The 70,557-nt window shown below is 35.1% G+C and overlaps 9 protein-coding genes across 17 annotated transcripts in view; 4 read left to right on the top strand and 5 right to left on the bottom strand.

The window, feature by feature from the left end:
* LOC108728533 (esterase FE4-like) overlaps nt 1-376 on the bottom strand; it is a 32,135-nt gene extending 31,759 nt beyond the window's left edge. Inside the window, exon 1 of one of the 2 annotated variants that reach the window (XM_018457116.1) lies at nt 242-376. The gene's annotated coding sequence lies outside the window, so the exon portion shown is untranslated. The remainder of the gene's footprint in view (nt 1-241) is intronic. The other variant, XM_018457117.1, reaches the window with a different exon arrangement.
* Nucleotides 1-17,315, top strand: part of Dh31-R (Diuretic hormone 31 Receptor) — a 107,507-nt gene extending 90,192 nt beyond the window's left edge. For 3 of the 4 annotated variants that reach the window (XM_018457126.1, XM_018457127.1, XM_018457128.1), the window contains 8 exons: nt 5,167-5,258; nt 6,635-6,761; nt 7,382-7,608; nt 12,685-12,855; nt 13,271-13,394; nt 15,374-15,415; nt 15,505-15,588; nt 16,704-17,315. In XM_018457126.1, the coding sequence (XP_018312628.1) occupies nt 5,167-5,258; nt 6,635-6,761; nt 7,382-7,608; nt 12,685-12,855; nt 13,271-13,394; nt 15,374-15,415; nt 15,505-15,588; nt 16,704-16,940 (1,104 nt within the window). In that variant the 3' untranslated portion in view covers nt 16,941-17,315. Of the gene's footprint in view, nt 1-5,166; nt 5,259-6,634; nt 6,762-7,381; nt 7,609-12,684; nt 12,856-13,270; nt 13,395-15,373; nt 15,416-15,504; nt 15,589-16,684 lie in introns of all 4 variants that reach the window. The other variant, XM_018457129.1, reaches the window with a different exon arrangement.
* Nucleotides 17,316-21,617: 4,302 nt separating this feature from the next.
* On the bottom strand, nt 21,618-33,308 carry LOC108728630 (zinc finger protein Xfin). 3 transcript variants are annotated; one of them, XM_018457313.1, is made up of 11 exons: nt 32,488-33,308; nt 29,532-29,663; nt 28,994-29,201; nt 28,491-28,905; nt 27,679-28,148; nt 27,237-27,565; nt 26,895-27,154; nt 26,504-26,774; nt 26,201-26,383; nt 22,868-26,117; nt 21,618-22,738 (listed from the first exon to the last, which is right to left on the bottom strand). In XM_018457313.1, exons 1-11 carry the CDS (start codon nt 32,695-32,697, stop codon nt 21,984-21,986), a joined length of 6,483 nt encoding a protein of 2,160 aa, XP_018312815.1. In that variant the 5' UTR covers nt 32,698-33,308; the 3' UTR covers nt 21,618-21,983. The 3 variants fall into 3 exon arrangements, with proteins under 3 accessions (XP_018312815.1, XP_018312813.1, XP_018312814.1); XM_018457311.1 differs by having other exon boundaries at nt 21,618-26,117; XM_018457312.1 differs by having other exon boundaries at nt 21,618-26,117; nt 29,006-29,201.
* A 2,007-nt stretch (nt 33,309-35,315) lies between these two features.
* ND-B16.6 (NADH dehydrogenase (ubiquinone) B16.6 subunit) lies at nt 35,316-36,708 on the bottom strand. Its single transcript, XM_018457068.1, has 3 exons — nt 36,401-36,708; nt 36,135-36,285; nt 35,316-35,679 (listed from the first exon to the last, which is right to left on the bottom strand). The coding sequence occupies exons 1-3, from the start codon at nt 36,501-36,503 to the stop codon at nt 35,472-35,474; spliced, it is 462 nt and encodes a 153-aa protein (XP_018312570.1). The 5' UTR covers nt 36,504-36,708; the 3' UTR covers nt 35,316-35,471.
* A 2,593-nt stretch (nt 36,709-39,301) lies between these two features.
* Nucleotides 39,302-44,695, top strand: Cp190 (centrosome-associated zinc finger protein CP190). 3 transcript variants are annotated; one of them, XM_018457385.1, is made up of 6 exons: nt 39,302-39,435; nt 39,652-39,727; nt 41,013-41,211; nt 41,320-41,459; nt 41,738-41,998; nt 42,075-44,695. In XM_018457385.1, the coding sequence occupies exons 3-6, from the start codon at nt 41,044-41,046 to the stop codon at nt 44,104-44,106; spliced, it is 2,601 nt and encodes an 866-aa protein (XP_018312887.1). In that variant the 5' UTR covers nt 39,302-39,435; nt 39,652-39,727; nt 41,013-41,043; the 3' UTR covers nt 44,107-44,695. The 3 variants fall into 3 exon arrangements, with proteins under 3 accessions (XP_018312887.1, XP_018312888.1, XP_018312886.1); XM_018457386.1 differs by lacking the exon at nt 39,652-39,727; XM_018457384.1 differs by having other exon boundaries at nt 39,302-39,727.
* Nucleotides 44,696-45,573: 878 nt separating this feature from the next.
* Nucleotides 45,574-47,191, top strand: LOC108728504 (zinc finger CCHC-type and RNA-binding motif-containing protein 1). Its single transcript, XM_018457071.1, has 4 exons — nt 45,574-45,896; nt 45,976-46,087; nt 46,503-46,847; nt 46,965-47,191. Exons 1-4 carry the CDS (start codon nt 45,784-45,786, stop codon nt 47,085-47,087), a joined length of 693 nt encoding a protein of 230 aa, XP_018312573.1. The 5' UTR covers nt 45,574-45,783; the 3' UTR covers nt 47,088-47,191.
* Nucleotides 47,192-47,963: 772 nt separating this feature from the next.
* Nucleotides 47,964-57,963, bottom strand: Sbf (SET domain binding factor). The gene is made up of 12 exons (XM_018457327.1): nt 57,393-57,963; nt 55,757-55,842; nt 55,403-55,690; nt 54,965-55,184; nt 54,628-54,869; nt 50,243-54,552; nt 50,019-50,166; nt 49,372-49,517; nt 49,072-49,298; nt 48,740-48,946; nt 48,559-48,641; nt 47,964-48,325 (listed from the first exon to the last, which is right to left on the bottom strand). Exons 1-12 carry the CDS (start codon nt 57,490-57,492, stop codon nt 48,233-48,235), a joined length of 6,150 nt encoding a protein of 2,049 aa, XP_018312829.1. The 5' UTR covers nt 57,493-57,963; the 3' UTR covers nt 47,964-48,232.
* A 670-nt stretch (nt 57,964-58,633) lies between these two features.
* Nucleotides 58,634-63,502, top strand: LOC108728485 (VWFA and cache domain-containing protein 1). The gene is made up of 9 exons (XM_018457048.1): nt 58,634-59,310; nt 59,387-59,752; nt 59,944-60,114; nt 60,187-60,659; nt 60,752-60,953; nt 61,044-61,290; nt 61,368-62,034; nt 62,113-62,482; nt 62,698-63,502. The coding sequence occupies exons 1-9, from the start codon at nt 58,818-58,820 to the stop codon at nt 63,234-63,236; spliced, it is 3,528 nt and encodes a 1,175-aa protein (XP_018312550.1). The 5' UTR covers nt 58,634-58,817; the 3' UTR covers nt 63,237-63,502.
* Nucleotides 63,503-65,123: 1,621 nt separating this feature from the next.
* Nucleotides 65,124-69,783, bottom strand: Rpn1 (regulatory particle non-ATPase 1). Its single transcript, XM_018457328.1, has 4 exons — nt 69,565-69,783; nt 68,430-69,160; nt 66,472-68,042; nt 65,124-66,198 (listed from the first exon to the last, which is right to left on the bottom strand). Exons 1-4 carry the CDS (start codon nt 69,640-69,642, stop codon nt 65,897-65,899), a joined length of 2,682 nt encoding a protein of 893 aa, XP_018312830.1. The 5' UTR covers nt 69,643-69,783; the 3' UTR covers nt 65,124-65,896.
* Nucleotides 69,784-70,557: the final 774 nt, after the last annotated feature.

Below are 70,557 nucleotides of genomic sequence, written 5' to 3'. Positions count from 1 at the left end.
TAAATACACTTAAAATGCATTGGACAGTAATTGTATACTCGTAGTCTCGTTCTTCGAAAGCATGTAAATTGATTGAAATTCTCATTGTCAGCATCAATCCGTTTGCTTTTGTTTGGTAATCATTTTAAAAGAAAATTATTTGCATCGCATTTATTATCTAAAAGCGTTGCTTATGAAATTGCATAAAATACGCTGTAATTGAAAATACAATGTAACAAAGAATGTGCATGAATTTACTTACGTACTTTAATACCGTTTAGCAATATGCGACTTTTATGTCCCAAAAGAAAAAATAAGTTCTGCAAAAAAATTCACACAAAGTTCCAGAATAATTTATGTGACAGACGTTTATTACACTTTTATCTAGTAGAAGAAACTGAATAGGAAACTGAAAACGAATAGCAGTTGCACAACTTAGTTATATACAGTTTGCTATGAATGTCACGTGATATTTGCATGACATTGATTATTTCTCGATGAGATTACATTTTTATTATAGTTTGCAATTTAAATAGCAGTTAATATTTATGTGATAGATGTTTGTCGTACTTTTAGTAAAGACAAGAAAGAACTGAAAACGAAAGAGATATACAATTTGATTACATAAAATTTGCAACGAACTGTTACGTATTGCATGACATTGTACTGTGTTGTACTGGAATCAGTTGCCTTGTTAAGTAAACGCCGTTTGCACTAACTTGTGTTTAAATGATAAACAAGATTTCGCTATCTATTCGTAGCTCTGAAATTTAATTCTTGAAAATTCTGAACTTCCTTTTATATTCTGCGCATGAAAAGCAAGTAGTCCGAAACTTTCTCTTAAACTTCCAGTTCTAAATTATTACAGAGATAATTACAAAGATTAACTAATGGCAGGCAAGCACAAGAGAAAATTAAAAGTATTTTCATTACATTTAGTTCAGAGAACTCCTTTGACTCTTCGTATAACACATTGTAGAACCATTATTTGTTTAGAGAGCTTGAAATAAATAAAAATTAAAGAGTCTCTCTATATTTTAGAAAATATCGATTTTTTTAAATATTTTTTTTATTTTCAGAAAGTATATTTGGAAAATATTTTAAATTTTATTGAAAAATTGCTAAAGTTTTAAGTTATTGAATAGTGACGTATGATCTTTAATGGTCTGTTTCTGATATAACATAATAGTCATAAAACAGAAATATAAATTTCTCTGAAAGGATCATTATTTATTATTCCTTAAAAAAATTCCTGAAAATCATCAATCTTTGAGGCTAAAGTACAGAATTTTTTTAATGGACGAACTATGATCGATGCATTATTATTCGTTTTGTATAGACATCATTCACGCAACTATAATGTATTTGCGTCCAGAAAAAATATATCACATATTCCATTTTGCATACATGAAATTGATAATATAATACCTATACATAATTTATAGTTTGTATATTCAGAATTTTTTCTGAAAGGCTTATTATTAGTTCTGTTATATAATATTATATAAATAGCAATTTTTCGTGTGAATAAATTGCTTTTTTGAATATTTCAGAGCTTGGAAAGTCTCCTTCTCGTTCTTGATTTTAAAAATAGGAAGAATATTAGGTTTTTTAAATCATAATTTTTTTACCTGAAGAAAGTATAGGCGAAATATGGAATTCTCTCATTAATATCTCAGCGCATATTCAGTTTTTAGCTCAAAAATCGTGAAAAAGTTTTCTTTATACACTTGTCAAAGCTCTAACTAGTCAAACTAACGGAAACTCCAGAAATTACTTACATAGTCGTAATGTGGAGAAAGAAATACTTTATGTGATAACAAAAAATTTACTCAAAGTCAGAAATAAAGTTGTGTTTTTTATAATTAAATATGAAAAATGAATAAAAAGAATTTCGGAGAGTTTTGTTTGGAACTTCCCCTTTATGCATACACCAATGATATAACTAATTTTATTGTTTTACTTTCTGAGAAATACAAATGTATCGTGCTCGCAATAAAATATAAACCTGCAATTTTGAAATCAAATAACAAGAAATACAAGACTCTCAGTTTTTTCAAAATACAATACAAAGATATGAAGGGCACCTAAGAGTGCGAACAATTATAAGCATGTAAAAAGATCAATTATATAATATATTCATTGTATAGATTAAACATTTCAGAACAATATGTATTACTTGCAATTTTGGTAGATTCCAATTATAGTTATGTATAAAATTTTGGTGTCATTTATACATGTACAAGAAATATATATACAATATCAGAAATATTTTATAATATCAAAACGCAGGGAAAAGACATCTGTAATTATAATACATTATGATAATTGACAATATGCAATATGAAATGTAAATATATTTATATCATTTCGATTTATTATTTTATAGATTTGCAGCTCTCGTTGTCGAATCGATGATATTATATGATATTGTTACATTTTGAGAGAATTTATTGCATTTGCATCGCGAACTTTGAACCAAATCCAATACGATTGGTAAACAGTGTTAGCTCCATTTCAATTCGACAATACGACACGTACGAAATTGAGGATTCATCTATCTCCTAATATTAACGGGATCGCGGATGCAAACGACAATAAGCTGCAATGTAGTACGGGAGATAGTGTAATCCCCGTTATCAATACATAATAAACCAAGCGAAGCGTTGGGATACAATTATCGTTTTGTTCGCGTTGATAAAATTTATCGTGTCCTCGCATGCAACAGTGGTATAATTTCCGGGACCCGTGTTAATCCGATTGGACCGGCCCGAAGAAGAGAGACCCAGGCTCATATCCACTTACTATTATCATATCAAGTGCCGTGTAATCTCAAGGTAGAGCCTAGAGTATTCAGACTGCATACTCTAACTTCATGAATTATTTAGCGGTGACTACTGTGGCATGGCGTGAAATCCGTTTAAAGGTTTGGACTAATTTTCATAATTATATTCATCTATTCGATTGAAGATATGAATTAATTAAAGATGCGAACTCGCTGTATTTTACTTTCAACTGCTTTGCAATCTTATTTGATATATTTAGCTCTCTTTGTGGATTACTTGACTTCTCAAATAAGAAATTTAAAATTAAAATGTTTTCATTTCAACTAAAATCAAAATATTCTCGCTGTTTTATATATAACCTTATTTTGATAATATATTGTAATAAACTGTACTTGCGAAAAATTAGATTACCTTCTCAAAAAGTTTTGCCGAAGCAAATTAATATTTCATAAAATTTGTATATTTAATTCGTTAAAATAAATTATTAAAATTTTATAAAGTATTTATTTGCTATATATATCTATAAGTAATTTTTATTATTTTGTTAATTTCTTCTTAATTGTTTTGAGAGCGTTCGCATAATCGCCGGTACTGCAAAGAGATTTATGCACTCAGAGTTAAATATTAATTTACATTTGCATGCAATTTAAGCTGCAGCACCTTATCCATGAGTAGCGCTAGGCTATGAAAGCGGAGACTTGTAGGCTTTCACCTACGTGCAACCGTAGCATTAATACGTAATGTGACGTTCGTACGGTGGCGGTTAAGAATAACGCTGCTCTTCCAAGCCTGTTGGGAACAACGGGTTAATGTCTTTCCTGACACACTCTCTCTCTCTCTCTCTCTCTCTCTCTCTCTATCATCATTCATTTCTAATAGATACAGGAATAGATCCTTTTGATCGCGAACCACCGAGGTTCTCTGGTTACTTTATATATTTAACAAGCGGGATTACACATTCAGGCGCTCGGTCAAAGTCTGAATTTTCCTTCCGTATAGTCGAGACAAGCTCGATTAATTTTCTAAGCCTTCGTCGTCCTTGATGCAGATCATGTGGCAGGTTTTTCGGACAGCGAGCTCATAAACACTTCGTGCTTGGCAGACATTTGTCATACATAGGACAACGTTACGAAGCCCTATTACTAGCGGACTTTGCTTTGCAGATGTGGCAAGATTTGCATGCGACGGCGTAAAGGAAGTATGTTGGTTGCGAGGGGGCTCGAGGGACACGGAGGATCTCGTAAGCGGATGAATTTTAAAACGACTACGCTGGGCGAGCTGCGCTGCTCGTCGCATATTTCGAACGAAAAAATGGGCAAACGGATTTGCCTGACAAACTTGTAATTTTTTTATGATTTTGGTCTAAGCTCCGAGGCTTCTCGACTTTCTAGCATCCACGAAATCCGTGGATTTCCGAAAGCTAGTTTCAAGTATGAATATTATTACGAGAATGCATTTACGACAGTGAAAACGTCGTTATGACAGGCTTGGATAATAAACGTAGATTTTTGAGCCCCCGTAAATTCCAAAAGTTTTCGCTCTGAAATAATGTTAAAAAGAAACAAAGAATACAAAGAATGAATCCATAACTTTTTTAATACTTGTCTCACGTTAAGTTTATGTAGTTGCACTATCTGTTCTGCAGTTTCTTTTTACTTTCAAAAAATTTATTTAATCTTCTTTCATTTGATACCCGCTGAAAAATAACTGAGTTTACATAGTACTTAGTAAAAAGCTTAGACACTGAAAAAATTTTATTAAATTTTAATGAATATTTGTTTAAATAGTACTAACTAAACGTTTACTTGTAATAAATATAAATACTTACTAAAAAAATGATATTTAAATAAAATTAATATTCTTGTACCAAATAAATATACGTTTACATTTGGTAAATATTTAAGTACTATTTAAGCAAGTATTTATTAAAATTTAGTAACTTTTTTCAGTGTACTTATCTAAAAATATACATTTTTACGGTTTTGATCAAATTTTCGTAAGAATTTTGTATTTACATGAATTTTAAAATATATTATCTATCAAACTTATAACATATTTTAGAAAGAATGCTTTCTAAAAAAGAATTAATGTACACAACATGAAATACAACAAATCTAGATGGTAGTTAGTCTCTTCTATGGTACACGAGCAACGGAGATTGCAACGACGACATGATAATTAATCAAAGAAACGATTGGGGTCAGATTCGCGTTACTCGCTCTCGACTACACCATAGTCGATTCTTAATTTAAATTTGCGAAATTTTCTACGATATAATAGAATCGTAACTTGTGTCATCCGCTAATACGAATTAATAAAAATTAAGGCACCACTCTAAAAATTATCAGAAACAGTTTAGAAATGCAAGACGAAGTTTAAATTTTTGATAATTTGATTACAGTGGCAGCAAAGTATAAATGGAATCTACGAGGTGGGATACGCGATATCCTTGGTAGCTCTCTTGCTTTCCTTAGGAATTCTCACGTACTTCCGGTAAGTATAAATTTATTGACGTTGTTATTATCTGTGCTATCTCAACAGGATATTAAAATTTGTATGCGTTCCAGAGTACGTTAATTCAAAAACTTTGAGAATTACTTTTGTAGGTATCTCGCGTTTGAAATACGTCTAAATTAGATCGCTTATGAGAAAAAGTATAACTTTTTAATTTAATGATAAAAGTCGCGGGTTTTTATTATAATAAAAGCCCCGGAAAAAGACTTTTTAAGAATCTCAAAAGATAAAAGGCAAAAAGAAATACATATTATTTGACAATATTAAAAGCACTTAATTTATATTTATTTATAGAGGTATTAAAATGTTATTTTGGGAAGGTCCCAGATGCGCACAAAAAATATCGGACACAGCAGATTGTTCCAATCGGACACAGATTGAAATGGACACATGATCCGAATCGGACACAAGTTAAAACGGATACACGATGATTCCATTCGGATACAAGTTAAACGGGTAAAAATTCTCACATCCCGAATTCCAAATGGGTTTTTAGTGTCTCTAAAAAGACTGTTCTCACACCCCCTGTCTTCATGAGTTAAAAATATTCTAAGCGGACACTGTCCCAGCTGTAACTTCCACGCGGTTAGGATACCCCAAGCGGGTAGGATAGGTTATTTTTTTTTTGTTCAGGGCGGCGTAGCCATCACGAACCTGAACGCTACTGTCCACACACCCCATTGTCTACATGGGTTACAATTTCGCAGTGTGGCAGATTTGCTAATCAATAGTCGTCAACTTTAACGCCTAATATCTCGGTTCGCAGAGCGACGGTTATTTCTGCCAGATTCTTTCGTTTCATGCAAAAACGCGTCGAATAAGTCTAATTTTATTGATTTTCGAGGTGACTGAGGTAGATTGCATCTTTACCCGTTTTAACTTGTGTCCGATTGGGATTGTATCCAATTGGATCCATCGTGTGTCCGTTTCAACCTGTGTCCGATTGGAACTGTATCCGATGGAAGTTGTCGTATGTTCCTTTCAATCTGTGTCCGATTGAGTTTCTGTCTGTGAACAACCTGTGTCCGATATTTTTTGTGCGCATCTGGGACCCTCCCGTTACTTTAGCCATTTATTATATATGTTACAGAATTATTGAAATTGAATGAACTTTAGACATTTCATATCTTATATGTAAATCTTATTATTGAAGGTATATATATACCGGCAGACTATTCACTCTATTCGAGAAACTAGTGCAGCTTAAATAGCGGTTCAATCTAGATGAATGTCATTCACGTACAATTGTTCGGTGAATTTCTAGATCTTTCTTTACTGTCCTTTAACATGAAATTAGAATTTATTGAGAGAAGATTTGAGAGAAGTGCAATTGAGAGAACTTTCTTTTCACACAGATCTCTCAGATGCGCACGGATTACACTGCACATGAATCTATTCACCTCGTTCGCATTCAACAATGCCTTGTGGCTGATTTGGTACAGGTTCATAGTAGCGAATACGGATCTACTACTTAATAATGGCGTATGTATTAAGAATATAAATATAGTAAAAGTCCATGAAAAAAAGATATATAAAGATATATGAAAATAAGGAGCTATGTTTTATTTGTAATTCACGATGCTTATTAAAACAACGGAAATGGTATTTGTGCCATCATTAAAACTTTAAAACTTAATAATATTTTTCTTTTTCAAGCAGTTTAGCTACTTATGAAAAAGAAAAAGAAATACGTTTATAATTTAAACAAATGAAACCATATAATTTATAAAAATTTTTTTAATTGTTTATGTTAGTGAAAAATGAATATGTTAAAAATGTTTATGACGTTAATTATGTATTATTTTACAATTAGTTGAACATACAGAGTAGAATTTATTAAGCTAATTGTGATACAAAGTTAAATGTGGAAAATATTTTTTTATGTAAATATTATATGTTGGTGTGATTAAAAATTGGTTAAAAATGATAACAATTTATTTGATTATATAGATTTATTAAAAAATGAGAATTATTAACATCATCAGAAAATATTGTCGGATTATATTTAAACTTTAAATGGTACAATTACTCTGACTGTTATCAAGCGAATACGACTTGACTAACTTTGAAGAGGTGTTCATGAACTATCATGTGCTTTACAGATACCTTGTCGCGTTCTGCACGTAGTCCTTCATTACTTTCTATTAACAAACTACGCTTGGATGCTCTGCGAAGGTTTCTACCTGCATACGTTGCTAGTGAGTGCATTCACTAGCGAGCATAAATTAGTGAATTGGCTGATGGGACTCGGATGGCCAGTGCCAGCTGTAATCGTCACTTTATATACAGTTTTACGTGCATCCAGCGACGATCCTGCAGACACTGAGCAGTAAGTAACAATTTGTCAATGATCAATTGCACTTGTAAAACAAATTACTTTGCTAGTAGCATTAAGAGAAGCTTTTGTTCACAAAATGGATAAAGAGAAATCAAAATCGGATAAAAGATTCAATCTCAAAGTAGATTAAAAAAGCTTTTATCGTATATAATAGCCAGAAAAAATAAAGTACTATCGCATTTACTTTTTTCTATTTTTCATGACATTAAAATGTGGAAATGGTTAATGCAATATCGTATTTATTAATTCATAAAATTGAAATTAAAAGCTTCATCATTTGTAGTGTATCTTTTGAGATTTAATCAAACATTGTGTATCAGGAAAGAAATGAATAACACATGTGATACGATAATTGATTAACGTATTTTCTCGGTTTTATTTGAGTTCCACGTTTTATGGATAGTAAATACTTCTCACTGTAAATATCCTGAGAAATGCTAAAACAAACATAAGCATTACATACTGATTCCAACAATCAAATCTTAACGTATTACAGTTCTTTTTTAAATTCCATATGTTAAACCCACTTTAGACGTTCTATAATTCGTGTCCCAATTCGGAATAGAATTCTATTTATAATTTTGCGTATCGTGTAACATAGAAAACATTTGAAGAAATAAAATACATACATATAGAAAAAAAAGTATATTACTTTTGATATATGTATTTGCTTTTTTGGTTTTGTTCCTATATTCAAAATATGAATATAGCTCTGCTTCTGAATTTTGCTTCCCTGAAGCAAAACTAATCTGTTTGTTTACATATTTAGGCTGCGAGTTTGGTTTTGGAGTGCCATCCCTACTCCGAACATTTTTTCAATTGATAAGCACGTAGCGCGTGTAAAAATACAATTATGAAAATTAGTATTTTCTCAATTTAGTACAATTTCGCTTTCTGCGTTTCCGATAAACTACGGGGAATGAATGTGTCTACTAATTGAAGTGTTTGGGATTCGTTGAAGGGGACTATTGACCTGTGGTACCTATCGACCACGGAAAGGGTACTAAGGTCTACACTAATTTCTCAGCAAGAACAGCATGCGGTCAGCTGCGTACGTGATGGGAAAATTAGGTATGTCCGCCACCATGAAGTGCGCGGTAGCTAAATGTGCCATGGTAGAAGATCGAAACCACGGTGCGACAATCACATTACCGTTCCATTATATACGACAGCTGAACGAAAACTGTCGACATGACTTGCTGAGAAATCAATGCGCTTATATAAACAAAGTAGTCATTTCCTCCTGCATCCGAAGCAATATCGGGTATAATTGGCAAAATGTTTTAATGATTTAACAAACAAATATGTTAGAATAATATGGTAATAAATTATAATATTTTATTTTTTATATTTTATTTTGACAAAAGTTTTTTATTAAACAAGAAAATTCTGAAAGGAAAATCCCCAAAAAATAATTTGTGTATTAATACAAGTGTATTAGGCAAATTCGTATTTTGTTAGACCGTAATTAAATCATTAAGAAAACAATACACCTAAAACACACCCCTTTTTCTCTCTAAAATCATCTTTCTAAATTTCATATTTAACCTTTTTATGCGAAACCATTTTATACCCGCGAGGAGAGAATCACCTTACACAACTTACTACAGAAACTTTTTTTCTCCGAAAAAAGAAGACTTTCATATAGTGATGCAACATCCCTTATGCATAAATACCATGATCTTCTAAAATATAAATTTTTATATGGAGATCACTATAAGGAAATATGATATGAAATGAGGCAAAAATATTTTCATATCCATCAGGATCATAATAATATATGACGGCTACTTTATATTCCTATTTCTTTCTATATTTTTCAGAAAATTTCAGATAGATAACTTTTATAAAACCTTATATAATGCCCGTATAAATGTTTATCATAGCATTGTTTTTTTGGCAACGCGATTTTTTTAATACGATTAAATAGGATTTTAATTAATTTAATATTACTTCCGTAACTTCTTGAGTTTTCAAAGTTACGATGCGATCAGAAATTGCAAGGCTAATAAAACATAGCTTTAAGTTTTTCTACACTATAGATATACCCGAGAAAATCCCTGAGAATGAATCAGCGCTTTTGAGTACCATTGTTACTTTACTAAAAGCGAGGTCTCGATCACAAAAAAACCATTGTTGGTTTACCCTTTTTGGAGAACAATTCATCGTGTTACATAGCACGCGTTTTACATCGATTTTTTTATTTAGTTCATAGCGCAACTTCCTAACGCACGTAGATATTTTCCTTTGCCGCGGGGTTTCGCAACACGAGTTTTACACGAAAATCTGAAATATAAAGGCTCGAAAATATTTTGAAATTAATAAAAAAATTAGTAAAATTTAATAAACATGCCATATTGCAATTTCGACCATCAAATACTATTTATTGTGCTATAGCTCAATATAAGGTATCTATTACATTATATATTACAATACATTATATATATATATGTTGCTCGACTTAGCTTCCACGAGTTCGAAGATTGAATACGACACGCTACGTTAAAATTTTAAGTACATAACTATGTTAGATAATTGACGCAACGTAGACATTATTTCTCAATCATGTTATTTACTAAAATTAATAGTTTTATGCATATAAATCTTAGATGTACATTTTCGATTTATATATAGAGGAGAAGGTGATATTGTGGCCTCCCTTAATATCTCTGTTATTATATAGCGAATCCTAATGATCACTTATGGAATTATTAATTCAGTAACTCGCCGTTACATCATAACGCTAATATTACCAATACTCAATAACCAGCACTTATTATAATAGCATTTTTACTTTCAAATATTTCGAAACGTTTCTGAGGTACACTTTAGCATTTAATTACACCTACTTCGTATTTTTGAGTGTGTTATTTGTTATTTAACATTTTATTTTACTGTATATGTATATTTTGAGTTATGCAAATTTAAACAATACCATGGCATCTTGCTAATGTGACCCTCTATGAATATTGATTACGCACGATCTCATTTTTGAGATTTTCACATCAAAATAGTTATTTAATAGTCGATTGTAGCTCTACTGTTGATGTACATATAGTTTATATTACGTGTACTATTTTTAGTACTGAGTAGCTTATATACAGAAGTTATGTGAATGTATATACATTCATTTGCATACATTTTAAAATGTTTTACTTTTTTGTTAATTTTGTAACCAAATACTGTTTTTTAAAAACAAAACTAATATTTTAAGGCTATTTTTATGGAAGGCCACATTACTACTCATTTTTTTCTTCGAGTCATTATGCAATGTCGTCACGTTTTTGTTAATAGTATCCTAAGTAATAAATATTTCGTAACTTTGAGCCCAGAATCGATTCAACAACATTTTAACGAATGTAATTGTCAAGTTTTAAACTTAAATATTGATTATTAACAAAGTTATTGTGTAAAATGTAACTGGGGTGCCATAACCTCTCCTCTACACTTTTTGTATTATAATTTTATTTTTTATTTAGAGCTCAGAAATTGAAGTATCTAATTAATTTCTACATTTGAATAATACTGTGTCAATTTCGATTTTATGTCACTTGATTCTACATTTCTGCATATTAAATGATTTTTCATGATGCTCATTGTCAATTATATGATAGCTGTTACCGGTTAATTAAAATTATTATGTAAATTATTACTGTAGAAATACTAAAACTACTTCATTCGAAGACTATTACATGCAGCATATGCTTTAATAACGAAATAACATGAGGATACTCAATCTTTACACCAGATGCCGGAAACATGCTCCGCGTATGTATGTGTACAAATAGCTTTACGAGCGACGCAGATTGAAACATATCGGAACATTGATGAAATAAACGGCTCGATAACGAGCCACATCCACGCCACGTTATAAAGTATCAAATTGATGAAAACAACTTTCATATTGAAAGTAAACGTTGTCGAATCGATCATTATTATGAAAATTTTATGAAACGTTCGCATGTCACGATAATCGTATTTTCTTTAAACCTATTGTGTTAAATAAGAAATAATTTGCATTATTGGTACTGATTAATAATTGACAATTGTTGAGATCGATTGAAATTAACTATTTAAGAAGTTCCTTATCGAGATAAATAATTCAAATTTTGATAAAAATAGAGCCATTTATTATTAGCTTCTTATATATTTGTCGTTCCATGTATATAAGTGACATATTGTTATCGCGAACGTAAGATTTTATTCTTAAATTTCAGTAATCTTAATCTTCTCGTGGTTGTTTTACACAAGATTCGCGTCAGCATCCGCTGCTCTTCGACTTATCCATCTATTTTCGTCGATATATTTCTGCAGTGTACTCTTCCTATTATGTAGGGTAAATATTTTATAACCGGCCGGCGCTAAGGCAATATCTAGCAGCCAGAGATCCTCCAATCTGTTATACGTATCTTCCTCTCAGCTTTCTGTATTTATTAGGAAACTCGTCACGAAGTTATCCCCTTGACACATTTTTCATCATCTTCCTCCCTCTATCAGGTTTGTTAGAATAAGGATTTATATTAAGCGTTTTCTACACACAAATGTGGATATACTTAGGTACACAAGAATTGAGGTACGATTGATCTTCGCACGAACACCATCTTTCTCACTTCCTATTTTCTTATTAATAAAAGTACCAAATATACGTTTATTTCTGACGAGTGACATGCATAATATTTCAACCTGTCGAAGGCAACTTTCAAAACACGACGTGACCACACAAAGCCTCAATGAAAGCAAAAATTATACATACGTTGAATGTATTGTGTAATAAGCTAATAAGCATTTTGTAATCCTCTTGATGGTAGAACGCGCGTCCGAATTTCAACGTTTTAGAAAGAATTGGATGTGTACACAATTTATTACAATATACTTCATTAGAATTCAAAGTATCATTTTCTCGTGTCTTTTTATGTACAACTTTGTAATTAAAAGAAGAGCAGGCAATCAGCGAACAAAAGCGCGCATCAGCTGGTAAATAAGTTAAAAGATTAATAATTAATTACATTAATTATATATGACAAATAAATAACAAATTGTAACGAATTAAATTATTGTTACGATTAGGTGCTGGATCAATGAGGGCAATTATATAAACGTGCTGGTTTATCCCGTATGCGTTTCCACTTTGTTGAATCTACTTTTCCTGTTTAATATCGTACGAGTTCTTCTCATGAAGTTACGTGCCGGTCCCGCCATTGGAACGCGCCCTTCACGATCTATGCTGCAAGCTTTCAGGTAGTTGAATTTTTCACTTTCTGTATGCTGCCTTTCATGTCAAATTGTACATTGACATGACGGCTCAAAAAAGAACGAAACAAAGAGCGTAACGAACGTATTCCTTTCTACAGAAATTTATGAGCATGTACAGTGCAATTTTTGAATCACGATAAATTATTTGCATTATTTTTTATAAACTTGTCAACTTTTACCTAACCATCCAATTAACAGTATTACAGGCTTTTTTCATTAACAAAATAATATAATTTAGTAATTTAAGTAAAATGTTAAGTAATAACTAACAATGAGATTAAGTGCTAATATTATAATTCGTCAAAAATTCGCAAAGAATCTTATAAATACAAACTAATGGCAATAATTATTCATAATACTCGTAATCCATGATCTAATCTATTTGATATCTTGTTGTCAGGGCCACGTTACTTCTAGTACCTCTCTTGGGCCTTCACTATTTAGTAATTCCATTTCGGCCGCCAAAAAATCATCCTTGGGAGAATTTTTACGAGGTCCTTTCAGCAATCACCGCTTCTTTCCAGGTTGGTGATTCTGTATTTTTGCGTATTGCTTTAACATTAAGAACGAAATGAACAAGTAAATTATATATACATGTATAATATAATGAATGCGTCTGGAAATCGTATTGCGCATTGTGACACATGTTTCGAACAGACATCGAATCAGATTGTAAAGCTTCGTGCATCGGAAAGCTTCATGCATTTAATATGCACTTTATCACAGCCTACTCTTTTATACGTTTCAACGCATTCGTCAATGTCAAATTAATTTTGATTATATTGTAGAAATTCTTCACATAACATATAAAATTCTATCTCGTATATAAATAAATTAACAAAGAATTTTGTTAATTTCTCTCGTTAATTTAGAATATTGAAATATGTATAGTATTACAAATATAATCAAATTTGATGAATACAGAATATTTTCAATGATAATTTTTTTAATCTTTCTTGAAAATAATCTTCAGTTTAATATCAAATAGCAAATTATAATTAAAGACAAATGTGTATACACATTTGTGAAATATGACGCAGTCAATCGTTTTTTTAACTATCAGGTTTCCGTTCAGTCAGAAATACGATTTTTGTACGATGGAAAAAATACAAGTATACGCTGATGTATACGAAATATTCAAATGTTGTCGCAATTTAAATTCACCAACTAAGTACTTTGATTTTTTAAATCAATATTTATACTTTTTTCCTCGATGCAAGAGACATAGAGAGACATCCTTCTAGATTCTCATTCGAAGTAGTATGGATATTGAGCAATCAAATTTTGTACGAAATTGCGCTTTCACGCACGATACTGTCAACATGACTACATTGTTATATAATCGCTTTATATCGTATAAAATCGATGGAATTGCTATTTAATTGAACGATTCTGTCGAGTGAATCAGTTATCTCGATATTTGAAAGCCTTCGGGTGTAATCATTTTATATCTGAAAAATACGATTGTTAGAACGCATATATGCGCATCTTAACAACGTCGCATGTAACGAGAAACATTGTAAAAAGTGGTTTATCGATTAACTTCACAATTCCTTTATTACATTTATTCATTTCCTATATGATGTAGGAACGATTTGAAAAACAAAATATAAAAAAATTTGAAAACGCAAATATAAGTTTTTGTAATATATAAATTTATACGTTTCACAAACATTTAGTTTAAATACAGCATCCCTAATTTAATTAATATTTATTTATTTATTTATTGAATTGTAAAAAGATTATCTCCTTGCCTTAAGAACAAAGTAAGGTGGAATTTACCTTATCTGTTGTATAGTAAAAAATATTTTATATATTTAAATTAAAACTGATGAATTTTTTGTGTTAAATTTTCTACACACTTGAGAATTAATTTAATATAATATAATTGTATTATATAGAAATATTTTGTATTAAATTCAACATTTTCTGAATATTCAACATTTCTTAGTATTGTTGTTAGTTTTAGTTTCTTGAGTAAGTAATAATGTCAAAATAATATAAAAATAATTTTAAAAACGTAAATTAATAAATAAATAAAATATACTTGTTAATTTAAAATTTATATATTATGAATATTAATTTTATTAAAGAAATGTGCCTCCACAATTTTTTCCAAATTGTGTCAAAATATTACATTTGCGTGTTAATTTTTTATATAATATTTGTGTTCATGTAACTTTCTGACATATTCATCTCGAGTTAAATTAATATAAAAATTGTGATGGACTTTTAAATAATACAAAAATTTTAGGACATATCAAATTTAACATAAATTTGCTAACTACGTAAATATTACAATCTTCCTTATAACAACAATAACGTAAAATATAATGAAGGAGGGAATTAAAATTTCATAGCTCATTGACGATACGATTTTTGTAAGTTAATCGGAAAACCTCGTATCTCATGCGAAAGAAATCGTAATAAAGTTAACAGGAATTTTCTTTGGAAACGTTTCGAGCTCGATATACCAAGGTAAAATGTAATTTCTCTCTTCCAGGGTCTCTGTGTGGCTGTGCTTTTTTGCTTTTGCAACGGCGAGGTAAGTTCCTATGACTATGGAAACGGTCGTTTTAACCTTCGGAGTAACTTTTGTGCTATGTAATGATATTTTCATTATGTGTGGTACAGGTAATAGCGCAATTCAAGAGAAAGTGGGATGGCAGCGCCTTTTTACGAAAACGAGCCAATTCCTGTACGGCCACAACAGTCTCGGTATGCAGTATTGACGAACAGAGAGTACGGGGTTCTTGCGATTGAATCGATTTAAATGACGCCTAGCTTCCCGCCTCCTTTGCCACGACACCCTTCGAGAAATAAGACTTGAGGAAAGAACCAGGTGGATTAAGAGAGAGAGTGACAGAAAATTCGTTTCGTGGAATTGAATCTCTTATCTACTAAATTGTGGATTAATTCAAGAGCCTGTGGAATCTTTTTATTCCTTCCTATTATTATTATCAGCATACTTTCTATTAGGTATTTTATATTACAAGTGATTATATTAATCTCTTCAATTCATTGTGATAAAATATAGCTACATCATAATTTCTCTTGATGTTTAAGAGGATTCTAAAGTGACAAAATTATCACATTACTCCAATATGGAATGGAAGAAAAAAAGTTCATTATTATATATTTTACGATTCTTATAAAAAATTTAAATAAATGAATTGAATTTTGAACAGAAAAAATTAAGTTGTTTCAAAATATTCGTGACGATTTGGAATTTATAAGAAAATTTATAAGAAGAACGAATTTCTATTAATTTCTGTCAATCCACCTATTCTTTAGTCGCGAGTAGACTTCGTAGACCATTTGGAGATGCCATGATAGTAGAAAATCCTAGAACGTAACTACAACGTAACGTTACCTAATATAAATGGGGGAGAGTAATGGAGAACGCTCTTGCAATTTTAATGCAATTTTAATGCAATTTTAATCTGCGCTTGACGCTCGAGAGAGAAATATTCCCCCGATTGGAAATTCCCGTATGCACGACTCGTCAATGGTGCGATGCGGACTAACACACATGATCGGTCCCTCTCCTGCGACTAATCCACCCGCGTACTAACCCACACGCATACTAACTCACGTGATGTGGAGTGCCGTTTTAATGAGGTGACGCCGCAACGGGCCACTAATCATATACCATCGACGAGAGGGGAAGAAAGAGAGAGAATGAAATGGGGAGGAGAAAAAAGGGAAAAAGAAACATATATAATATATATAATATATATATGATCCGTCCGTATCGTGCCAGTGACAGCAGCGTGCCCGAGTTGAGTCCATTATGGAACGTTGACTGTTTCAGTTTATCCGCTCGACCGCAGGTCCGATGGCGGGAGAGGAGAAGGTGTGACTATCAACCGGCAGCAGCGGTGCCGAGGGACGACGACTGCAATAAGCGATTGGCGAGCGAAGACCAGCAACTGCAGCAGACCGTGCAGGTGATCACCGCGGGCCGGCCGGGCAATCACGGCAACAACAACCATACACGGGTGCTTATCAAACGCGGTGGCGACGGCGACGATTTCTCTCACGACGAGTGCGATCAGACGCAGTGTTGATGATCGGATCGACAACCGGAATGATTAACACCGGGAATGATCGTACTATGGCCACTATGGGACCACGTAGAAAATCACTTTCTCCCTCTCCCTCTCTCTCTCATCCTGGCCTCTTCGCGAGATAGTCGACAAATCGGAGTCGGCGAAATTTATCGATTCGTGATTCACAAATATGTCATTAGTTGAAAATGATAAATCATACAGAGAGATAATGATAATAATAAACAGTATAAAGAAATCAGAAAATTTATATAAGGTAAATGTGTACCACTTAGTGGACATAATCTAATTATTAAACGAAATAACAATAATTTTAAATATTACTCTTTTGATAATATGTACGACACTAAATAAATTCATCCTATTAAAATTTTTATAAACGAATTTATTTAGAATCGTACATATTATTAAATATAATATAATATATTATATTTATGTTATATTAATATTATATTTTTAATATTTAAAATTTGTCATTTTGTCCAATAATTTGGTCATGTCTACTAACTATTCACGAACTAGTATATTTACCTTATAAGCGTAAAGATTTTATTTTCTACGTGTAATATAACTTTTATTATAATATTAGGAAAAATTTCTCTGTCATTATACGTACGATTCTATTTAACATTACAGAAAAAAAAGTAATGTAACAGAGTAATTTAAATTTGCATAGAATATCCGCATGAATCTTTTTATTTTTTTAAACGAAAAAGACACGACCGTATCGCTGCTCCGCTCCACTGCTCAATATTAAACGGAGCTTGGAAAAGATCAAAGATATTTTATAATACTCCTGGAATATAGAGGTCTAAGTCCCAAGAAATTTGCTAGAGATCGAAAAGCTTTAAAAGCTTGATGATGTATTTTCTTAAAAGGAAAAATTTACGATATACTTATCGCAAAGATAAGTACGAATGGAGCGATTTTAACAGCTGTAGTTTTTATTATACGTAACGAGAATCTCGTCTCTCGAAAATAGATAGAAATGTCTATGTTTACAATTTATTCATTTGATGAGGAGGAAACATCATATCAATGATCACACGATTGTCGTTTTTATACTAGCGAGAAATTTGCTATTTGTCCGTGCGTTGTTTAAAGGTAATTTATTAGCGTTAGTGTTTCTTGCCAATCGTTAAATATTAAATGTGAGTAACGCAATCTGTTTGTACATATTTTAATATCTACGTGACGTTATGTAAAGATATCGAGCTACTATATGTTGATATTCATTGTTCGCGAAGCAACCAGAAATAAAAACAAGAAATTCTGTAATTAGAATAAACTGTCAATATGGTATTATACAGACTAGTCTTAATTGTATTATATAGAATAGACCGCATAACTGTAAAAATCACAAGTAAAGCGAATTAAATTTTTGAGAATGAGTTTATAATTTTAAGAAGTGTTTCATAAAGTTTAAAAGAGAATCTCATCAAAGCAATTGCGAAAGAATTTCAAGAATTTCAATTATTTTCAAGAATCAGCGAATCCTGAAAATATATATCTCTAAATTTAAATAATATATTAAACAAAACTCAGGAGTACGTTTAACGTTTCAGACATTTTGGAAATTTTAAACTTTTTTTTTAATAGAAGTGACAATGGCCAAAGTATGTATTTATCTTTTTCATATATGAAATATGATCATGATATCATACAATCGTTTTGTTACGTGTGTATTGTGTATATACTATATGTATATATACTATATGTATATACATAAAATTCTATGTAATGTGTCGATCGTAAGCAATCCCATAAAAAGTAAAATGTGAATATTATATATACAGCCTATATATCTTAATGCTTGCAAGAAATTCACATTTTCACAAATGGTATAAATCTCAAGAAAAATATTTAAAAAATTTAATATATTTTACTTGGAAGGATATAAATAAATAAACTAATCAGCCTAATGTGTGATTATTTTCTCGAACATCACCATTCTTCACGAAGATTAAAATATAATAGTAAAGATAAGATTAGAATACCAAATAATGAATATAATTGAGTGCTTTATAGATAGAAAACTATAATTTTATTGAATATTTAATATGGCACACGAATGAGAAAATCAATATCCTTCATAGACTTGCTTTGTCAAATTAGAGTAGTTTTATTGACGAAAAATAGACATAAGCTCTAAAATTTAACGTGTATATTTCCTCGAAATTTCTTCGCTTTTGATATCGCATTTAAGATGACCGAGTTAGGCACACGTTTCCGGCCTTAAGGCTCTGGACTAGTTTGCTGCAGCTCTATTGAATTATAACATCAGAGGCAAGAAATCAGATGTAATTTCTTCTTACAGCGTACGTCAAAATAAATGAAATATTTTTCCGGGAGAAAATGGGCAATCTTAACTTATTTATTGTTAACTGATACAACGACATTTCATTGTTCGTTTATATTTTAGAAACTTAACTTGCTTTAATAATTTTTAAGTTTATATGTTACATATATTTACGTAATTTGTATCCACCGTTAAACTTTCGCTTTAAAAAAATCGATTCTAAATTCTATTATTCGTAGGAAAAATAGCATTAGAAATTATATGCGATGTATATATGTAATTTTTTATGTACATACATAGTCATCAATTGCGTATGCTTTTACGGGAAAGGAAATATGTTTAGAAAGGATAAAATAAGAAATCCATTTTGCAAAAACACATGGAGAATAATTATTGTAATCTGTGAATTGTGAACAAATATAGAGAATGATAATTTGTGATAAATTATACATGTAATATTCCCTTCGCATGTCTGTATTACACAATATATATGATTCACGCTCCATTCGTGCAGAGCAAAGAAAAGCTTCGGACACGATATTCACATTGATTCCATTTCTGTCTCGTTAATTTTTTTCGTCGCGATTAGAAGTTCTTCCAGACAAAATAATTTTCATGCACGCTTGTGTAAGGCAAATTCATATACAGTCGGGTTGAATATGTAAACAATACATATTCGCACATAAATTATGAGTGTACTTTATTCTTATAATCATTCTATAAACTTAAAATGCAGCAATAGTCGCATTTAGTGGCACTAACTCGTGAACATTAGCAATTGTTATATAAAAAAAGGGATTTTAAACGATATGGAAATACTGGAACGATATACGTATACCTATAAATATTATGGATTTTAAATGAACATACATGTATGTGCGTATGTACTTATACAAACATACATGTATGTACATAGGTATGTACATATATATGTATGTATAATATATACACACTTCTTTAAAATCATAATATTTAAGGATAGTATAAATTTTCATATTTATGATATTTAAATATTTTTCTAAATGACCAACACTCCAATTTTTACCTCTTCTTCCCCCCTCTGCAATATCAAGTAGATCGTTCACATACAATCGTATAATACGGATGGCAAATCAATGGTTTTCCTTCGTAAAGAGTCTAATGTATCTTAGAAATTACTTTGGAATGAATATAATAAATAATAAGGAAAAACAGAGATCGCTGACATGTTAGAAACGCTATTTCTAAAAATTCAACTTTTTTTATCTAATTTTTTGTCAGTACGCGCCTATAAAAATTGCGAGATTAAAAAAATCTCAATCTAAATGATTCTCTCTTCCATTGATATTCAATTCTTAATCGAAAACATTCGACTGAATAATTGAGAAAATCTGCAAGACGGTTAAATTATAATATAATACAAAGCAATTATCATCGCATTAATCTCAACTAATTGTAAATATTTGTACGAGGTACGCTTCTTTTCTTTAATATATAAGTCTTCAGTCACATCTGTATCGTTTGACATACACTCATGCACTCGCTCATGTACAAACACGCTCGCATTACGTAACTGTACAGATTGATCATTTAAAGCTATTATTCACATTAATTCCTTTATTTCTTTCTTCACTTCCATAAAAAATATAGCGAGTGTGCATTATACTTCTTTTTTATTACACTAAGAAAAAGAATCCTGAAAGATGCTAAATCTTGAAGGATGCTAAATCTTGACATAAAATGTATATAGAATTTCTTTATTATAATATATCCGACTTTCTTTATGCATCTAATTCGATTTTAGTACAGTTCTATCATCATTTGCTAATAGAATCAATTTGCACAGCAAAACACAAGAAGTTGATTTGAAAAATTTTAATTGGAGAAATTAGGTATTTGCGTGATCGCGTACAAATGTTACTTTAGAAATAACACGTTTTATTCAACGTTTTTTAATGTTCATTTTAGGCATATTTTTTTTTTAATTAACAGTCTTACTTTCTGTATGCATCTTTTAAATGATTAAAATCGTCATTTTTAAAAAATATTGTACAATTTGAGAAAAAAAATGATTGTAACGTGGTTTGTGTAGATTTTGATCCTCCTAGCATCAATGACAGGACTAAAAATGATCATTAAGTTCATAAATTCGTGACCTATTGTCTAGTGGATGGCATTTCACGTGAATAGTCGGAGCATATTATTGTCAAAAAAGTGTTATACCGATATAAATAAACGATACTTCGTAACGAATCATTGATATCTATTAAATATTGGAAACTAAAAAAAGATACTGTAAATTATAGCTTTTACAATAATCTAAATAACGTCTTATATGTATGTATATATATATATACACACACACACACATATATATATATATATAGTACAATGCTTAATAATTCAAAATTGTATTATTCTTCGAAACGATTGATTAATCGGAAGCTTGCAACATCGCACAAGTTGTGAATGAATGCAAAGTCCCTGGCAGATCAATGAAAACAAAACGTTTTCCATTGGAAATTGTTGCAATTTACTCTTTCTCTTTCTCCCTCTCCTCCCTCTTTCTCACCCTTTTTTACGCAGTTTATTAAAAATCCTCCAAAGCTATAAGCTATAAGCTTATTCTACTATACAATATTCGTTTTTCAAGGTACATATGTATGTAATTTCTTTTTTTATAAGGATCTTAATTTCATATTAATTATCTTACACTTTATTACAGATTTATTATCCTAAATCTTCCTCCGTTTGGCACTCGTGTCCTACTGTTTTTGCACATCACTGTTGTTCTCCTCGATATCATCCTGCATACTATCTTCGTTTTCCGATGTATCCTGAACGTAGGACATACTACCTTGCATCTCATCCGTCTGCATGACGTCGGTTTCGTTTCGCGTTGCATAATCCTCTTCCTCGATCTCATAAGTGTTCTCTGGATAAATATACTGTGCCGCTTCGATATTAGAGTCCTCGTTATCGATATCTAACACGTTTTGTTCTATCAAAATTTGATTACCTTCCGCGTCATTAGTCACCATTAACACAGTTCCGTCCAGATTATGCACCTCATGCACTTGGTTATCTCCATCATCTTCTCTGTTGTCCACTACGTTCTCATCCACGGAATCTTCCTCGAAGTCACTTTCTATTTTTACTTCTATTTTTACGTACTCCTTATCAAGTTCCTTACTTTTCTCCATATCCCTGTTTCCAGCGTCGGAGTTGCAATCACCATTATCGATTACGTTATCATCCAAATTCTCGTCCCATGTTACGGGCAAATCATTGTTATTAGCCGCGAAGAAGTTGACTGCATTTGACACATTGTCCGTGTCATTTGGTATTTCGCACTCCTCTAGATCTTTAGCTATACTCAGCGAAACCATTGGACTAAGCTTGTGCCTCGTACGATCTGTCGTACCGCTGTGTTCCTCAGATTCGTTTTCTGGTAACAAAGGCATTATTGGACTTAACACAGGCGGTCCATCGTCGTCATCTTCATCCTCTTCTTCTTCCTCTTCCTCGGCTGCAGCTTCACCCTCATCCTCATCCTCATTCTCATTCTCACTTTCAGCTTCACTCTCAGCCTCATCTTCAGCCTCATCTTCAGCCTCATCTTCACCTTCATCCTGATCACCTTCTTCACCATCTTCTTCCTCTTCTTCATTTTCATTATTTTCCTCATCATCTTGCTCATCGTCATCGTCTTCGTTATCAGAGTCTACATCGCTCGTCTCAGCTTTAATTTGTTGCAGCTTTTCGACATGAAATGCCTCAAATTTATCGGTGCCCATGTTTCCAGGTGCATTAGAAATCAAAAAATCATTTAAATTACTTGATGTAGTCTGTTCTGCAACCGTTGCTATGGATGTAAGATCGGGTTTCTGATCCTCAATATTTATCTCCATTGGCATATTCTCTTGAATACCGTCACCACGTATCCTGAATCTATTAATATCGTTCAATTGTACAGTTTCCTTTTGCGTTGCGTCCACTTCCGTTTCATCCACATCTGATTCATCATCACTATCGGAATTACATGATACACTATCACCACTCGCTCTACTGGTAGTTCTCGTATCAGATTCATTTTCGTTTTCATTCTCTTCCTCCTCTTCCTCTCCTTCTTCGTTTTCGTTTTCGTCTTCACTCGAACTACTATTACTATCGCTGTCTGAATCATCACTATTTTCCGAATTGTCTTCTTCACTATTTTCCGAATTATCTTCATCGTGAATATCCCTACTTCCTTCACCTTCTGATTCGAAGTCTGCTTCCTCCGCTTCCTCTGCTTCCTCAATGACTGATGTCTCGTCAGCGATTAAACTGCCCTTCTCGTCGTTGTCATTCTTTGCATTATCTTCATCTGCCACTGTATTATCCTCAAACTCCGATTTGACATTGCAGCTCGTTGCATGCTCGGTGAGTTTCTCCTCGCTTGCAAAACCTTGTTGGCATTTTTGACATCGGAAGTTTCCAATATGGATACTCATGTGCAACAGCAATTTACTTCTCGCGTTATGATATCTACCGCATGTTTTACATGTGAAATTATTGCCCTCCGGCGACAAAACGGGGGCATGCTCAGCTTTCAGGTGGTCGGCCAAGTCTTGGTAAGATTTACACAGCTTCAAACATACGCCACACGTAACAGCAGCTTCAGCGCGATGGAAACGAATTAGATGTTGCCACAAATGCTTCTTGGCGGGCCATTGTTTACCACAAACTTCGCACGTACACTCGGTATTGGTCGATTCATCATACACCTTGCGTGAGTCTTTTCTTGAGCATTTGCCGTTACCCGTCGTCTTCATCTGCGACAATGGCATAAGATTCGGCACAGGTTTTTGGGCTGACAATTGCAAATTGATGTCTTCAAATAGATTGAAGTCGGGAATGTTCAAGTTGGATTCGTTCGTAAGCGATGCCGGTTCTTCTCGTTGAATCTGATTATTATTTTTCAGATGAGACTCCAGAATTGATGTCGGAACATTATTCGGCATGTCAAATCTACCTATCGAGTTTCGTCGTGTACATACATTGATGTGATTCCAGAACAGAGTCTTGGTAGAGAATTGCTTTTTGCAATTCTTGCATTCAAAGTTGTTTCTATTTCTCATCTTGCGCTTGCCATCGCTATTATCCTTTCTGAATTTCTTGAACATACGGACGGGGTCTGTATTATGGACGTTCTGATAATGCTTGGCGAGAGTGTCTGAATTGAGGAAGATCTCGGGACACATCTCGCAATCATACGTATCGTTTGGCGATCTTCTACGTTTGCGAGAGTCGTTCGAACTTTCGTCGCACATTTCTTCGTCAAACTCCAAATCATCCGGTTCCTCCTTCACAATGATATCAGGAGTCTCGTAACCCTCCCTCTTTGCACCAATATCCATTCTATATTCGAAAATAGCTAATTGGTCCTTTGGAACGTTATGCACATGTTCGTAGTGATTGCGTATATCATTCTCGTCCGTAAAAACGGCTAGACACTGTTTGCACGTCAGGAAAACTTTGCCATGACACTTCTTCGTGTGATCGAAAGCCTTCCATTTGGATGCATATTGTTTACCACATACCTGACACGTGTTTGGTTTGGAGAGAACGCTGCTATGCACCGCTTCAACGTGCTTCTTCAAATCTTTGGGATCCTTCATTGGAATGAGACAGACCCCACAGGATACGCCGATCTCGTTTCGATGCAACGATAATACATGCATCTTCAGTTTCAGTTTATTTTCCACGGTGTCACCGCAAAAATCACAAACGTCCAAGTTGCTATGATATTTGTGATCTTTTCGATGAGATTCCAAATCTTCTTTGGTGCGGAAAAGTTTCTTACAGCTCGGATGGTCGCACGTCAGATCCGGATGATCCATATGATTGATACGATTGTGTGTCATGATGCCCAACTTGGAAGTGATCGTCTCATTACATAAATGGCAAGTATATGTGGTATGATGATTCTCAATATGTTTCTGCAGACTCGCGCGATCTTTGAATATCCTCTCGCAGGCCCGGCAACGAGTCAACAATGCCCCAGGATCTTTACGATAGTTTTGACAACCTTTCATGTGACGTCGGAGCAAGTAGCGTTTATGGAATCCCTTATTACATTTTTCGCAATAATGCAAGACACCGTCGTCTGCACTCAAGGATTTGGAAGTGACGCAGTTTTGATTGTCCTTACCCACTGTGGGCATGAACCTATGAATCTTTGCAATATGTGCTGCCAGATGATCCCTTGACGCGCTTGTCTTTGCGCAGTAAGGACAGGTCACGTCTGTGTGTCCTTTGTGCACCCTATTTACATGTTTCCATAAGTGTGACGTTCTGCCATAACATTTGTTACACAAATCGCATGGGAAAAGGTTGTGCGTTATCCGTCGATGATTACACAAACTGTCTAACGTCGTGAAACTGAGTTCAGGGCACTGCTCGCAATTTAACTCTATTTCTGAAGCGCCATTACTGTGATCAGGTTTCACCGATTCATTGGTCGTTTCATTGAAACTGCTATTATCGCATGCAGCGTCCATAGCCGCCTCCAAGCCATGGATCTTTCTATGCCGAGACATTTTCGATTTATTGGAATATGGTCTACCGCAAATATCACAACAGAAATCACCACTGGTTAGTGGCCAATGTTTCGCTTTAACGTGTGCGCTCAATTGCATAACATCGGAGAATACTTTCAAACAAACGCCACATATTAGAGGCACTGTGTCCGCATGTACGCCCATCACGTGTTTCCAATAATCAACGCGAGTAGGCCACAATTTTCCACATATCTCGCAGGTGTTTGGCGAAGGTCCTTGTATCGCATGATGCTGAAGATGTTCATTACGTAACGATTTCGTCGCAAATATTTTTCCACAATTTTCCAATTCACACTAGAACAATGATACGGACGAAATTAGAATAATGTATAAAATAACGTGATAAGAATAAGTTTTCTTTCGTTTCTCAAACTTACTTTAATAGAAGATTCATTATTATGTGTGTTGTTGATATGCAACCAACGTTCCCATTTGCTCGAATGTGAACTACCACATACCTCGCAAACAAAAAACAAATGATACTGCGCTCTATTACCATTGCCATTGACACTTAAAGTATTTCCACTGCCTGCAGCATCTCCTAACGAAATCTGATCAGACTGTAACAAAAGAAAAGAAAATTTATACTATTTAAAAAATTTAAACTATTTATATTATTGTGTTTACTAAAAATAGTTGCAACTCTTATTAAAAAATTAACATGCGTTTCAAAATATTACCTTGTGAGCATTTCTCTGATGTCGTATAAGATGATCCTCAGTTGGAAAAGATTTGTAACAAATGTAACAATCAACCTTCTCGCCATCTTCTCCGTCAAAATCTAATACTTGTTCATTGCCTTCGTTACCATTCAAGTTTTCATTATAATAATTACTGTTCAATTGTACAAAACTTGCAGGATCATAGGCAGGATCGACATTATGTATCGAGACATGAGTGATTAGCTTTTTTCTCGAGTCATGCTGTCTACCGCATATCGTGCAACTATACCTGCATCCATAATCGCATATTTATAAGCACTGATTTATTACATTTTGTATAATGCATACTAGCGTACATTTCATCACATGAACTAATGTAAAAAGAAAATAGACGAGAATGTAATTATACCTTCTTTGTTCCGAGATTAAAAGCTTAGATCTTCCGTGATACATAAAGACATGATTTTGAAGTTGTGTATTATTAAAGCACATCTTTAAACACACTCCACAGGTAAATGCTGCATATTCCTTGTGCATTGCTCGTATATGCAGCCATAATGACGCTCGATCATTAAAATCTCGCTTACAAGTCTCACATACAAATACCGTTTCGATTTCTACATTCTCATGGTTGTTTTTATAATCCTTGTCATCATTCTCTAAATTTATCTATTTAACGTAATAACATAATAAATTGTAACAACGTCTTTATAACATAATAAAAAGTACAAAATAAAAAATTTATCTTTACCTCAGGTGACGACGAGATCTCTAGTGGATCTTTTATTTCACTTTGTTCATAAACGCTGACGTCCACTTGATCGTTCCAATTTTGAGACATTACTGTTGCCTTTAGACACTTATCACTGTCGATGATAGGAGTAGGATCAACACCATGTAACACTGTAATGTGTCTAATTAATGAAGATTTCAAAACAAAATCTTTGTTGCATAGTATGCAAATATATGGCTTTTCGGCATCGTGTCTAATCTCGTGTTCTTTTAAACTCTCCACTGATGTAAAACTTTGCGGGCAAGCTTCACAATACCATCTTTTCTGAGGATTTGCCTCGCCTTCTTCTAAATAACAACACATTCAAAATTAGACAGTTTTATTAATTCCATGTGACATTCTTTCAGTTTATTGTTGCTTTAATAATCATTAAATTAAATAATTAATAATTAAATTTTACCTGACTTAACTATTTTTTTCGGCTTGCCGCTAGACGTCGAACTATCATCATCGAAATTCCGTTTTAAATTGTCTCCTTTAGTCAGCGCTTGTTTCAATATGGTTAACTGTGGATTTTTCGCCAATTTAGCCTCAGCATTCTTGAAGTCTTTATTCTCATCTATATCCAAATCTATACTCGAGACGTCGGATGTATCGGCGAAAATTTTATTATTCTGTGCTTCGGTTTGCCCTGACAAATCTGTACGTTGTTCCTGGATGCATATCTGACGATGCGCATTGAAATCTGTTAGATCCGTAAACACCATCGGACATGTTTGGCACTGGTAACGTGTTTCCGTACGCGTAAGGGGAACCGATAATTCTGGGGGTGGTGGTAGCCCAGCATGTCGTGATTTTATATGTTCATCGAGATTATATCGCGTTGAGTATATACGAGAACAGTACGCACACGTTACTGCAGGATGTCCCCTGAGGTAAGAAGACAAATGTTTAATATTAATTAAAAATATCTTTAATGTCTCCTCAAATGTTGACAAAATGATGAGCTACAATAATTATGAAATCGAATTATTAGAACTACATAATTTTTAGGATTACTTGAGTCTCTCTCTTAGGGAAACGATTTTAATAAAATAATGTAATTAGATTTTTAAATTAATTCTGATGATATTATTTCAACTACTGTAGATAAATTTTTATTCAGGCTTGTCTTAATTGGAAGTTTTGACTAAAAAACTGTAACAATGACATCGTTATACATCGTAGACAATTTATATCGAAAATAGTAACATATTATTGAAGCTCACTTACCGATGCGTTGTAGAAACATGCCCCCAGCGATGCTTCGCAGTAGAATACGATTTATGACAAAGATCACATTGATACGGTCGTTGGTATGAAGTATGGTCGTCGGTAATTACTCTTTCGCCAATCACATCACCCTCACCCACGTGAATCCTCGCATGCAGAGACAAGTGACCCTTGGAACTGAACGCTTTGTTGCATAGAGAACAGACGTAGACCTCATGTTGTTGTGACGTATGTGGAAAGACCGTGGTATCTTGAGCAGTCGTGGTATTCGTGTTGTTTGTATTGCATTCCTCTTCATTTTCTTCGGTTACCATCGGGGTCATTTCCAAGAAATCGCTAGGATTCGTCTCCATGTCCATTTCGTATGCCATCTCATATTCCGATCGCCGATCTTCCGAATCGTCGATCACTGTGGCTTTATATTAAAATAACACATGTCAGCGATAAATTGTTTCTTTTTCGAGCAAAATAAGAAGAATCGAGTTCAAAATGTGCGAGCGTACCTTCATCCGTACCTTCACTTGTGTCAAGAATCTCTTCGATCTCGGGATCTGCTTCACCATCCGAATTTAATCTCGGTGGTGTACCCAATGCTGCATTGGGATTGACTACGGGTGCTTCCGGGATAAGTACTGGCATATTTTCTTTTTTAAGAAATACCGTGTGCATCTTGTAGGATTGCGCAGTGTCATTTGCACCGTCATCGTTCACCTATGATATAACATGCAGAAAATTTTTTTACAAATCTGCAAATTATAATATTCTATTTTTGTAATAATTAAGATTCTTTTCTGTTAAGACATACAAGAAATAACTATTGGATTATGCAATATACTGTGAAATATTTTTTTTTTTTTATAAAATGTCATATGTTTAATGTAATTTTCAAACTAGAGAAAATTGTAGAATACAAATCCAATTAATTTCAAGAATAATTAGTAATATACTGTTTAAATACGTTTTAATTTATTTATCTTATTTTCATAATAAAATTCAAATTTTCAAGGAGCAAATGTAACATTCGCAGATTCGCATACTTACACCTTCCTTCGGCCTATTTCTTTCCAACAAAACAGCTGCGTTAACACACGCAGTCCTAAAGTCATAGAAATTTTCCAAGTTGTACATACATCGATAACACAGGACTTTTGGCAAATAATCATCTTCCATTATCTGAAACAGCAATTTCGACATTTTCGTCAAGAGTGCGTTTAAGTTTTACATTAGTGTAGATGATCTAATATCTTGATATAAATCAAATTCTTAATTTGTCTTTTGTTAACAGATATCTGCAAATATTCCATTATAAATCAACGTTAAATTGGTAATAATATTAAAGAGACGATTAAATTAGTTATTGAACTAAGATTTTGGCAATGATCCATATTTATGTAAAATAATAATAAATACATAAATATAAACAATAAGATTAGAAATAAGATTATGTGAGTACATCACCTAAAAACGAAAAGCGCCACTTTCGGTCAAAGTTAGATGTTAACTAATATATGTATTTTTATAAAAATGAATTTATCTCAATTTATCAGAAATATGACTAATAGCAGGTAGAGAAATATGCGTCTATCGAAATATCTCTCTACAGCACATATTATGAAATTATTCGGTATGGATTCCGATCGAATTACTCAATTATTTCCTAGATTTCTGTTGTATTTTCTAGGAAAAACAATCAGAATTCAAACAGTTTCATAATATGATCCCAGGAATATTCCGTGGATAAATTTATTTTTAAAACATTAAAAAATTTTTTTCTTCAGACATTACATTGAAAACTGTAATAGAAGATAAATAATAATGCGGATGATAAAACAAGAAACGAATATGAAAGAAATTTCATTAACATTTTAAATCCGTTTTATTATTATTTATTATTCACACGTATTGCTAATTTTTACAATATCCTGATTGTCCATTACAGTAAACATCTATCTCAAAAATTGTTCAATTAAAAAACAGCGCGCTTTAATCTTCTAATTAGCTTCATGGATATAAATTTTCATTACACTTTGTACATCATTATCTTAATTACCATAAAACGCTTTTTTATTCTAAGTATGTTTAAGTTTCGCGAGACACATAAATTGATGCTTTTACGTCATATTTCTCTTTTTTTTTTTCACAAAGAATAGAGATGCAACTTAAAAAAGATCGCGTGTTTCGTACAGTATTTCTTCCATCTTTCGATTTAAATGCCACGTGCTCGTGTGTATAACCGAAATTCGTAACACGTGGATTTCGATTGTGTACACACGATTCGGTAAAAATTTCATCATGCACGAAATAACAACAAATAACGTCGATAAATCGATGCAAGTGATAGTCCAAATATAGGAGAAAATTCGCAAATCGGAACGCGATTACTTGTCGACGACGCAATTCTCAAGGTATGTTTTTTAATAGTAAACTCGATCGTTATACTGGATCAGTGCACATTAAAAACTGCTTTACATGAAGTATCTGAATACAATGGCACAATATAATCAACTTTGGACACACAGAACTAATACTCTATTAAATAATGTGACGATATCATTAGTGGGCATTTAATTGTTTAAAATATGCTTTTAATTCAAATCTGCTAATTTCGTGTATAGCAGCTTTTAACTCTCTATAGCTCGAATTTGTTCGTGGTTATAAAAAAAATATATAATGTAAAAATTTTTATTTTTAAAAATTAAGTAATCAACAAGATATCGATATATTAGTGTGTGACTTCAAAGTCACACCGGGTTATAAAGGATTAATATGCACTGATCTAGCGTAATGGAAATGACTGAATTCGCTAGAAGTTTCACAAAATCTAAGTTGATGCTTTTATATCATATTCTCTCTTTTTATCAAAGAATAACCGCGTTCAGCAGAAAGAGCAGCTTTGCAACTGTTGTAATATGTCTTTTGATACGATTGATCTTTCCCTTAAAATTCCTGGATCTAAATATTTTAAGTATATAAACCAATCAATTTTACAACAGTTGTAAAGTTGCTTTTTTGTTAAAGGTAATCTATAATAGAGATGCACCTTAGGAAAAAGATAACGCGTATCGTGCGATGCAATTTTTCCATCTTTCAGCTTAAACGTCGCGTGCTCGGGTAGACAATCGACGAAACTACAACGTGTGGGATCCGGTAAATCCCGTTGGTCACGAGGACGAGATTAACAACGAGCTGCAACGATAAACCGGTGCTGCGAGGGGATGATACACGTGACAATGGAATATTCAATTGTAGCAGGAAATTGAAAATAAACCGGAACGCGGTCCGCAGTTACGCTGACAATGAGTTACGCGTCGACGAGGCGACTCGACGACGACGATAACGCACGGCGACGGTTAGATCCCGTGGAGGAGCACGTAATACGTGCCGTAGCGGCAAACAAAATGTCGCCAGTGCGTCGCGCGACGAAGCGTGCCTCCTTGCGTCAGGCCGACCTCGCCGTCGCAACGTCCTCGATAAGCGATGGCCAACCGGGTGGAATTCGTCACCGAGAACGCTCTCGCTGAACAAGCGGATGAGCGAGCGAGATGGCCGACGGTGACGACGCGGCGGCGGGAAGAAAACCTTCACCCAGTAACGCCCCGTCGACACCGAACGAGTCGTCCGTGAATCTGCTCTTCTCTCTCTCTCTTTCTCTCGCTCTCCTCACTCTCTCTCTCTCTTTCTCTCTCTGTCGCTCTCGCACATCGTTTGCCTCTCCGTCTCTTATCGAGAGAATGAGATCGAGGACGAATCGTGCAGGGCCACGAAGTACCAAGGGAGGTCACTCAGAAAAGTAAACGAAATTGAGAAAGAGAAAGAGAAAGAAAGAGAGAGAAAGAGAGAGAGAGAGAGAGAGAAAATAAGGGACGCTAGGAAGACAAAATAAGACGGAGAAAAGAGAAACGGAGAGAGAAAAGGAAATTGATGATTGAAGCGAGTCCCACAAGGAACAGGATATCTTAGCATGTCGCAAAGAACGCGAACAAAGAGGAGGACTTACCTTGAACGGCAAGCACGTTTCAATCTTATCAACGAGCTGACGATTCTTGCCTTCCTGGCCAAATATGTGCATCCTAACAGCGTCGTAGGAAGCGCACAAGCGACACAGTTCGTTATAGTTCCTTCTCGGCTCCGACGCCATCGCTGTCTCGATCCTCGTCGTTGACGTCGACATCGACGTTGTCGTCGTGATCGTCGATATCGTCGCCATCGTTATGTCGCCAAGTCTCTCGAGAAAGCTCCGCGTCCCTCGCACGCCTCTTTCTCACTCTCGCAAGTCGCACTCTTTCTCTCTCCCTCTCTCGCTTGCTCCGTAGCAGCGTCGCCGTCGGCGTCAGGGAGCGACGCACGGACAACGTTGTCGCTTCGCTATCTCCCAGCCGGACGTAGAACGTACGGGAACGAAATGACGATAAACGACGTAGAGGACGTATCCCCGCACGGTTGTGACGCTGCCTGGGACGAAACTGACCGTTGCCGATTCCTCGCCGCGCTTCCTCTCCCACCGACGAGATCCCACGCCTCGTTCGTCTACCTGCCTGAGACGCGCCTACGTCCCAATCCGCTCGGCTACCTGCCTACCAACCACCGTTGGCCAAGGCTACGCGTCGAGTCCCTGCCGCTTCTTCCATTGCTCGGACCGCATCTTTCGAGACGCTTCCGTCACCGTAACCGTCGCCGCCGTCGCTATCGCTGTCGTTGTCGCTGCCGCCACCGTGATGCTCGGCTGCTCGGCTCGCTGCGATACCGCTCTACCCGGGATAGGCTAGGCAACACGCACTGCCCTGCACTGCACCGCTCCGCACCGCACCGTACCGTACTCCGCCGTGCCGCGCTACGCTACGCTGCGCTGCGCCGCACCGCACCGTACCGCACCGGTCGGTCGGTCGGTCGGTCGGTTAGTCGGGTCGAATCGGGTCGTCGTTGTCGTAGTTACCGCGCACCTAGCACCGGCCACCCGTTCACTTCACTCTCCTCGTCACTGCGGCATCATCGACACGCGCTGCTACTTCCTCGCGATCCTCGCGACTGTACGAACTCCGGGCGCGGCCATCTTGTATACAGACACTTGTTTCGCAGCCGCTAGCCGGTGACGTGACGGTAAGCGAACGCGGAGCTCCGACGACGGCGGCACGACGCCCGTGCAACGGAGCTCGCGAAGGCTCCTGTCTGCTCCTGTCCGGCCGAGCGTGTAAGATCGCGTGGCCGCATTTTTGGATATCGCGTTTTCCCACTCACGGAGAAAAGATCGTGAACGATGGTCGCGCGCACGTGGCATCACGCTTCTATACGCGGGCTACTATTCCACGTGGACGCCAAACTGCCGCCGATTGGCGATTGCCGTGAGCGCGAGCCGATCGCCGCTAACCTATTGGCCGGGACATTCGGTCGCGAGAGAGAGGAATTTGAATGCCCCTCGATCGATTTAGCATGAATTTGTGTATTTATTTTATCATCGCGCCTCGCCGCGCCGCGTCGTTTATTAGGTTGCGTTTCCATCGAGTCGTGAATTGGAGAAGACTAATTTATGTCTTTTAGATTTGTGTATTAAGTGTTTAATTAACGATAAAAGTTATGAAAATATAATCAGTTATTCAATATTAAATTAATATATTATAAATAAAGGAATAAAATTATAATAAATTTATATTAGAAATTATTTGAATAATAAAATTTTTTTCAATTGAAATTAATTATATATTATTTTACATATAGAAAAAAAGTTCAGTTATAAAATAAAGTAAAATAAGACAAATTATAAAATATAATAATTTAGTTAATTATTTATAAAATAACTTAATGTAACAAATAATTATATAAATTTACCTATATAATAAAATATATTTATTGATAGTAAAATAGTTTTGTCTATCTATAAAAAGATAAATTTTATTAAAGTCAATAAAGTCGTACATAAACTTCACATATAACAACAAATAACGATTTAATCAATTTGCAGAAAGCTCGACAGAAACTTAAATTTTAGACTTCTTTGATAAAGACATATTCTTACAAATAAATAAATAAAACTTGCACTTATACTGCCCATTTAAAAAAATTTTGAATATCTTCCTTTATATTCTTCTATCTATCAGGAAAGAAATCTCGTATATACTTTATGTAACCATTAAGGCCCAGTTCCACAACTCACGGTTAACTCTTAATCGAGGTTCAACTTATTCATTGTCTCTTTCCAATTCTAGAATTAGAAAGAGATGAGAAACAAGTTGAACCTCGATTAAGAGTTAACCGTGAGTTGTGGAACTGGGCCTAAGAGATAGATCTGACATGTCATTTATCTCTTTATAGTATATCTTGAATAGAAATATTGGATTTTTCCTTTTAGAACAAAATTTGATTTAGAGAACTTGACTGCAGGTGTGTTATACAGGTATTTGACTTGCAGGAAGAGATACTAACCGATAGTTTTCTCCTTCACAGATATGTCAATCTCAGACCTATTTCTATGTATCCATAATATGAACAAACAACTGAATCAGACGTAAGCATAGTACATTTAACATCATAAATGACTGAAAACACAAGGTGGTATCAATTGTAAGTATGGTATCAATACTCAAGCACATATCATGTTGATATATTCATCCGCTTGGCTTTTTTAAAAATAAAAATATGTGAAGCAGGCGTTTGTTATTTTATATAGTAAAATATATATTCTATTTGGCGTTTATTATGCATTTAAAAGAGATTTAAATACCAGATTACTGTCATTAAACATATTATTTTGTTCTTAATAAAGTGAAATCTTAATATAGTGAGTCGTAACCAAATGTAAAAAGGAAGGAAATGAAAGAATACTGGCAAACAGAAATATTGACTTTATTGTAATCTATAATTTCAAAATATTATTCATAATTATGACTCGCAATAATTATACTCGTTATTAACACACTACTTTCCGATTTTATCGCATTATCAGATCCACAGCTGATCAGAATCTGAATGCCAAGTACTAACAATATTTTACGTCCACATACGACGCTCAGCTCGTTCGCAATATATAGCTGGATCAGAATGCGCAAAATGGTCTAAGAAAGTTGGGTCTCTATACTGGTTTGGATCGTCCAGATAGAATATCGGTTCCCCATAGTATGTTCCCACTTCCCAGCCTTCGACATTTTTCATCAATTCTGTCTCGATGTCGCGATTACGTCTCATTTGTTTCAAGACACTGCATGGGAAAAAAAGGAAAATGATTATAACTGACTCTATTTTATTATGCTATGTATTTAGAGATTTTAAATAAAACAGCCTTTTTAATGCATACTAATCCAGTACACACAAATGATCAAATTAATAACTGTGGTGAATTTGGACATTCAAGTGTACTGAATTAGTACACATTAAAGGTTGCCTTATATAAAATTTCCAAATGCAGTGACATTTAATCAACTTTGACAATGAAACAATACTTACATATTCAATTAAATAACGTGACAATATCATTATTAAGTAATTAATCGTTTAATATATTGATATATCTTTACATTTCATATTGCTAATTTCATGTGTAGCAGGTTTTAATATGTACTAATCTGGCATAGTGCAAATGATCAAATTCGCTATTAAGCCTCGTTTTGCACTAACTTATGAATACTATATTTTAAATAAAATATACATCCTTACGCTCTATCTCGTTCCGCCAACAACATTGGAAATATAGCCCAGCGTGCACTTCTCATCTCAATCTGGTGACGCCTAACTTGTTTGAAACTTAAATAGTAGCCGTACATTCCGCCGATCGTGGTAGCTAGGAAAAACGCGATTGTGCCTCTAGCTATAAAATTTCATTACAATATTATTACATAACCTGCCAATAATGCAATCTTTGCATTAACTACCCAATAAAATTTTCAATCAACTAGTAAAGTTTGTTACAGAAATATTTTTACTTCCGAGAATGGTGCGTAATTTTATCCTTTCCGTTTGTATGGAACCATAGCCTCCTTTGGGTGGAAGATCCTGTACTTTTTTACCATTTACTGTTGCATCCATCTTGTTCGTTTTCTTCTCAGATGTTTGAGCTAGAACATCACTCAAAGTGTGTCAAGAACTTCAAAAACATTTGTTTGTCTGTAATCTGCCTTCCTATGCTGATTACAGCAGAATATTTGCCAATACCTGCTAGTACCAAGCAGAGTATCGACAATCGACATCAATTGACTATCGCAGACTACCGAGTACAGACTACCGAATACTTAAGGCCGCAGCACAGACTCTTGCATAACGCATAGTGCATAAGCGAATCAACTAATCAGAATCTTTCCTTTCCTTCCATTCCATGGAAAAGAAGAATTTCGATTGGTCGATTCCATTATGCATTATGCGTTATGCAAGAGTCTGTGCTGCGGCCATTAAGCTAGTTCTACATTAGTCGCATCGCAATGTCGCAAGCGTTATGATCCAATCAGAATCGAGCTAACTTGATGTTGATTGGACCGCAACGCTTGCGACGCTGCGATGCGACTAATGTAGAATCAGCTTTAAATCCGGATCTACAATAGGTGTTTTAAGCCTTAAGTTGTGAGAAATTGACCAATTGCAGTCAAATCCGAGGGGAATAATCGACTGTGATTCGCCCATTTCTTATGGCTTAAGGCTTAAAACCCTATTGTAGATCCGGGGTAAGGCTTGTTCGTGTCGCATGCTCCAACATGTTCCAATATGCTCCTAGCATAGCTCTTACTCACTCCAACGCGCTTGATAGAGTGAATAGGAATTATGGAGGAGCATGCTGGAGAATGTTGGAGTATGTTGGAGTTTGCGACTCGAACAAATCTTTAGTGTATGCTCTGTGTAAGCCGGAATAGCTGGAATAGCAATCCTGTAACAAGTGTTGCTTGGTTTATGCTTCGGTTTTAACTCTAAAATCCTAAAATTCAGCCAATAGGACTGCCAATCTTAACTGGTCCTAACGGAAATCTGTATTCCATTGGCTGAATTTTAGGATTTTAGGGTTAAGACCGAAGCATAAACTAAACATGTAAAGCTCTGCGTACAATGAAGGAAATATTAAGAATAGGAATAAATATTAAGATTTCAACCTATCAAAAACTGTATATTCCGATATAACCGGTTTCTAATATGTTGAAATCTCTTGTGACCAATTTTTTCTTTATCTCTAGATAAGTTGCCGATAATTTCATCCGTGAGATATCCATGAGATATCTTCCAGATATCTCCCAGATATCTCGTTTATTCATGAGACATCTGGGAGATATCTCATGGATGAGGTTATCGAGAGATGTGAAGAATTGACCATTATTCCCTGTTTCTATTGCCTGTGTCTTTTATAAAAGCTTTCCAACAAGTGACTGTGGCTGCGGTCCACTTGACGCTACAAACGCTTCGAAGCGTTTGAGCGACCAATCAGAACAAAGAATTTTACGAATTGACTAATCAAAGAATACTTTGTAGCGTAAAGTGGACCGCAGCCACTGTATAACACAGTAATCATTTCATCTTTGTTTAACAATGGCGAACAGCAAGAATGTAATGATTCACTGTTAGAGTATATCCACACAAACTTACATAGCCGCATAAACGTATGCATAAAGACAATTATTCAATCGCATTTCTCCTATAAAGACGCACGTAAATTGTGATTGGATAATTTTCTTTATGCATACGTTTATGCGGCTATGCAAGTTTGTGTGGATATACTCTAAATTAACACTCTGTATATATATATATATATATGAATTTATTTTATATCTAATTCTTCATATGTATGAACGCCAAAGTGTTAGATGCAGATTTGAATTCCTACGCTATTGTCTATGGCAATTACGCATTAAGCGGGGAGCACAGACTCTTGCATAATACATAATAAGGTATGCCGCAGCACAGACTCTTGCATAACGCATAATGCATAGTGCATAAGGGAATCGACCAATCGAAATTCTTCTTTTCCATGGAATGGAAGAAAAGGAAAGATTCTGATTAGTTGATTCGCTTATGCACTATGCGTTATGCGTTATGCAAGAGTCTCTGCTGCGGCCTTTACACTGTATCATCTGTGTCTTTTGTTGGAAAGTTTTCATGAAAATTTATCTTCCATTGTGTTTAAGACTTAATACTTTCGATAAACAATTATAAAGATGTCCATTCTTATTGAAAAAGAAACCCTGGCAAAAATGGAAAACAAATCGAGACGAAAAGTGCAAAAGAAAAACGATCTAGAAATTTTCTATTCAAATGTGAATTTTCATTCTTTTTTTTAACTGAAACGTAAAAGTAGAGATTATTTTGAATTTTGTTTCCTGAAAAATGGCCCAATAGTAAAAGTGAAAGGGAGTAATAATAACATAAAGATATTTTTTCACTTTTGAAGATCTTTAAACGTTTTTTATCTTTGTGTTATTTAAGTTATATTCCTACGTCCTCTTCAAGGAAAATTTTACTTGATACAATGGGTGTATTCGATGCTACAACCGCCTGATTGAGCGTTAAATGAACTCTTGTACCTGTCTATATTTTTAGGTCTAACAGAATATACCAATCAGATGCAGTTTATAGTATCGAATACACCCAATGAGGAAAAAAGCGAAGATTCTGAGTGCAAAAAGTGCAACGCAAATAAATCTTTAATTTAATCGTTCCTCTAGTACTTTTTCTTCCAATGCAAATATTACGTATAACAATAATTATTATGAATACATCGAGATACATATGAATGAAATTACGCGGGAGTGAACATGGAAAAATGTTGAACGGATGTGACGTCACGACTCGATGTACTATGTATGTATAGCGCATCCGTCGTCTCGAAGCGGTCTTTTCCGTCGTTGAGCCATTCCCGGATCGAACGCGAATAGCTCCATCTGTGTGTCACGATACATAGTGGGATGCTTGCGGTTGATTGTATACTGAGACAATTCGTAAGAGATGGTGCTGAACGGAAAATATTGAGATCCTGCTGAGTAGGGTATGTGAATTATAAGTGCAATAGCGTTTTCGATACACGCGTACAGGTACCTATGGTACCCGGACCAGGCCGGTCACGGGATCCTCGTCGCGGTCGGACTCACGGACGACGACGCGTACGCAGCCAATGTCTGTCGCTTCGGCCCGCTAGAAGATGTGGCTCGCGTATAACGTCATCGCCGTTGTACCCGAAATTTATAATTCGTTCCGTTTCTAGCACACTCTCATTAACTTGTCCGTCTGCTCTCATCTTCCCGCTCATGAGAAGCGACCTGAGTTTGCATTTTTCGAAGGTAAAAGACGATCAAGATACACAGATTCCTTCGATAAGAACCGCGATATGCGAAGCATTGTTTCGAGTATGAAATAAGTTACGAGTCGTATGTATGTGCCAGTATGTGGCTCTTGCTACTTTCGGGGAAAGGATTGGTCTCGTCGAGCACATTGCGTTAATGAAACTTTTAAGGCTTTTTCGTGATTTACGTGAGATTAGAAACATGGATTAAAACGTTATATTTGAGTAAAAAAATATACATATTCCGAAAGAATATGGGAAAATTAATAGCTTATAGAAAACGCTTTATGAAAATTGTAACAATTCTTATTTATGAAATTAACTAATTGTAAGATCATTTAATTTTTTTTATTGCTATGTAATATTGTTTGCACAATTTGCACAATAATAGATTATGATTATTTTAGTTATATAATTACAGTTTCATAGATACATGTATAATGTAACTTTGTTTTATCTTGGTATCTTAACTTAATAATGTTACTTTCGATATGTTTTATTGGAAATACATATCACTCATTTTGTACAACAATGACAGAATTCAAAGATTATTATTTTAGTTGCTTGTAAAAAAAAAAGAATGATAATATTAAGAAAAAACAGAAAAACATTTTATAAGTACATGCTTTTATTTCTCTAAAATTAACCATGACATAAAAATTTCAAAATTAAAATTACAAAATTTTAATAATTTAAAATATTTAAACTCATTTTCTGAAACTGGTTTTTTAAAAATAATTGTTAATGTGGCTGAATTAGAATAAATCAATAAATAAAAGAAGGGCAATTATACTGTAAGATATTTAATAATATCATATGTAAAAATATCATTGACTGAATTTTCCGATAATTTATGTAAGAGTGTTTGTTGTTTTACATTGAAAATGACCCGATTGGTGTCAAAACGTTTGTATATATACGATTATTAAATATCTTAAATTGGTTCATTGCCCTTCTTTTATTTATTGGTTTTTTTAAGTTGTGTCGTTGTAAATGTGTGTGAGCGATACATTATATATTTATAAAGTTATATAAAATATATACATAGAGATTCTATTTTATTCAGTTTATATGAGATAATAGTGTACATTAAAGATCGAATAATTTTGATTAATCTTTAAAATCAAATATTTTTCATTAAAACTTATTTATTCTAATTTATAGTTCATGTGGTGTTTTATCTTCTGGAAAAGATCCAGAAAGTAGAACGGTTCATTGAACATTTTGAATATGTTTAACTTCTTGTTTGTAATATAATTTATATATATTATATTTTCAATTAGGTATCTATATTTTCATCAAATATACTCTAAAATGGAACCGGGAATAATTCAAGAGAAGCCACTCCCTGCACGAGGCTTAAAACAAGTAAAGGTGGATAATTGGGGATCGTTTTTTCTTCAACGACTTCAGACTCTTTACTTGGAGGAACAATTTCTTGATCTTAAAATTAAGTTTCCTACAAGTAATATTACTGTACAGGTATAAATAATGCAACGTTTATATTATTGGTATAATAATGATATAAAAAAATAATTTGGAATTTTTTTTTAATATTATCAGTAGTATTATTAATACAAATTTTTTTAGGCCCATCGACTTGTAGTAACAACATGTACAGACTATTTTATGCAACTTGATGAACAGCAGAAAGAAAAAGATGAAAATTTTAATGGTGTAATTATTATGCCTTCAGATATGCCTTATGAGTGTGTTAAATCTATTATAAGGTACGTTTTAATATTTATTGCTTTGATATATCAAATATAGATTCCTGAAATTACAATTCCTAGATCACAATTCACCTCATCCCCTTTCACTTACAACCTTTAATATTCTAATCAATTTCTCATAAAATCGAGGTATATATGAAACAAGAGTTAAGTTCAAACCCGAGATCCGCCGCCTACAAATTAATCACTTTCACACACAGATACCCTCATTTATGTTCTAATATTCACTAGAACATTTTTGTCGTTTATTTAATTGATTACATATTCATATACAGTTTTATGTATACTGGACAATTGGAATATTGGACGTCAGAGCAACATGCTTTATATCGTACAGCGCAAAAGATGAATATGACAGTCCTAACGAAGTTGCTCGACGCTCAATTTAATACAAGCAAAATGCAAGATGATGTGGCAAAAACACCTTCGCGTCCAGTAATAGCAGTCACAAAACCTTCAACTCCAATTACAAAAACAATTACAAGCTCCACCAATTCGGTATCAAATGTATCTGGGCAAACATTGCCAGGTAGAAAGTATGTATTCCATAAGTAATGTTCCAAACATACTTAATTTTGTGATAATAAAATCTTAATAATCTCATTTTTAAAGGCTTCCCATATGGAAAAGAAAACTGGATGAATCTCCACCTGCACCAGCAAATTATGAAGTACGAACATTCCACAGTACATCTTCAACACATAAAGAGGCGACTCCTGGCCCATCCAGATTTGATCTTCCAGAAGCGGATGATATTGCTTTGGGAGTATTTTCTTCATTCGATGATATTACATATAATACAAAACCTATTGTTCAGGCATGCGACACATATAAAAAAGACAATTCTCTTAAAGGTTCGCCTGATAGAGATAGTAAAAACGATACGACTGAAGATGAGGACGAGGATAATCAAGGGAGCGAAAAGAACTTGAGAGACACAAATTCAGATGATGATTGGAATATATCGAAGAATTATGAGAAATCTGAAGAAGGTCCATCTAAACGAGTACGTTTTGATTTGGAGGAAAAGGAAAATGTAGAAAAGCCTAAGTCGAATCATCCGAATACCGATGATTCTATCAATAATCACGCAAAGATTATCAGAGAAGTATTAAAAAAATATCCCCATTTAGTAAAGAACAATAAAAATATTCGCTTGAAAATCATGCAGAAAGAAACAAAATCCTCCGAAAGTAATACTGCGTGCAAAACAAAAATATCTTACGTGGTTTTAAAATCCGATCATCTATTGGCCACCAATAATGATGAAAATAATGATTCCAAGTGTAACGGCAGTATCGATGCCGAGACAGGTCCCTGGAAATGTAACAAATGCGATTTGGATGAGGAATATACGAATTATTATATGTACAGAAGACACATGCAGGATGTGCACGAGGAGAAATTTGATCCAAGGGTTTGTGAGCATTGCGGTTATAAGGCAACCAAACGCAACATTCTGATGTATCATCTTTATACCAAGCACAACGTGCCACCGCCGAAGAGCATGAGCTTCCCGAAGTGTCATGCCTGTTCATACATTGCCTTGTCAGAGACTCTGCTGGTGCGTCATCAGATAAACCATAATCATCGGCCTGCTGCGACCCGACATCACGCTTTACCTTCGGAAGATATTCAATGCAGTCAATGCAATCAGTCATTTAAGAATATTACTGAACTTACTACTCATGAATTGAACAGCGGACATGGAGGTATAACAGATGGTAAAGAGAAGGGTCATCGTTGTCCATACTGTGGCAAAGTGTTTGTGCGTTTGACAAACTTGCAAGTACATCTAGATTGCGCGCATAAAGAATTACAGAGAGACGTCACCGAGTCTCCCCCGTCCGCACCTCCATTAGAACCATCATCTGAAGCAGAAGCTCTCAGCCATGTCGCCAGTGGTATAGCTGCTTCCCTCGGTGTCGGAGATACGGAGACGGAGACTGCTGCTGAAACGCAGGAAGAAGAAGAAACCATAGAGATAGTAAAAACTAATGGTGATCAGTACATTGTACCGGATGTGTTGAACGATATGGAACATAACATCAGTTACACTACGCATGAAATAGATGGCCAGCACATGATTATGTTAGTTAATAATGATGAAAACTATCAGCATGATGAGAACAATCATCATCAGCAACCGCAACAGTTGGATATTGCCGATAATGAGCAAATAGTAATGCAGGGCACAGATGACGGTATGATTGTGTACATTCATGGTGCTGATGAGGCCGATAACCGATCCTACGAGACTTATCAGCCCGACGAAGTTACACAGGAGACAGAAGAAATAGTAGAGGAGGTTGTTGAGGAAGTCGAAGAGGTAGTTATGGAGGAAGAGGAAGTACAGGAGGAAGAGGAGATGCCTCAACACATGTTGGAGGATTGTGGTGATAATCAAGTGGAAGAAGTGATACAATATGTCGAAGAACAGACAGAGATAGTAGAGTACGACGAAGACCAATGCAGCGAACAGGGCAATAGTATGGATGAGCAACAAGAATCTGTTATGATCATCGAGGAGGAACATGTCGAGGGCGAGGAAGACATGGAAGAGACTACTGATAAACAACATAAGAAAATACAAAGTTTTACCACCGAGTGGGATGAAGATAGCGCGGGATTAACGGAATCATGAATACTGTAATATTGGATTTTTTATTTGCTTGTGTAATATGTTACTTTAACCATAATATAGTTTAATTTTAAAGCGACACTTTAATGGAGATTTTGATTTTATATTTTACTCTGGATGTTTTTCAACAGAGACAGATGACGATGGATGACGATGTAACAGTGAATCATTTCATCCTTATTTGTAAATGTTAAATAAGGTTGAAATGATTACCAAGTGTCTCTTGCTGAAAGGTATCATTGATCTATGTAATGTTTGTTGATAATGAACGGTTATGCAACGGGCGCAATACAGCCATACTGACTTTGCCACACATATATTTAGCAGTAAGCCCACAAAATTAATCAAATTACATTTAACGACAGGCAGGAGCGATATCATTGAATATTATTGTATGAGCTTGTATATCTGAATTTTATCGTTGCACCGACACAGATTATTTTGTTTTAAATATGCTAAAATATATATTTTACAATGCAAAAAAGTGTAAGATCTCAATTATGAATTGAGATTATTATACAGCAGTAGCACTTTTAAGAGTCCAAGATAAAAATCTGTAATCTTTAAACCTGCGACTTTTTTTTTCGAATACAAATATGTTCATATATGCATATATGTAGCTTATTAATATAATATTATATAAATTAGGAGCCATTTCGACCAACTCCGATTAACTTTAATCGACGATTAACTCGCTCGGCGAAATCACATCTCTAATACAATTCATCGTTCTTAATGTTTTTCGATATATTAAAGATATAGTTCTATTAATTAATTTAATAATTTTTTCGTATTAATAAAATAGTGCTAATTAAGTTAATCGGAATTGGTCGAAATGGCTTTATTTATAAATTTATTTCGTGAGAATACGCATTAGATATGTTAAAGTATATTGGTGACCAATCACGTAGTTTTTTTAAATGCTATTCTACAGAATGAAAATATATCACGTTTAAAAGAAATTTTGAGAACGAATGTTCCTTCCAAATACCGCCTGTAATCTTTTATACCGCAATCGATAATAAACAGTGATTTTTACAATTAAGAGGCGAAGGCTATAATGAAAATAAAATTCGTAGATTATAAACACATAATGTTTTATGTTTTAGATTGTGCACAATTATATGGAAAAGTATAGATAAATAAAAATGCAATATATATTATACTTAAATACTCATGTCGCAAGTACGAAATTTACGTTTTGTCTGCGTTCGCCATATTTTTGAGTGCATTCGGTTTCATGCATTATGCGGATGATGCATCGTTTACAAAGATAAATTATGCATTACGGGTATCATACGTGAAACGAAATGCACCCTAAAAAGTTAATTTTTTATTGCTGAACTAAAATTTCTCATTTTCATGAAATTTCAATTTAAATATAAATATTTCACTTTTTAAGTACAAAAAGTGTATACCAGGGGCTGCGTCTGCGTTCCATTGTAACGTAGCCTAGTCAGGCCTAGTTGTCGGAACGCTAATTCAGCTGTAAAAGCAGACTTTTTATCTCGTCCTAACCTGAATTCGAAGCTTCTAGTTATTTTCTGATATGGACATCCGTGGACTGCTTCCCGTCGAGATATTTGACAGTTCAATATTCGTAAAAGAGAAAACGAATAAATTCGTAATAAAGTGTAGTAGTTTCGTCGTAATCTAAAAAGTAAAATAAATTGCGAAAATATGAGTGGTCGTATCGCTCCGAGTAAATCAACTGTCTATGTGTCAAATTTACCATTCTCATTTACCAACAATGACATACATCAGCTGTTGGAAGGTTACGGCAAAATTGTCAAGTGAGTTATAATTATTTTTATTTAAATTGACCGTGTTAAGTTTACATATATATCATATTAATATTACGTTTATTCGCAGAGTAACGATATTGAAAGATAAGGTAACGCGTCGTAGTCGTGGCGTTGCCTTCGTCCAATTTCTTAGGCCAGACGAAGCTGTGTCTTGTGCGAAACGTCTCAATAACACAGAGGTAGATAAATTTTAATTTCTTTATTTATTTTTCTGATTGACTTCGCACGTGTGTGTTCAAACTATCATCTAGTCACTTTGCATAGGTCAATAATTCGATCACACGTGCATTTTTTCTGTGACAGTATACTTTCATAAATCATTATAAAGGAATGTATCAACTTTATAATAAATTAGATAAATTTTTCTTTTATTTTCTATTTAAATAAACCTAAAATAGAAAGTTAAAAAATTACAATGTTAAACGTTTAATTTGCATAGAATTATTCTAGTGAGGAATTGAAGTTAATTCATGATCTGTGCCTTTTTCTTAATTTCAAAAAGAAAAGATGTAACCGAGATCAGAGTTTTTAAAATTAATACATCTTTTTTATGTATTGTTAATGTTCTCTTCCTTTGTTTTTTTTTATCGTTAGGTATATGGTCGTACTGTAAAAAGTTCAATAGCAATTGACAATGGTCGCAGCACTGAATTCATACGTCGTAGGGATTATCCTGACAAATCGCAGTGCTATGAATGTGGACAGAAAGGACATTTGTCGTATCGCTGCAGCAACAACACACTTGGTCCTAGGGAACCACCAGCAAAGAAAATTAGGATACGAAAGAAAAATGTGAAACAAGAGAAGTGCGATATGAGTTATTTTGATAGCGACAGTGATATTGATGAAGCAACAAAAAGACCAAAATGTCATTTCGATGATGTCGATGATGATGCTACGGAAGAACCAGAAACGCTAAGTGCCGTTATTGCACTTGAGGTATAATCACGATTTTTAATTTTTAATTAAAACTTGAAGAGAGAAGAATGAGCAAGTTAAATTTTTGTAGATTAAAAATTATTATATAACTTTTACTCAAGTTATTTTATATTTCAGCAAAGACAGACAGAAATGGAACGTAGAGAAACAACAGACGAATATGATAGAAAAGAGGCTGTACCAAAGAAACGCTATAAAAAGAATAATTATTTCAGTGACGAAGAGGATTTTAGCGAATAATATGTATATAATATGAAATAATGTAAAATCTCGAAGGTATTATATATTGATAAATGTATATAAATATAAATAGCATCGCTTTTGTTTCCCAAGTACAAAGTACTTTCAAGCTATAATAAAAAATACTCCAAATGTATTCTTAATTTAATTTTACTGTTAGCATGGCAGGAATATTAATCAAATATTTTTAACATTTAGAGATAGAAATTTTGTCTTTCTCATATAAGCTTTGAACTTAACACTTTTAACAAACAAGGTCGCAACCTATCAAGTAATAATATTAATTACAATAGCATTTGATATAATTATACACATATATGGCCATATAATGTGTATGTATGTATGTATGTATGTATGTTTACATATGCATACAGAATGTCCCAAGTTAATCCAATTTTTATGTATTTTGTAAAAAGGATAGAGAATAAAAGATCTTTTATTTAATTTAGAAAGTATTAGTCTTTCCTTAGTAAAAATTGAACTGTATATCGTTTTTCTGCTCTCACATTTTAAATATTAGTCATCTTGATAATACAACAAAAATTAAATTTCATTGAGAAAAGATTCATTTAAAGATTAGCACGTGTTCATTTGTGCCAAAAAATAGTTTGCAGTTAGCATCATTTATTTTTTAGTCGTTTATAATCAGTGCTTTATTAAGGAAAAATTGATTCCAATTTATTTAAAGAACTTACAGAAACTATCTTGAGACAAGCTGTATATATTTCAGTGGACACAATTTATTATATGAGCTATATTCGTTTTTATATAATCCATTATAATTTAATATTAGAAAACATTAAACAAAATAAAAAAAAATTTAGGCGCGACATATAACGATCTCTCATCTTCCAGCTGAATGAATAAACAGATTTAACATAACGACATAATCATAAAAAATGTACAGTATATTCACATACTAATCCTATATTGAGGATATGGATGTATCACATTTAATTTATGATACTATTTTTCAGTCCAACGAGTTTGCATTTTAAAATACTTAAAGCAAGATTACTGCAGTCTATGACGCATACAATTAGACTATACAAGATTATGTAACAAAATTAAAATCTGTGTTTCCTTCTCTATGTCAGTCACATCCAGAATTTGAAATTAGTACTATAATCAAGCGCTGTGTCACATTATTGTAAACACGCTTGAACTTTTTCGATCCATTCTTGCGCCGTCGTTGCATCAGCAGCACAGAAGTTATATGTTCGTCTGTTTGTACGAAGCTGTAAAGAAAATGATTCTATCATGTTTGTAATATATGGCAAAAATTATATTTCAACAGTATCATACAAAAATGAATTAATTCACAGAATTGAAAAAAGTTAAATATATCATGGAAATCTGTGTCTTAATTAAACTTAATTTACTGAAATTATTGAAAAGTTAATACATTTTTTATAAAAATTGTATTTAAATTGTGTATGTGTTTTTCTATTAAAGTAAAATATATACTCACATCAAAGAAGGATTTATCATCCGTTTTCTTTGGTGGTCCGGGCATTGGTGCAGCTGGAGTAACAGACACCACCTCAGCCAAATCTGTTTACAGATAATATGTGATTTTGTAATACATACCTCGTCTACTTTCAAACTTTTCTCTTGTAGTATTTCATTTTTTTTTAAGTTTAATTACATACCTATATATCCTTTACAGTGCGAGTCTTCTACTGCGTCGTAATATCTCAGTTGATGCTTTATAGAATCTAGTACAAACCATCTTTGTTTCCAGCCCTTTAATAGAGCTCCTCGTTTATAAAGATAGCCTTCATGCGTTCTATTTTCCGCCACATTACTCGAGAATTGTTCATAATATTGCTGAGAAGAAGTTTGTATAGTTGTTACGCCTGCAAGAAAAAGCTCATGTTAATATAAAGTAGCAAAAGTTTGAAAATAATAAAGTTGCTGCTAGGAAGATTATATGTGAGAAACACTTAATTAATCCGTTCAGATTAATGAAATCAGCGCATACTTGAGTTTACGCTTCCATTATCGCCACCGCTTCTCGTAAGTGTGTGAGTTTGGAGATTATCTGTCACAGCCTTATATTTTGTGCAATTCTTTGGCACAGCATCCGCGCATTTATCATGACACACGTGACCGCAATCAATGCATCTTAATCCAGCCTTCACAGGACCCCATAACACGCCGGAACATGCATCGCAATGAGTCGGTGTCGCGGAATCCAATCGTTCGAACCTTTGGGAAATATTTGTATTAACGATATGTTTAATCAATTTGAGCAAATTGTGCAAATCGGCATTAACGATACCTGTGTGGATGTGCATACACGGAGCCTTCGTTTCCGGTAGTGTTTCCACCGGCAAGTTTGCCGCGCAATAATAGTTCTAAAGTAGAGCGTTTATGAATCAATCGACCGTGGTACCGTACGAGTGCCGTGCTGAATGACGCGTGCCGCTAGAAAAAAGAAAATTAATCACGAATGGGGCTTTACAACAGTTATACCAAATATATTCAGGCAACACAAAGTCTCGAGGTATCTTTAATACATCGCTATAAATTCAATAAATATTTCATATATTCTTTTTTAATCATTGCAAAGGTTAATATAAAATAATATCTAATAGCAATGTGTTATTTATTTGCTTTTTAACAATTATTTAACAGGATTTATTGGTAATTGCGAATGAATTCTCATATGACTTTTAATTCGTAATGCTTCAATAAAGTCTAATAAAAAATATCTTGGTGTATTTCTAAAAAAAATAACATAATTCAAAAGTAAATTGTGCAATAGTATACAGTCATATATATTTTTTTTCTTGCAATGATACTCGCAAAACTACCTCGGCAAGAATAAAGAATTTCTTGTACATTCTGTTTTTTTTTTCTCATAAATTTTTTCAAATAAATTTCTCATTTCTTGTAATATTCTTACAGCAATGTAATGTTACTTACAGCAAGAGAATCGGTATTTGGTAATTCGAGTTTATCCCAGAGTACTTTCCATTTTTGCGGTAAATGTCCCAATTCGGTTTCCAATTTGTGAATTTCTTCTAAAAGATGCGAAAACTGATCGGGCACCATTGTGCTGACACCGTCGTATCTACAAAAAAGATTGTAATTTGTAACTTGATGATTTCTTTGAGAACGTTAAATGTGGCATTTGAAGTAATAATCACCCCTGAGTGACCACTTTACGATTGCTCTTAACCACGCCATCCGCAGCCTCGGCCTCTTCCTCCTGCTGGGAATCCTGTTGCAGCACTTCCAGATCGTATGCTGGACCGTGTGCCAGTTCTTCTTCCAAGTAAAACTGCCAGATGTCCAGACTCGGCAGATGGGACACTGGTCGCAGAACAGGATTCTCCGTGTTCGGTGTGTACATAAAATTATAAAACAACGGACATCTCGCATGTTGCTTCTCTATGTAATCGAATATACTCTGCCCGAGATTGCAGCCAAGTGTTTGTTTGTTTGTTCCCGCTAATCTACCGCCAGGATAAATCGTGTCGTCATCGCTACCGGTGTCCACGCCCTTGTGATGACTCGTTAAGGAACCTCTTTTATCCTCGATGGCGGTGATACCGCACTCTACTCTGTCAAACTCGCAGTCCAACAGAAATGTACGAAAGCGGCAGGATACCGAATGATAAGCTAAAAACTTTAAATAGTATTCGTTGAATTCGAAGGCCAGAGGAAATTGTTTCTGTATCTGATGCACTATGTCCAGGAACTGTAGAAACGTAGGCGTGAAGTTTGTCGTTTGCGAATTTGCTGCGAGATTGCTTCTGTGGCCGAATCTATGCCCGAATCCGAGCCACTCCTTCTCGATTAAGGTCCTAAAGCCGTCGATTGTTCGATAATGTGGATCGAGACACACCTGCGCTATGGAGCAAACGGTGGTTGTTGTGTCCCAACCATCTTCCAGACAAACAGCTACTGACGAGCCCTGCATATCCATGAGGTCTATGACTGCTCCCGCTAGTTGCATCAGGCTTTGCAATTGCTGCAACCACTCCGAATTCTCGATGAGTTTGTAGAAACTCTGATCGGGTTCTACATTCGGCGAGCTAGGTACGCACGCTCGCATCAGCTTCTTAAATGCAGCTTTCGTATGCCTCACATCATAATATTCTACCGGAATGAAGTCCGTTTTGGGGGTAGATTCTGCCTTCACGCCTTTCATATGCGCCTTTTCACCCAGAATGTAGAGAGCGGCGCGTTGAAATGTGTGAACACATTCCGTACCGCTGTCAGAATCCGCTGAATGTCTGACAGTTCCGCGCTGGTGATGAACTGAAGTTAAGGAAGCTTGAGAATTGTGTCGTTTGTCCTTCAGGGAACCCCATCGTCCGAGATTCTTGGGACCTTTCCCGCCCGACGAACTGAAAGTGCCTAGGGGTTTGTTGAATGGATTGCGGCGCGATTGTTCAGGCGTGGCGTTACGATCTTCTGCTGCTAGTAATAGAGAGTCTATACTTAGAGAGCTGTCGGACATACCCCAAGCGGAACCTTGTCGCAGTACGGAAAGCGGTGTCACGGCAACAAGCGCCATCATATATTTCTCCTGCTCCAGAGAGGAAGTGGTCTCCGAGGATGTAGTCTTTAAATTACTGCCGGAGGTCGGATGGGCTTTCAGCATGCCCATTACGCCTTTTCCGTGATAACCCGCGCCTCTAATCAGCAACGCTTTTGTTCGCGGATGTCTCCAGGTGACAACTGGCATTCTACTATGACGATGAAGTCTGCAGAATCGTCGAATGCTTTCGTCTGATACAGAAGTTGGCACAATCAGAAGTGCAGGATAGCTTCGACAAATCATGTAGGCGCAGTTCACCGAGGTCAATCGGAAGGGTTCGTTACGACGATTGTTATGTGGTCCGTTTGAATAGAGACCCAATCGGTACCAGTCCCTGACGTAACTACGCTCAGACAAACGTTCGAGAGTCTTGGCGTCAGTCGGTGGTTGTGTCACTACGCCAGGTATCTCGAAATCGTCTACGCTGAGATCGTCATCGTGGCTGAGCTCGTTGCTATCGGTCATCGGTAGACTCATTCGGCCAGGCGACGTCATGTACTTGTTGTTGCTGTTGATGAGATTCATATTCGGCAGAACATACTTTTGCCGTTTGGACGATTGTTTCGGCTTAAAACCTGCCTTTCGCGCGGTTTTCAGTAGCGTTTTTTTCGCAAAACCCTTTAGAGTAGCATTTTTTTCCTTGCCCTTGTGATGTGCCGTTTGTGTAACTAGAACTTGGCCATTGAATGCGAAATGATGGAAGATGTGCGGCGGATATCTAGCTTTATGAACTAATTTCCTCAGAGTGTCGATATTTTCCGGTGTAACCTCCTCGTCAAAAGCCAATTTTATCAACTGAAACGTACAAGAACGTAATTGCAGGCCTTCCTGAAGGCATTGATCCAAGTGCGCCAGATGTTGCACAGCGACACGCTTCTCCTTAGTCAAAGATGTCACAGGGAAAGCACGGACGACCAATTGTTCGCAGGCAAACGGATCACAAGGTATACCCTTGAACACTATTCTATAATTTGTGAGGAAGATTGCACCTTCGGCTGGCAAGAGAGGCGGTATCTTGGGTAATCCTGAGGAACTCTCCTCCCTGCCGTCCGGCAGCAGGTAAACGCGCAAGCCGTCCATTATCACTTCCTCACCAGGCAACATGTTCGGTGTCAGGATCTTCGGTTTTTGTATCGGTGGCAGTCTCTTACTTTCCCTATGGACTGCCTCGAGTGTCTCGATGTGCATGTGAACAACACCCGGAACCATTTGATGTAGGCAACGCACGTGTTCGGCGCTAACACCGCCCTCGGTGCACACGCGATCGACGAATCGCGAGACCATCCGAATGACGGCACTGCCAGTTTCACCTGGATCGGTCTCTTCGAATCCTGATTCAGCGTCGCCGCTGTCGCTCGCCACGCTATTCGTAATACTATTACTGGCGCGTTCCTCGTCGTAGATGTGATCCTGACGATGTGTTTTCGAACCAATGTCTAACGGCACTAGTAAATAGACCATTCTGTTGGCATAATGAATAGCCTGGCTGTACATAGTACTCTCTTCACTATTCACGAGTTCTTTCTGCTTCTCAGGATCGATGGACTGCCAGATACGCATCTGATCCGCAGCTATCTCTAACGCTGACGGTTCCTGAGCCTGATAGATGGAATATCGGTCGCGGTATGGAAACTCTTTACCATCCCGTGGACTGATAGGACTCAAAATACCATCGTTCATGAGCCTAGGCGGCGAATTGTCACCTGGCAGATACAAACGTTTGATGTCTTTCTGCACATCTAAATAGAAAGCATCTTCCCAAAATTGTTGATTCTGCCATACCGGGTGCTCCTGGATACAAGTGTATGCGAATTGAATTACGCCGGTGCATAACTTCCTGCAGAACGCGGTGGCGAGCGGCAGTAGTGCAGCGGCGACTCCGTGCTCGTCCATCGACGAGTCGTCTTGTAGCGCGCAATTCATTAGACGTACCACCAGATCGAATTGCTGATGCTCCAACATAGCCTTGTTTCCGACCACATGCTGCGACAACTCCATGCAAAGTGCCAATCGAGCAGCTTTGCTTTTTAAAGCTCGCAAGACGGCTGGAAACGTCTTGCGAGCATCCGAAATCTTATTTTCGAATATACAATTAATGCAATTGCGTAATACTTCTAATCTACGAGCTGAATTGCTAACTAGGTGTCTAGTGTCATGAACAAATGAAATGTGCGGACCTATAGGCACGATACGAGGTTGAATCGGCCGCAGGGATGACAATCTGACTTTGAGATTATTCTTCGCAAGGCCTTCATCGATGATCGCTTGAACCTGCTCCGGATTGATACGTGGCAAGAGAGGCTGGTGAATCCTCGCAAACGCACCCTCAGGTGGCTTCAAAATTTTCTGTACGTACGGTTGAGGATTCGGATTTTCGTTCAAGTATAACTGTTGAGCTAGCTCTTGGATATGTGTCAAGATGACTCGATGATCCTGCGTTTCTTGCTTCAGCTGATCACTCAAATTACTGTATAATTCATCCCACACGTCGCAAGGTCTCCACGGTGGACCTCTTTCTGCGATAAAAGATGTAAAAAACATACAATCCAGAACTCTCGTGGTGAAGTCGCAGTCAGTTAAACCTCTCTCTCCTAGAAACGCGGCTTTGTGAAAAGTGATAACAGGTTTCTGATGTATTCGTATCAACGTCAGACAGCTACGGTATCCTTGCAACAATTGAGCAAAGGTTCTCATAAATACCGCCCTGAGTTCTTTGTCAAGCATAGGAGAATGTGGAGCCCTAGTAGCAAGTGGAGGAAACGCGTAATCTGCGCATGCCAATTCTGGCTGCAACACTAGGGATAACGCGTCTTGCGTCTGCGAGAGTAATGGTTCCGGTAATAAAGCAAGCGAAACACCATCCGGAACTGTCAATGAACCTCCGTCCAGATCGGCGACTATTACATCCATCTGTAAACATAAAGATCATAATAAGCGTTTGAATTAAAATGATTTTTCAAAATTATATATAAAAATTAGCCTTACAAGTTCAGCAACTTCGTATTTTAACGAACTGTGTACACCCATAATAAATGGTGTTGGAGTGCTGAGTATTTCAACTAAAGCCGCTGGCAAAAGAGGAATGTAAACATGTGAATATCTGAACGGATACATCAACGCTGTCAGGGCACGACACCCTTCGGTCAGTCGAGAATAACTAGCAGAGTGGAAAAGTATCTTATGCTCTGTCATAACTGCACAAAATAATACTAACACATTGCGAATACCTATAAATAATATTATGTATTAAATAATATTATATATATATATATACATATCGACAGTTATTGATTGCAAATTGTGTACTTTGTTACATTCTTACCTAATTGCTGAAATAATAAATTTACACTAGTATGAGTTATAGGAAGAGAAGGACTAATTGGTGGTTGAAGCGCCTGACGATCCCCTGCTCCGATACTGAATCGTACCTGTGGTCCACCAGCGGGAGGTACTTGGATACATCCTAATATGTTTCCGACTAACGTCTCTAACGGTATACCAAGATTTTCTACATATACCGTGTATATAATGCCAAGACAGTTCTACAAGAATAATAAATCATTATTAAATTGATGGAAAGCACAGATGATGAGGTATTAATTATGGGTTTTTTTATTCTGTTTTTTATTCCTGCACTAGAATTTTCTCGTTTTCGCCAAATATTAAACATACACCTATTTTTACTTTAAGTTTTTAAAAATGTACACTAGTTCAGCTATAGAAAACAGATCTTATATTAAATGTATAAATATTCACATACTCTAAATGTTTCTATGTAATCGAGTCTGGAAACCAGCACCAGACATTTAGGTGCGTACATAATGCTATGATGTGCAATGGCGGGTATCGCCCTGACCAAGGGGCGACTATCTCCATCTACAGGATCCTCTTCTTCGTCCACAGGTTTGCTTGGCACGATCGATACGGTTTCGTTGAAGCACATGCAAGCGCAATAATGTCGATTTGCATCGATATCTGTCAATATTGAAACAAAGAAGCGTGGCTCTTGCCTTTCTGTTGATAAAGCCCATCCTTGTGGTTGACAAAACTATAAGACAGTACATGAGTAAATAACATGACAATGTAACGAATCTTCAAAAAGAAATAGTTTTACCCATTCTATTCCTTCAATAAAAGGTGTATCCGACCAATCTTTCTCTGGGAATCGTTGTAATATAGCTCCACTACTTACACCACCCCCTGCAATGGCGACACATGCATATATTATATATTTGTTAATGCTAGCTAATGTAACAATTAAAGAACAGCCAAGAATTTGCTGTATGTATAGAGAGTTCAACTATGACTGCTTTCCTTTTAGGAGACACAGTCAATATAAGTGTTATTCTGTCTTGTATTGGATGTCACAAAATGCTTTCCAGCAAGAGATACAGTTGACACAGTATGATACAGTGAATCATTACATCCTTATTGTGTTAATGTTAAACGAAAATGAAATATTTCACTGTATCATTTGTGTTTTCTGAAAAATATCAAAGAATAGAACAATGTTTGTGTAGTTGTTTACCATTTTCATACAAGTAATATTGAGTCTAAATTTATTTTATATTCAGATAATCATTATTATTTGCTTTGGTGACAAAGTTATTGTATAACAACACAGGTTTATAATCACAAGTTTATCTCACTTTTAATGTTAAACTAGCACATTCCCTGAGCGCGCTCCGCGCGCGCTGCCATTATACTCTCCTTTTTAGACATTATGAAATATATTGTTACGAATTTATATTCTAAATGTTTGCATTAGAGAACTGACCTCATCGTTATAGCGGATTGAAAATTTGAAAATTCAAAGTGGTTGAATCACTATGGCGAATGGAATTTTTTAGTTAAATACCATAAACAATTTTATAATACAATTATTTTTTATCGAACGCTAATGTAACCACTACATGTTGCTTCCTTTTTTGTTTTACGTTTGAAAAAAACGCTTTTAATAAATATCATTTTGGTTATAATAAATATTATAAAAGTAATGATTTTGATTTATGAGTGTATCTTTAAAAATATAAGAATATTTTATACTAAATAAAAGCCTTCATTATATAAAAAATGTTAAAGTTATTTTAAATAAAATGTTACTTAACAAGGTTCAGTAAAGTACATGGTCTTATGGTCAGATTGTAGATAAAAACTCAGTTGAATCTTATCAGAAAATCTAGTCAGAATAAAAAGGAACGTGCATTCAACTGAATTATGACGTCACAAATAAGAATTATCTTTGATAAATGGAAAGCAGCTTTTCAGCAAGAAGTAAAGATGATACAGCGTAAAGGCTTCTGCACAATAGAATAAATATTAGGAACAGGAATAAATATTAAGTTCAACCTACCAGATATCAGTTACACCGGAATACACGATTTCTGATAGGTTAAAATCTTAATATTTATTCCTATGCCTAATATTTCCTCCATTGTACGCAGGGCCTTACTTGTTGTTTATTAACGTTAAACAAAGATGAAATGATCACTGTGTCACCCTGTATCTCTTGCTAGAAAATCACGTATCTCCTAAAAGGAAAGCAATCTCCATCTGTAATTTTCAACATTTAACTTAACTTTTTTTTTTACCTTTCTTCAATGTCTATGGATATTATCATTGTTAATTTTAATGGAAAAAATATAACTTGGAAAAAAAATTGGGCTTAGAAAAAAACCTGAACAAAAACAGAAAAATGCTGAATGCAGAATCTAACGACGAATGTCAAGTCCATCTCGATAATGACTTACTTTCTTTCTCGTGATCGTAGCCGACCACGACAAAGTAGTCGGCTAACCGAGACATCTCGGTGTATTCGTGGGGCTGAGTGGGGGTGGTTGCGCTCAACATCCCACGTCGTGTTTGTTCCACGTGATTTCATGGACCACAGCCTGCCTCGTCGTTGCGGTTCGGCAACTCGTTCTATCTTGCGTCAAAAACGTGAGGAGAGCGCGTTAACGCTGTCTGGATCGACGTGAAGACGTCCCGGACATAGCTCTTGTAATTAATTCCACGTTACGATCTCTTTTGCGCAGTTAACGCACGAAAACGTCAACAAAGCACGTAACGCACCAAGATCTCGAGCAACCGCGTTAAGGAAAAAAAAAAGATACACGAGCGGAGGAAATCTTGCGTGTACGGACACTTTGCGATCGTCGCGCGCACCTCGAACGTATTTCAACAACGCGACATCGCGCCCAATCGCGCCGCTACTGCCGCGTTTCTCGACGTCCCAGGGACCCGCAGAATAACGATGCCACACCCCGAAACCTCAATCCATAACCCTGCCAAACTCAAACGCCACATTGGGTGTTTGTTGAGCTCGCGTAGCACGGGCTGAAACATCCCACGATTACGAAAACCGAAGATGAGAAACGCGTCGCCGCTGCTCCGACATTCGAACTTCGGCGTGTTGTTTTTTTCGCCGTCTGCCGGCAGCACTCAAAATTAAAAGGATAATATAAAAAAATTAATATTAAAAAAATAAAATATACATTATATATGTATAATTCAATATTAATTTAAGAAAGTATTTAAAATACATGAACTGTTCTAATACGTAAAAAATTTAAAATGTAGTTTTAATTTAAAAAATTGAACTTGTCCAGAAACGAAAGGTCATGATGTACGGATATCTAGATGCGTTTGTTTATCAGAAGAAGCTATATCTTTGTCTTTGATTGAAATTAATAATTATTGTTTCTGTACATGTTCTTTGCCTTATCTAAAATGTTCCTTAAATTCATTTCTCGAGAAATCAGGGATAAATGTATACAATTTTTAAGTATTTTTTTTTGTTTGCCATAACCTCTTCACATATTTTATTTAATCATTACTTGCCGTTATTACTATTCATAATATTTGTAAATTTTTATTTAAAACGTCTTCGCTTTCAATGATGAGGTTGGTGAATCATATATTCGTCAAGAACATCACTAATTGATAAAATATTTTTTTTAGACGCCATATTGTATGAAGTGCTGAAACAAAACGACACTCAAGCGTCAAATGCGATCAGTGCGCATCATGCGTGATCATGCGTAAAAGCATTCGGAAAGCTTCTAAAATCGCGCGATACACGAGTCACGACGACGCTGCTTGAAATGCTCATTTGTCGCCGGCATGAGCTGTTGTTGCATGGTGTTGTCATAACGTGAATTCGTAAGGTTATAATTATGATGAGGGACGCTTGCCGCCGAAGCTTCGCTGGGATGGCTGTAAACAAGATTTTGTACTTGAGTTCGGTGTTGATACTGATAAATCTTTGCGTAGCCTCTAATGACGATGCCACCAGGTTCGGCAAGTCGATGCGTAAACAGGTGCCAGCGGAACCCCTGAACGGCATGTACCTGCGAGATGTCGTGATGCACCTGTCAAAGATGCTGCGATCCGTCGTCGACGAAGAGCTCGGCGCTTCCTCGTTCCAGGAGATGATTAATAAAATAGAATTTACGAACGTTTCCAACAATTTGGATTTGAAATTGAGTGCCTTAGTTGATAAATTTAATAATAAATTAGCGGCGCACATCAATGTCTTCAATCAAGTCTACGAAATCGTACACCGCATACTGGCACACAATCCTTTGTCCAATATTTATTCTAGTCAATTAGTCGATTACGACATGGAGATGAACAGAGTTTCAAATATATGTACAGATGTCATAAAAGGTAGCTTTTATTGAATATACTATAATATTTTATGTTTTATCAAGATAACGTGATACATTATTAAGTTTGATTATAGAACTTACAAGGCTATTGAGAGGTCAAGAGTGGAAAAGCATACATGTACTGCCAATGAACGAACCAGATACAATGTGTGGACCACCTACATTAGCTTACAATGTCGGACCTCTTTTATTATCCCAGTACTGTCACGAAAAAAATGTCATTCTACTTTTGGAACATAGCACATTCATGTCTGAATCTGAGCTAGCTTTGGTTCAATTAACAGCCAAAACTATTATAGATATGCTTTCTGAAACAGATAATGTTACCATTGTGGGCCTTGCTCATACTATTCCCCTGCTTTGTAAAGATAGCTTGTTAAAGGCAACAGATATTAATAAGTTTCAATTGACCCGTTATATCGATAGTTTAACTAGAACAGGTAAATAGACAAGAATAATTATATTTTTTTCTTATTATTGGATTTTTTACTTGTAGTATATGATTTGTTTATATAATCTAGTTACCTTCAGTCTATTTATTTTGTTTTATTCTTATTATCGTTTCTATCAATGAAATATACATATTGTTTATAAAATGTATGCTAATTTTACTCTCTTAATTTTCTTTCAGATTCAAATGAAGTGATGAAGATTGATTTTATAAAATTAACACAAAATCTAAGGGGTGAAGTGCTTATTTTGCATTTGACTAATAAATTACAAAATACATCAAATGCACAAAGAATTTTTGAAATAATTTTGGAACAGTTTAAAACTTATCTTAAAACTATTATTGTTACAGGTAAGTTAATTTTATTATAATACTTTACTTTAATTATACAGAAAATGTTTTTGTATCATAATATATTTTTAGATCAACAAGCACCCACTGTTATTAAGAAATTAAGTAATGACAGTATCATAATTTTTCCAATGCAAAATGTTCTTGGATATGAGATAGGAAAACTATTTTCTTGTTTGCAATGTCCTGATCATACCAAGAAAGATTTTTATGTATCAGATCCATATATTGAGCCATATAGCAAGACAATGACAATATCTATTGGGCAAGTTAGAAAAACTGCATTACTATCCTTAGATATAAAACTGCGTGATTTTCTCGATGACATAACATATTTCAATGTTGGTTTAAACATATATGCTATATTCTTCGATAACAAAGGAGTGGTTTGGATGCATAAAAATTTTCCTAGATTCGAGACAATGGTTGAGCAACCACTTAAAGTGCATTTGCAAGACATTGAAAATATAGATAGTCAAACAGTATTGAAGATGATAAATGAGTTTAAAGGAATCATGAATGTAAAAACAAAATTAGGCGAACAGGTATATACACAAGATAATACATCTGTAAATATATTTGACGATAAACTAAGAAAAATAAAATATAGAATATTTTCCTTTAATGTATAATATAGAAGCGGTATAGATGGAAACACTTAAATTATAATGATTTGATAATATGCTTGGTATCGACAACTGAAGAGGGAATATTGCCTGTCGCGAGAAATGCGCCTCCACTGCCAACAAATATATTACATCACCGCCTCGATCTTATGCTTCAAACTGTCATTGATAAAGACATATTTTGCATTTATAGAAACAAGATTATAACTTTGTGTAAGGAAGTAAAATTTTACTCTAGTTACTATTGTTTATTATAGACTTGTAAATATTATAAATTCATCTTTTTTCTTTTTTTTTTTTTAGCAACAGGTGTAATTTATTTATCACCATGGTGCTTCCAATCCCCAATGGAACAACTGAAATTACTAGAAACAGGTTCAACTGTGAATGTACAAAGCTACATGGCATATCTAAAAGATGTAACGGGTCTTTTGGCTAATCCCGGTTTACATCCATCTGTAAAATCAGATGTAGCAACGCTAGCACCAGTTTTAAAACATTTTAAAAAGCAGCACGCCGAGAGTTCGTTAAATAAGTTCATTATAAGAAGGTAATTATAATTTTACATATAATTATCAATGACTTATAAGATGATATCTTTATACTTATTTTATTTTGTGATTTTAGATATGTTGTCAGTACGGTTAGTGGTGTATTAGAAGTATTTCCAGGGATGGTATTAGATTCTGGTTTTGACCCCAAAAGGCGAATGTGGTATGGGAAGGTACTGGAACAACTTGACAAGATAATCTTAACTCCACCTTACTTAGATGCAGGTGGATCAGGCTATGTAGTCACTTTGAGTCAAACTGTCAAATATTCTGTGAGGATTAATGGAAGTACAGATTACGTAATTGCTATTCTGTCTATGGATGTTACAATGGGTTACATTATGAGACTGTTGTTGGAAATGTTTCCATTCTGTCATGATGCAACTGTAAAGTGTTTCTTAATGGATGATAAAGGCTATTTGGTATCCCATCCGAAGTTGTTGGAAGCAACGGGCAAGATTGAACAACAACATTTAACACACAAGGAACTCTTAGTGGCTAATGACATATTGAATCACGGAATGTTTGTGAAAAAGAAATCATGCGCCAGCTACTTAGATGGTACTGTGCAGAGATACTATCAGTTTAATACGTCGCTCGACGAGGTGCTCACTAATATGGCACATGGCGAGCATTGTGTTAGATATCAGGTAGCTGCTGTACCGGGTACCAATGTATTCCTTGGTGTTGTGAACATGACTACTCAGTGTAATTTGCTTAGAGCTTTTTGTCCGTGCAGTACGGTAAGCTCACAATTTTTATTTTAAAACATTTTTTAATTTCTTAAATAATATATTGTATCTGTTTATTAAATATTGCAGATGGATCATTCGTGCCTAAATTGTAAAAGTATGGAACAAACTGGTTGTGAATGTCCTTGCGAATGTTCTTTGTATTCTTCTAGCTGTATGCAACAAAGTATCGACAATTTGGATTCTTGTCCACCTATATATGAGCAAGGATCTAGTTTACAGACTCCGTGGATAGAGTCCATGAATTTGAAATCGTGCCCAATTATCAATTGCAAATCATATACAACGGAGAGAGACTGTTTAGGTGTAGCGGATTGTCAATGGTGTCATGTCGACACCGATGGAGAGACTCCTTTGCAACAACCGTTTTGTTCTGATATGTCCGTATGTTTTAAAGGAATCTTCGGTTCTTTAATACCTTACGGCGATGGCACTTATAGTAAGTTTGTCTTTTTTTTTCTTTATTCTTTTTTGTTTATTTGCATTAGTCCACAAACACAATAGAGTAGTAAGTCTTAAGCCTTAAAAAATTGATCAATCACAGTCGAATGTGAGAAAAATAATCGACTATGGTCAATTTCTTAAGGCTTAAGGCTTACTACTTTATTGTGTTTACGGGGTTAACCATTAGATAACAAAATTATGCGTTTTCAGATTCGCAATCGACTGACGAGATCGCGGTACGAGAGTGGCCATCAGTTGGGCCGGTAGCTGGTGGAATTCTTGCACTGTTTTTGATTCTAGGCTTCATTCTGTTTTGCTACAGACTCCGATCAATGCATTCGGGTCTAGAGCATCAATGTTTACATCTTCATACCTCACCTGATACATTGCGTATGACGCATATCGATGGCGATCCTGAACCTGCAGAATTAGATCAGATTAAAAATAATTTAGATTGTCTAGTGAGAGACAATGTGGCACGTATATCACCGTATAGAGTTTCTACTAACTACAGAAGACCACCCGGTGGGGACAGTGATCATGGGTATAGCACAATGACGCCTCACGATGATTCTGAACAACAGACTTTCGCCTCCGAACCCTTATTAGCCGTTGAAAATGACGTCGAATCGGATTTGACTAAACAATCCGGCATCGGAGTGCCTTCTCCTACGACATATTTAGGATCGCCACATCATGTTTTAGCACCTGTGACTGTCCATCGAGATATGGAAACGAATTACTGTTGACTGATGAAACTGAATTTACTGCCATTTATTTAAAAAGATAAGATGTTATTTCCTCGAAACATTAGGCGTGTTTAACACAAAATAGCTAGCCTGCTTGTTCAGCAATTGAACATGATTAGTTCTTATAGATTCAATCAATTGCATCGAATCAAGCTAGCAGCTTCGTCCAGCTTCAACACAGCCATTGTTTTAAGAAATCATCACAATTACTTTTTCTTTGCAGATGTATAATCTCAGGATATAAGAATTAAGTGGTGAGTACTATTTAATACATGATAGTGATTTATTTTTTATTTGCGATCTTTGATTCGAAAGATATTGTATTATTTTACTATGAGACTGTTCATATTATTTTTATTATCAAACGACAAAAAGCATATTTCTTTAATTATGCTTGAAAAAAAACGTAATTTATAAACTATACTCAATACTAATGCCTTCCACACAAGTGCTAAAAATATTTGATAAAGTATTAGCCTTCTAAAGAAGTACTAAAAGCGATTGTTCGAGTTTTATGTATGAAAATAGTTCAGATGGCTGCTATATATATATATACTTAGCGAAGAACTTGAGTACTTTATAAGTAAATAAAACAATAGCGAATTATATAAATTGAGCAATCTAGAAATGTAAAATATTAAAGTATACTATTTTAGACAGATAATACTACAACTTGCCAAGTATCTTTGTAACAGAGTAAGACACTAGTATATTCGGATAGGTGCTATGTATTCATAATTACTTAGGATGTAATATGAGAGGCAAGATTCACTTGAAAAGAATTTAGTACTTTAAAGCAATTGACATATTATATTACATCTTGTATATAAATTAAGAGATTTAAAGTTGTTATTATTAAGTATAGAAAACTAATGATTATTAAATATAGAAAATTAATGATAATATGAAATATTTATGCTAGTAATGGCAACTTCCTGTTTAAAGTGAATTTTAGCTTAATGTTTGAAATATTGCCATCATCACGTTCCATAATTGAATCAGATGGGTGAAAAGTTTATTAATGATTAATAATCTAAGAGATACAAAGACAATGAAAAAAACTTATTTTTGTTTTTTGAATTTTTTATGGTGTATAAGACTGCCGGCGGTTTGTGTATGTAACTCCTCTTAGAGATCTAATAAAGAGTCTGGACATGAGAAAGTCACTTTTGACTGGTTTTAACAATTCCTGAGAAAGAGAGAGAAAAATAGATAAGAAAATGACAGTAGAAGGAGAAAGAAATAGTAAATGTTCTTCCCTCTCAATTTTGTTAAAAGTATTACTTTGCACAAAACTACGGCTCGTGTCCAAACTCTTATTAGAGGGGTTCTCTAAGCTCCGTGACTTAGAAACGTCATCCTGTTTCTTTTTTTTTTTTTGATAGATCTATACAGCGTACTTATTATCATGATTTACATAAACGACAATGTCAAAATGATAAAACTTTACAATTGTGCAAAATAATTTTAAAATGCTGTACATAGAGAATCTATACTATTTTTTATTGTTACTTTTCATTGTATCTTTTTTCTTTATTTCTATGCGATATATTTAAGCATTTTTCTTATAGTGTGTGACACCTTAATTTTATTAATTCAAAAAATCATCCCAATGAAAATATTGAAACAATAAAAGTAAGAGAAATGTGGAATAATATGTCACAATAAGAGAGTATATAAATTCCAGTTGTCCGTATTAATAGGCCTGTTCTTTTTAGCTGAACTTTATGATGCCAATATAAAACATAAATGTAATGTTTAAATGTCTTAAACATTCGTTTTATTTTTATATAAAGACAAAGTAAATTATGCAATCGCGATAAGAACAAAAGTTACATTATTACAATAGCTACAGAGTACAAGTTTTTTTTTTATAAAAGGATTTAAAGTTATACAATTAACGTATTTTATTGACATAATACAATACACTTTTGTTTGTGCGTATTTTGCGCGATACGTACATTTTAACAAACTAACATGATCGTAATTCCATTTCCACATTTTTCAGTTAAAAAGATAGCGGCAAAATATAAAAAATATTAGGATATAATTTATATCAAGTCTGCATAACTGGCTGCTTCATCGAACAGCAAATCCGACAACTCGGTAGCAACTGAGTCAAATTAATACTCTGACATACTTACTGCTACATGTATCGTCGACGTATACAAACGCTTCTATTTTAGAAAACATTTGCCCGCGGATAACGTTATATTCAGCAAGTTGTGCAGGCTTAAATTATGCCGACAATGGCGACTTACGTGAGACTTGCGTACACCATCCTGACTGGTACTTATAAAAAAAGAACGTCCACCGATGTATTGTTATTACTAAGAGTGCAGTATAAAATACTGTTGTTTTATATTGATCTTTTTTACGATGTATGTATAATGCGTACAAAATTCGTGCCGAACGAGATTTTATACATTATACCAGTATTTTTTTATTAAAGTCTGCATTTTACTATTAAATAGAAAATATATTATTGCCTTGTATCCCTTTCTGCACAATGTAACGAAAATATTGCGGAATGCGTTTTGATTTTACAAAAAGGGTATGTGAAGGATGTTGCGTTTTTCGTAAAATGAAGTGAGATACTTTTATTATATTATTCTGCCTTATAAGTAGTTCAGTACATTGATGATCGATTATTATGATAACTAAGGTATAAAGTCCGGATTCTTTCTTAAGATTACAAAACCTTCCATAATTGGTGTCAGTGGTACATACTCTTCGGTTGCAAGTTCCGCTCTCTCACCATATGCCAATAACACTGGAGTGGTGTGTGTTTGGAAGCCTGTGATGGTCTTCGGTTTGCCCGCTTGGCCGACAACATCGACGGCAAGTCCAACTCTTACTGGTACAGCCAGTGGATTCAGGTCCTCATCGAATGTTACCAACATTCTGGGTTGCATTGCAGCAGCCAGCGTATACAAGAGGTAATGTGAACGTCCGAGAATAACTGAAAGTATATATTGTAACATTAATAATGACAAGTTATATCTGATATTATAGTTTTTAATATGAAAATCGATGAGAATTTAAAGAATTACTGATTGATCAACTGTAGAGATATAAGAAACTAATCAAGATTCTTCTTTGTTGTAAGATCTCTGGAAATTGATTGTCAAACTCGTTATATCTTCGTAACAAGAATAGCTTATCTGCTTGCTAGTAATGAAATGCAGTTATCAAAGAATGTATCTTTGCATCTATTGCATCAATATATACTCACTGTTTTTTACGTCCAGGAAACCGATCAGCGTCGACAGAAGACCGGCTAGAGCAACAGGGCTGAGCAGCTGTCTGTCACTATGATAAGGTGACAGGGTGAGCGTGCCCTTACCCAGATGCGTCAAGCCTTGTGCGATGCGCACCATGAAGAGATTGTTGGGATCCTTCGCGTGGAACTGAGCCAGCTGTCTCAGCATGGCGGCTAATCGCGCGTTATTCGTGCCGGCACCGACCAGTCCCATGGCGAATATTGCGTTGTGCGCTACCTCTGGATCACTGTCGTGCGAGAATTTTGATAACGTATCCAAGATGTTTAGTTTTGGATTCGATACAGAGATAAGACCTAGGGCGAGTGGTACCGAGCGGCGAATCACGGGTTCGCAATAACGCAGCAAGTGGCCAAAGGTTCTGTAAGCCATCTCGGCACCAATCTCCTCTCCCATGGCGATCAGGGCAATGCCAAGAACGGCGATAGCCTGTCTAGAACTGAGATCTTTCTCTTTTTCCTCCTTCTTCTCCTCTTTCTTATCTTTGTCTTTACGCTCGCTTTTTTCCTCCTTCTCGTTGCTCGATTCATAGTGCTCCGAGCAGATGTGCAACAAGTGTTGGATCTTGAGAACATTTCCTGTACCAGCATATGCACATACTTCCACTAGTGTTGTCGACATCGATCTGAATGGCTCGTGAACGATCTCTAAAGCTGCTATAATCGCTTCTGCCGCTTCCTGTTTACCTAGGAAGCACAATCCCAAACCAAGTGCCAAAAATCGCGCGTATGTATCTTTGAGATCGGATTCCGACTTATCCATTAACGTGTGCATAATCGCTGTAGTGACATAAGCGTTGCAAGAACCGGCGGCAACCATTCCTAATGCTAAACCAGTCATACCCAAGACTTCCCAGCTCGATTTGGTGTCACTAAGGACCGGTGTTAGCAAACCTAACACGCCTTCTCTGTTCGAGCCGGCGTACGCAATACCGAGACCGACAATGGCGCCAATACGCATAGTGTTGCTACTATGCAACACGTAGTCGGACAGCAGAGCCAAGGCAGGATCACACTCGTTCCTGACACCGCAATTGACAATTCCACAAGCCAATAGGGCGCCAGACTTGATATAGTCTTCCGACGAATACAAATATTTATCGATTGGCGTCAGGCCACCATCGACGTCCCATAGTAGGATCAGACCTAGAGATGCGGTCGCACTCAGCATGCCATGTTCCTTGTTTTTGTACAGCCATTTGTTACCGTCTTCAATCAGCAGTTTATCGTGGCCAAACGCAGCGTTTACAAAACCGTTGACAAAACTTGCTGCAAGATTCTGCCGTGCTGAATCAACTTGGCCACCACCAAATGGTGGTCGCGAATTCTCCAGGTGAGATTTATAGACATCTTCAGGTGTTTTTGGCTCCATTATATCCAATTCACGTGCCAAGTTCAGGAAGTGATTGTTCAAGTGAGAGTTAGACATTATCTCGAAGAGATCATCATCTTCTATTGTAGCTTCGTGTAGTTCCAGGAAGATTTGCTGACGACCTAGCATAAAGGCCAGTTGCTTTTGCACAGAACTAAAAAACCAAGCATAAAGATTTGAGCCTTCTGCTTGGACAATGTCAATCATTATTTAATAATGATAAGAAAAAATAAATTATCAACTCTTCATCCACAATTTGGATCCTTTTTGTCTGGCTCAAATTTTTTTACTGTTCTAGACTTTTAAAAAAATTCAAGGTTACTTTTTAATATCTTTATTACATTATCAAATAGTTTTTAACTCAAAACCTTTATTTAATAAAAATTGAAATTTGAGCAAAAACGAAGATAAAATTTAAAAATTAAATTTCACTTGTTCTAAAAAAGACCCAGATTGTAGATGGGTTAAAAGATATCTAAACAAAAAGATCATAAAAAGTCATTTAAACAAAAAGATCAGAAAAAGTAAGTTTTATACTTACAGATCTCGACAGTTTGTGAAGATCGATTCGATAAGTGGCAAATCATTCAGTTGCATCGCCAACCTAATTGCTTGCGGATATTGTCCAAATTTACGATATAATTTGCAGGCGACATGAAGAAGGGTGCTGTTCTCTGGATCAGCTACATATGATACGCAACTCGTAAGATAAAGACATACTCGCTGATAAGCACTTTCATCAACATACTGTTCCAGCAAGTCCAACCTCTCGATCTCCATTAAGAGGTCACATGCTTCTGTTTCTGCATTATGTGCCATGTTGTAGGGTACAATCTCGTGCACCAGAGCGATAAGTTTCTTGTTCGTTGCTTCAACGTTGTCACCTGTTACCTCGTCCCATTCTCCTGCTAATTCTCCTGACAAATGTCTAACGTATTCATGTCCCCATTCACCGATTGCCAGTGCGGAGCCCGTTAGCCTATATTTTAAACACTCCCGGCCCTCGCCCATTGTCATTGCCAAAACGGAAATAACGTCTGAACATAATTCCTTATTTTTTACATTGGTCATTTTTTCATGTATGTTTTTCATAGTATCGTAGTGAGGTCGCATAAATTTCAGTGGCTTCGGAACACTCGTCATTGATGTTGTTGATGCACGAATATGCGAACGCAAGGATTCTAAGGCAGGATAGTGCAGTTTGGCGTTAGCATCCTGCAAGCGCTCCACAAGCAAAGTTAATTCTTCCTGTAGAAGCTTATCTTCTTCTGACTAAAGGGCAAAGTCAAGTTTTTATTTTATATTTTATGCAATTTTTATTTTGTTTTATATATATATCTTTCTACTCTAAATATATTAGATTATACGTTAAAATATACTACCTAATATTTAAAAAAATATAAGTATACTTTAAGAAACATACATTCATAAAATAAGGAGTCATTATTAGAAAAAAGAAACAAAAGAAATTGCAAGGACAGCGAACCATTTAATGACAAATTATTACAAGACAAAGATAACTTACTTCAATTTAATGTTAATTATACAAAAAACGTTGAATTAATAATTCTATTTATATATTGACGCAAGAATTACAAAGTAGATTTAATCAAAGATATTAGAATGTCGCTGTTCGATGACAACGCAACAGTATCCGATGAAGGTTAATTTCTTACCAGTTCATTTTTATCGTCTTCTTTGCCGTTCTTCACTTCTTTGACCGGTTTTGTTTCCGTTTTGGTGCTTTCCGGCATTTTATTCACCTATTTTATACACAAATATACGAAACACACTTTCCTCTTTAATTCTCTAGTTTGAAGTTTGAGGTTAAGAATTGTTGAAAGATGAGTATTCAAGAGGTTTTGCGAGTCACCATCATAGACACGCTATATAGAGTGGCGATCGTATACTAATTTAAAACACAGAATTCACATACATGTTATGGCTCCTGCACACTGGACGTGGAAAAGCTTACCGCGCTGCAAAATGCGACGCGATAACCAATGGCTGCGTTCAGCAGAACGGTTGTTTTGCAACTGTTGGAAGTTTCCTTCGCGCTAATTGGATCATACTTCTAAATCTAGAAGAATGGTCCTATCTCAGCAGACAATCATAAAACGGTTGCAAAACTGTTGAGTCTGCTGAACGCAGCCAATGAACATATGCTGGATTCCGATAAATTTTGCTTCGTATTATCGGAATCCTGTTTTCTGATTGGATGTAGAGTGTCGTACGACGAAAATTGGATGCAGTGTGAATCCAGCATTAGAATTCGTATGTACGTGACCGGACAAAACATCCAGTTGTAACAATTATTATTTTAAATCGTTTGTATTTCGTATGAAAAATTATGAAGTAACATTAAAAACATTTGTGAGTCATCCAAACATTTTTAATTAAATATTGAAATATTATGTATTTGATCGAAATATAGATACAGGCGTGGAAATTCCGTTAGACGCGATAGGTAGTCTCTCTAGTATTTCGATATTCTTGGTTCTTTTCCGATGACATGACAGTCATAATAACATAATTAATATAAATTAAATAAATATTATGTTATGACTGTCACATGTCATCGGAAAAAAACCAAGAATATCGAAATACTAGAGAGACTACCTATCGCGTCTAACAGAATTTCCGCGCCTCTATATTTCGATCAAATACAT

This window comes from Mycetomoellerius zeteki, unplaced genomic scaffold (assembly GCF_001594055.1).
Source record: "Mycetomoellerius zeteki isolate Tzet28-1 unplaced genomic scaffold, Tzet1.0 scaffold62, whole genome shotgun sequence".
NCBI lineage: Eukaryota > Metazoa > Arthropoda > Insecta > Hymenoptera > Formicidae > Mycetomoellerius > Mycetomoellerius zeteki.
The sequence above is the reverse complement of the archived record's forward strand: the minus strand, read 5'-3'. Positions and strand labels throughout refer to the sequence as shown.

What these genes read in the sequence shown, in the direction of transcription:
- Cp190 (XM_018457386.1), top strand. Translation starts at nt 41,044, where the DNA reads ATGGAACCGGGAATAATTCAAGAGAAGCCACTCCCTGCACGAGGCTTA. An exon ending in CAAGTAATATTACTGTACAG is followed by an intron (nt 41,212 to 41,319) that starts GTATAAATAATG and finishes AAATTTTTTTAG; the next exon opens with GCCCATCGACTTGTAGTAAC. An exon ending in TGTGTTAAATCTATTATAAG is followed by an intron (nt 41,460 to 41,737) that starts GTACGTTTTAAT and finishes ATTCATATACAG; the next exon opens with TTTTATGTATACTGGACAAT.
- Sbf (XM_018457327.1), bottom strand. Translation starts at nt 57,492, where the DNA reads ATGTTGAGCGCAACCACCCCCACTCAGCCCCACGAATACACCGAGATG. An exon ending in ATTACATAGAAACATTTAGA is followed by an intron (nt 55,185 to 55,402) that starts GTATGTGAATAT and finishes TTATTCTTGTAG; the next exon opens with AACTGTCTTGGCATTATATA. An exon ending in ATGATAAATCCTTCTTTGAT is followed by an intron (nt 48,326 to 48,558) that starts GTGAGTATATAT and finishes TTTTCTTTACAG; the next exon opens with CTTCGTACAAACAGACGAAC.
- LOC108728504 (XM_018457071.1), top strand. Translation starts at nt 45,784, where the DNA reads ATGAGTGGTCGTATCGCTCCGAGTAAATCAACTGTCTATGTGTCAAAT. An exon ending in GGTTACGGCAAAATTGTCAA is followed by an intron (nt 45,897 to 45,975) that starts GTGAGTTATAAT and finishes GTTTATTCGCAG; the next exon opens with AGTAACGATATTGAAAGATA. An exon ending in AACGTCTCAATAACACAGAG is followed by an intron (nt 46,088 to 46,502) that starts GTAGATAAATTT and finishes TTTTATCGTTAG; the next exon opens with GTATATGGTCGTACTGTAAA.
- Rpn1 (XM_018457328.1), bottom strand. Translation starts at nt 69,642, where the DNA reads ATGCCGGAAAGCACCAAAACGGAAACAAAACCGGTCAAAGAAGTGAAG. An exon ending in AAGACGATAAAAATGAACTG is followed by an intron (nt 69,161 to 69,564) that starts GTAAGAAATTAA and finishes TTTGCCCTTTAG; the next exon opens with TCAGAAGAAGATAAGCTTCT. An exon ending in TTTCCTGGACGTAAAAAACA is followed by an intron (nt 66,199 to 66,471) that starts GTGAGTATATAT and finishes ATATACTTTCAG; the next exon opens with TTATTCTCGGACGTTCACAT.
- ND-B16.6 (XM_018457068.1), bottom strand. Translation starts at nt 36,503, where the DNA reads ATGGATGCAACAGTAAATGGTAAAAAAGTACAGGATCTTCCACCCAAA. An exon ending in ATTACGCACCATTCTCGGAA is followed by an intron (nt 36,286 to 36,400) that starts GTAAAAATATTT and finishes GAAATTTTATAG; the next exon opens with CTAGAGGCACAATCGCGTTT. An exon ending in TTGGCGGAACGAGATAGAGC is followed by an intron (nt 35,680 to 36,134) that starts GTAAGGATGTAT and finishes TTTCCCATGCAG; the next exon opens with TGTCTTGAAACAAATGAGAC.
- LOC108728485 (XM_018457048.1), top strand. Translation starts at nt 58,818, where the DNA reads ATGATGAGGGACGCTTGCCGCCGAAGCTTCGCTGGGATGGCTGTAAAC. An exon ending in CGATAGTTTAACTAGAACAG is followed by an intron (nt 59,753 to 59,943) that starts GTAAATAGACAA and finishes ATTTTCTTTCAG; the next exon opens with ATTCAAATGAAGTGATGAAG. An exon ending in TAAAACTATTATTGTTACAG is followed by an intron (nt 60,115 to 60,186) that starts GTAAGTTAATTT and finishes ATATATTTTTAG; the next exon opens with ATCAACAAGCACCCACTGTT.
- LOC108728630 (XM_018457311.1), bottom strand. Translation starts at nt 32,697, where the DNA reads ATGGCGACGATATCGACGATCACGACGACAACGTCGATGTCGACGTCA. An exon ending in TTAATCTCGGAACAAAGAAG is followed by an intron (nt 26,775 to 26,894) that starts GTATAATTACAT and finishes TTATGGATGCAG; the next exon opens with GTATAGTTGCACGATATGCG. An exon ending in ATAATGAATCTTCTATTAAA is followed by an intron (nt 26,118 to 26,200) that starts GTAAGTTTGAGA and finishes TCATTGTTCTAG; the next exon opens with TGTGAATTGGAAAATTGTGG.